Source organism: Ascidiella aspersa, chromosome 5 (assembly GCF_963924565.1).
Source record: "Ascidiella aspersa chromosome 5, kaAscAspe10.2, whole genome shotgun sequence".
NCBI classification, from domain to species: domain Eukaryota; kingdom Metazoa; phylum Chordata; class Ascidiacea; order Phlebobranchia; family Ascidiidae; genus Ascidiella; species Ascidiella aspersa.
Genome location: NC_139451.1, coordinates 7,337,144 through 7,409,232, shown reverse-complemented (window position 1 = coordinate 7,409,232; position 72,089 = coordinate 7,337,144). Strand labels below are relative to the sequence as shown.

Here is a 72,089-nt window from a genome sequence, read left to right as displayed (position 1 = left end):
ATTACAACAATATATTTGAAAACATGGACACAAACTATAATGAACTTAAATTTTTTGAAAATTGTGGTGCGTTTATTAAGCCCGATGAAAAAATTTTGGGTCAGCGAACTGAATTTGTACCAAGTAAAGATGGCAAAGGAAGCAGGCAAAACATTGTAAATGACATGTATTATCATGTTTTTATTGAAACAACACTTAAATCGTTTTTAGAACTACCTGGTGTTTGGCAAAATATTAGAAAAAACATAAATGGTGGTATTTTTTCAATGGAAATTTTAATCACACAAAAAAATTTTTGTTCTGAATATTTCTCAATATTTTTAATGATGATATGGAAACAGTCAATCCTTTGGGTCGTTCACACACGTCTATATATATATAAACTTGTTTTTTTTTATTATAACATTCTTAATTTGCCACATGTGTATAACTGCCTTGTCAAATTGTTTTTAAAAAAAATATGGAATGAATCAAATTCCTAATACTATTGTTGATGAAATACAAATTTTGTCACGTACTGGCTTTAAAATTTCAGTGGATAGAAAGTTAATAAATGTAAAGGTTCATATAGGTAAAATATGTGGGGACAATCTGGGAATTCATGGGCTGTTTGGATTCGTTGAATGTTTTAGTTCAGGCTACTGCTGTAGATTTTGCTGCATAAATAAGGAAGAGATGCAGTCATCTTTTGCCAAGGAAAGTTTCTGTTTAAGAGATAAAGAATGAAAGTCATCTTGTAGAACTAAACTTGGCTAACAAAAAGTCACACTTCGGAATTGTTAATAAGTGCACATACTTAATACATTAAACAATTTGAAGTTGTTTGTCCCTATGTTGTGAAGAATTTTGTCTTTTGGATATGCTAGCAGAGGCTAAAGCAAGATTCACACCAGACGCGGTTGGCGGCAGGTGGCGCGTTTTTGCGTTCGACGGCAAGCGACGGGGTATTCACACCAGACGTGATTTTTTCGCTTGAAACCGCACTACTTGCAGACTGAACAGCTGTGTGCAGAACCTTGTTGCAACGGGGGGCTCAACATACTTTTTGCAGTGTCTGATACAGGAACATCTTAAAACCTTTGTTTGCCTTTTTCCTGAATTGCGTAACACTATTTGCTCCACTATCCAAGATGTTTTGGTGCATGAGATTCGAAGCAAAACATAATTTCTTCCGACAAATTAGTCATGTCACTTGCAATTTTAAAAATATTTGTAAAACCATGGCTTTTAGACACCAAATGCAATTATCCTGTCTTTTCTTTAAAGAAAAAATGGTATCCTATGCCAACATAAGGTTTGCTGATTTGCTATCTTTAGATAAATATTTAGATGTAGAAGATACTATCTTTTCCGTTTCGCTGCTCCAGCATTTTGGTATTAATTACCACTTAAATCTATTTGTTGTATTACATGTTATTGAGGAATCTGGGCTTCCAGATCTAGGCAAAGTACTAGAGTTTACTTTATTGTTGAGCTGTGGAATGCCAATCTTTTTAATCTGCATTGGTTTTCTTACGATATTGAGTATACTGGTTTACAAGAGGTTATAAGATTTGATGATTTAAAAGATTATAATCCATACACACTCAAACGCAACTATTGTGGCCAACATAAACCATGGTATTAGACTGTTTTCTGACTTTATTTGTATAATCCTGAAAACTTACTGTTATAGATACATTTTTTGTTTGGTGCAAGTTATTTCTACTCACAATGCTATACCTAAGAGTAAAACAAGTTTTACATTTAAGTGTTTTATGTTTTGTGATTGTTGAATTGTGTAAAAATTCAAGTATGACAGATTCAACAGCTGGCCAAGTTAGTACACAATAAATTAAATTTCTCTGAAGCAGCAACACCCCACGAAAAAAATTTCTTGCTTCAGTGAATTATGTGAGAAGTTTAACATGTTTTTGAGTTTTTTTTTTAATGAAGATATCTAGTAGTAAATATATATGTGACATTGTTTACTAGAAACACATTTAAAAGAACTTAGGCTGCAAGTGTTATTTGTACACATCTATGTCATGCAGTGACGAAATTCAATTAAAACCATTTGCTATTTGTATGAGCATGCGCTCTTTAATGCATTGCATCCATATTTGTATGGTAAAGTTGGTATTTTAAAATAGTCATATTTTCAGGATATTGAAGAAATACTACTGAAAAATCCATATGGTATTGGAATTATAAAGGAATATGGAATGCAACCGTTTTTGTCGACAACAAGCCGTTGTCAATTGGTGCAAGTACTGGTTAACAGCCTAATGGAAAAATGTGGAACTCAGTAAGTTCATTTTTACGGGAAACAGATGGTTTTTATGCTAAAAGTACTTTATTATAACTTTAGCAAAATAAATAGTTATGCAACTTCCGAAGATGCACTGTGGTTCGCCTCCTGGCTATGTAAGATTAAACTATTAAAATGTTTGTTTATGTAATATTGCAACTTAACACCTTCATTTTTATTTACAACACCTATTTCAACCAGCTTGCGATGGTTTACCAGCGTCAGGTTTTCTTCAGGAAAGAATTTTGAATGTTCGACAAAGTTAAAGGATGTGCCAACATTTTCAGGTTTGTAATATTAATTAAATGAAATTTTGTTGTTGAAGGTATGATAAAACTCCATTTTCCAAAGTGCAAGAGTATATTGCAAAAAACATTTGATGCAAGGCGACATTGGAGGTCCAATGATTGTGGAATTACTCTCTCGCTTTCCTCGCTTAATGACCAATGTGGCTATACATGGGTACAAGTTTGAATTATAATTAACTGTAAATAAGATAGAACTGTTAAATTTTCAAGTGAATAATTTTTTATTTTTGGTACTTTATTTTCACAGTTTGTGTTTTTGTTTGGTTAGGTAAATCTAGATTTTTCGAAGATTTTTAATGTTGCTGCTAAAATACTTAAAGTTATTAAACTTCAATCGAGAGACAAGTTGGCAATTCAGCTAATAAAGGAAATGGAAAATAAAAATCTATTTGAAAATGAGCAAAGTAATAAAGGTATACATGTAACTATATGTATTCTGCGATTTGAGACAGGGAGTCGAACCGGAGCTGAACAGGATTCCGAACAAATCCGTGAACCCGAACCGAACCTGAACCGAAAGAGTCAACGGTTCGACTCCCTGATTTAAAATATCACAAAGCAACAATTTAAAAAGGAAATTGTTTTTTTAGATGCCTTGATAAATGCTGCACTCTTTATTTACTGCCTAATATATTGCCAACACACACCAGTAAGCAACTTTCAAATGGGACAACCCCACCTTATCTGAGTGTAGGAGTGATTTCATAGACTTACAGCCGGTAAGAAATGGTTCCAAACCGATAACTGCTTAACCTAAACATTGGTAATCAAACCTTTTTAGATTTTTTTCCACGGATTAATTACATTTTTGTTACATAAAATAAAAGCCAAAATATGCCATTATTCGTTTAATCTATATTTTAAACACTATTTTTAGTGTTCAGATAAGCTAAATTACCTGCAGATACCTATAAAATAGTGTGGTCATCCTATCTTCACAATGCAGTTGATTGACTTCCGCAAATAGAATGCTTGCTCAAACAGCAGTAATTAAAAAATGCTTACATTTGGCATTAACAGTGAATGACAAAAAGTTTAAAAATGTTAAAACAAGTTTCGCATTAAGTTAGTTACCAGTTATATTTTATTTAAAGATCGGCACACCATAGAAGAGTACAAGAAGAAGAAAGAAGCTTCCGTATCCAATGTTATGCTAACTTGGCAGCCGCAAGTTCTAGTTCTGGGTGATAGTATCCTGAACCCTCACCAGGTTTTTACACTTGTCAATCAAACAGTGTATGAACTGAAAAAAGCATCCATGAGGCAGTGGAAATTTGCTTCAAATGTTTTTTTGTGTTTAATATGCAGTACCCTAAAACAGCCCAACTTGCATGGTATTTGCATTGATAGTTTTCACGATTCTGCAATCAAGAAAACGAAGTATAACGAAATTATTGTGCAATTAACTAACATTTAACTGCATATGATTGAGTAATCTACTGTATTCCCAAATGATGTTTTGTATTCGTTCTTTTTCTTTTGTATACAACTTTTAACGCTTTATTGGGTATTTTAACCTCTAACTGCTTTGTGCGCACCATTTTTATGTTGCGACCTTCTGAAATAAATGTTTGTTTTACCCAAGAAAATGTGCATTTATGTCAAGATAGGCGGTTAAACCAACCAGTGTGTTTGTAATAACAAATAATATTGTGTAGTAGAACCAAAATTATTGGTTAATATTACCTATAATATTGGACTGCAGCATAACCAATTTAATTTTAATAACTGATATGGTTAAAAATACAATTTTTGTGGCAAACACTGACTTCAGCTATTATTGATACAGCATGTAGTAAAACTGTATGTGGCAATAAATGGTTTAATAATTGTGTGAATTCTCTTTTAAGCAATTTTCCAACAACACGGTTTTTAAATTTAAAAGTTGCCTCAACATCAATCAAATTGCATGAAAAAAGTACTTTATGTATATACGCGGTTCCCTGCGAAAGGCAACAATGGCTCAGCAAGTGTAAATACAACAGCAAATTTTTGGATTTTCATCTTTAATTTATGATTTGTCAGATTAATTATTATTTTTGTTAGTATCCGAATAAAAAATTTAACCCATATGTTTGTTACCGACGATCGTAAGCAATGTGCATTAAGGCCCACGATTTTCTTTTCACCATGCCAAGAGCAGACCGAAATAAAAAGGCTGCTACCAAAGCCTTAGCTGAGGCAGTTTATGTTTTCATGAACCAGTGGCACAAAAGACGCAAGTGAGATCACTGTTTGTGGTACAACGGCCGAAGTGGAGGATACATCCGATACATCAGAAACTCAAATGCCAGTGGAGGGAATAGTAGACGATAATACTGCTACCGATAATATTGTTAATATACAGAAAACCTTGGTGAATTCTGCCAACAATTACACGAATGAGGACAAGAAGAACAGCGAAAAAAATGGGCGATTTTTTCTACAAGACCTTAGTAAAGCATGATTGGCTCGTTTATGATAGAGAAAAGAAAAGGCATTTTGCTCAACTTCAAGATCTGCAAAAAAATTTGATCGAAGTTTGAGACTATGCAAACAAAAAATCAATTATTTGTCTGTAAGGATTGGCGGCTGTATAAACATCTCGATTAACAAACAAATTCACACTCTTGCCACATTCCTATTTTCAAAAGGAATTTCAAATCTGGACAAAGAGTCTGCAAAACTTTACACTAAAAAATATCCACAATTTAAATCGTACAAACAAAGTTTAAAACGAATTTTACGTCTATGAACCGGTTATTCGACAAAAAATCTTAGACCTAAAACGCCAGAGTAATGCCAGGCATGTCTTGCATTTACAAAACTCAGAAAGCAATAGTTTCACGGAACATTCAGTCATAAGCCTTGCCAAAGTTTTAGATAACATCTCTCATGAACTTCCAAGGTCAATTGCTATAAAGTATTTAAAATTAATTTCAAGAAAACCCCAAAAAATGGTCATCAAATTTAATTTTCCGCCAACAAGTTATTAAACAGTTTAGATTGATATATAACATCAGTGGTTGTGTTGATTTGCTGCAGATGGAATTAATGTTGATGGTTTAATCGCAGACTTTTCAGCTGAAAATTTGAATAGTTAAAAGTAATGTAATTATCTTTGGATGCTGACAATAATGTTAGTCCTATTTATGATAACTCCAGTATTGACTTGCCAGTTGAGAATTTAAGTTTGGAAGCACCCATGGTCACAGAGTGTTTGTCTTCTTCCTCTGTTGTTAATAATTTGGATTCTAATCTTGATATTAGCTTTAGGAATAAATTTTTAAATATTGATTCTAATGTAAACCTAAATGAAGGATTGGTTTCACCCTCCTTGCATTTTTGAAAATTCTTCCCCATCTGCATATCCAGAGTCTAGATGGCATACCTTGGATTTAGTTTGTGAGGGCAAAATGTCTAAGCTAACCACCCTAGACAATGTTATCACCCGCCCAAAATGATCTAAATATATCTATTTTCTCCTACAATAAACAAAATCTTGTACCTTTTAACAAAACAGATTTAACATTATTGTGATGATCATATAAACATAGAAAATGACAACAATCAAACCTATGAAAGTGAATCAATCTCTTCCTTAAACTCTTCAGGGAGCAATGATTTTTCCAATACTTCATCCTGGATTGATAGAGATGTTTTGTGTGATTTGGCCCAAATGGATAAAAAATTAGTTGAAAATTGTAAACTTGACAAAAGATTTTACTTTAACATTAGAAGAGTGGAAGAGAATGACCAAAAATCGTCCAATTATTATAAGGAAATAGTTTTAAAAAAGCTAAGAGGGGTGTACTGCGAGTGTGTGCCTAATGTTTCTAGTCATTATTTAGTTGGAAGGGAGGGAGTAGCTGACCAGTTTTATAAAGAGGGAACAATAACTTTGTACTGTGGGCACGACATTTCAATTAATTTTCATTCTTTCAAGGATAAAGTTAAAGCAACAGTTAAAATTAGTGGCACACGTTCATCATAAGAAGGGGTGTAAAAAGCGCAGGCGTGTTACTGAAATATTTCGCAAAAAACTAGCAAAATCTCTGCAGGCCCGCACCGCAGTACAACAATATGGAAAAAACTTTTTCAAAATTTAACAAAAGAAGAGCGTTTACAGGGAGCTTATACATATTTGCCCTCACATTCAGTTTTAAATAATATCAAAAGTAAATCTAATTTAGGACACAGGGTTAGCAAGTTATGGTATTATGTAAATTTGGATATAGTATGCAAAGAATGGCGCCTTTTTGTTAGACAATTGGTTGTTTATTTTGAAATTTGTCAGAAGGACATTTTGTATTTGGATGCAACTGGTAGTGTCATACGTCGTGCAGAGTGTTTTAGTGACTTTCAGGTTTACACATTATTAGTTCATAATCCAACAAAAGGAGGTGTTCCACTACCAGTTGCTACTTTTGTGTCTTCAGATCATGATGCAAGTAAGCATTAGTCACTTTTTGGAAAGTTTTTTGTTTTCAGTTTTACGTGATGTGGCCAGGCAAAAAAAACAGCCCTAGTTATTATTGTTGATGGCTGTATGGCCATGTGGAATGGGGTACTTAAGGCTATGTGCCAAGAAACACGCCTTGTTTTAGAATCGTATGCGGCATTCATGAAAAAGCTGATTTGCACAAAACAATTGTTCATAATTGCTATAGTCACACAATGAAAGCAGCTAAAGTATTTTGTATGAAACATGCTAGAAACAAAAAGTGTTGTCATGATTAATTTTTACATGTTAAATTTAATGTTTTGTTGTGAAAGTTTTTCAAAGCTCAATGCCATGGTACGTACACAGCTTTTTTGTATTAACTAATTGTAAGTATACATCAGAATATGTGAAAAAACATTTTAATCATTTAAAATGTTCTGAAGCAGACTTAAATGAAGCAAACCATGATTTTGACTGCATTGTTCTTAATGCCAGTAGTGATTTTATTTTTTCCAGTAAAGCTCAGGATAAAACATCGCCATTTTTTTATTGGTTTAAACTTGATATATGTCTTAATGCGGGTCAATATCTTTTTAATTTAATTGAAAAAACGGAGTCCCCTAATAATATATATTATGATCCATTTTTTTGTCAAAAAGTAATTAAAATTATCCTTTGTCGAATTTGTTCAACCTCAAAACTTTTGCTAGGAGATCTGTCACGTCATATTGTTAAAGGCAAATCCAACCAGGATCAAAATAATTGGTATATGACTTACAAAGCAAAGTGTAAAATATTAAAGCAATCAAAGTTTCAAACAATTTTGCAAAATAACTCAACCCAAGGTGTTATCGAAAGTCACTTTGGGGATATGAAGCAAAATTATTCAAGTAAAAAAAGAATGGCTAGAATTGATGATTTTGTTGTTAACTATCATGCTGCTATTAAAATCCAAGAAAAATTGTTTGCTGATTCTGCATTATTTGGTTTGAAAAATCTAAAAAGCAAACAGTTGGTTAAAAAACCTAATACTAACTCCTGCCATGAAAAGTTTTACATTTTTACCTGAACAAGATAAAATTAAGAATTTATTTGAACCTCTTTCAAATTTCATTTGGCGCCAATGCAACCTAAAAAATTGCATTTCGGATAAAGCTCTGGTAACTAGCAACAAGCAATCAATGTCATGGTTTGACTTGTGAACCCTTTGCACAAATCCAATTGGTAAAACATATCGTGCCCTTTTGGCAACTGGATGTCATAAGTCTACGTTTGGTTGGTTAACAGATAGAGTGGTGGATTGTTATGTATTAAAGAACTGTTAATATGTGTAATTCTTTAATGAAGACTTTGGTTGTTTAGATATCATTGTAGTTGGACAAATTTTAATTGGAAAAATATACAAAAATTTAAAAACGCTGTTCAAGCCTATTTTAAACAAACATACAGAAATTCGCAATCATGTATTTTTCCCAGTATTAGTCCAGAAACATTTCAGAGTATTGTGGTTTAATAAGAATAAATGTACACTGACGTTGTATGATTCTGGTAATTTTAATTTGAAGTCTTTTAGAGTCAAATATAAAAGCACATTTGATACCTGTTATTCAACAATTTTTTGAAGGTAATATTTTTAAACCGATTTTAGTAGTTGTGGTGTTTGTTTTGTGGTTGACTCTATTTGCTGTGATTTCATGGACAAAAGTAAAACTAATTTTGATTCAAAAATATTTCGAAGGTGGATGTTATATGCGCTCGTACAAGATTCTGTAAGGTGTGATAAAAGTTATATCGATTCTCGTAATAAGGATGCAATTGGAATTGGTCTCCCCAACTTTGCTAATAATTGCTGGCTTAATTCATTTTTACAGGCTGTAAAAAGTATTGTTTCAAAGACACATAATAAAAACCTTGGTAACAACAGTACAACCAGTGAAAAAATTGCCTCATTTATTTGTCTTTTAGCGGATAAAATTTTAGATGTAGTAAAATTGAAAAGTTTGTATGAAGTGATTTGCATTGATTTTCAGATGACACCTCATATACACTATGATGTTAGTGAGTTTATGTTTTTGTTTAATTTTTCGATGTGTGGTTTAACTAGTTTGTTCAAGTTACAAATAAATGCAAATTGTAAAGATTGTCAACACAGGGTAACTTCAACAATCATCTGACTTGTCTTTGTCGAAAACGCAAAAGCTTAGCAGTTATTTTGAATGTGAAAATGTTAATAATTTGATCTGTTGTGATAGAAAAAAATACTTGGATATTCAAGTTTCGTTATAAAAAGTCCAGATGTGAATGGCTACAATAAATGTTTGAGAAAAGTGATACCTGATAGATGTCTTACATTTAAATTTAACGGGGAATATGTTGGTTACGAATTGACTTCTATAATTAATTGTTCACTTGGGAAGTACGGTAAATGTTAGTCATTACTTAACTTACACTTTCGATGGTAATATGGTAGTTGAATATAATGATGAAAATGTTATTTTAAGTAGTTGGCCCCGATCATGGATACTGTTTTAAAAAACTCTTGTATTTATTTTTATAAGAAAATTGTAAATAAAGAAAAAAATATTGCAACTCAAAACAATAAGCCTCTTTACATGGTGAAATTAAGTGGGTTAACATTTTTTCGTTACGCTTGGCTGATTATTATCGTGCTTAAGCGGGTTAATTCTAACCCGCTCGTAACAGGTAGGTTACGCACTTGTTTAGTGGGTTACGATTTCTTTGTTCGAAGTCTAGGCTGTGGTTTAATAATTATGTGCATAACATTTGGACAACACAAAGTAAATGTACACTTTACTACTAGCTTTTTAAGTATGAAAAAGGAGCAGGCAGATTACATCACGGGCATTATTGGCCTATCACGATGCCATGCTTTTAGTTAATTTAATTGCCCAAAAAGATATCCTTAGGCAAATAGATGGCCGAAAACAAAGAAATAAACCAATATTTGATCATTTGGCCGAACCCCACAAGAGCAGGAATTGCCAAACATAGGTAAGAAGATGAATAGTTTTGTTGTGGTTTAGCGTAATTAGCTTTTGATTGAAGACTGCTAAATAGTGTACATGTTATGATGTGATTGGGCTATACCTGGAAAAGTGCTTTATTTTTTAAGTTTTATGCTACACTGTATTTCACAACGTTTGTACTTTGCAGACCATGAACCTTGTACCAAGCAGCAACATAAGACCCAGACCACCAAAGAGACGCCGGCTTGTAAACAAAGGTGAGCTTTGCCACCCTTGTGTATGTGTGTACAATGCCTTGAATTATGCACTATCTTTAATAACAACTCTGAAAAAGATTGAGTGCTGATGGAAAACATGCTAAGTGGTATCAGAACGGACTTTCAACAACCTAAACTGTCTCCACAACCACCCATGGAACTCCAGGTCATGGTTCCACAAAACAACCCACCAGATGAAGAAGAAGAGCTTTAACTGCTGTAGGCCTGCTGCATATCTTTATATTTTTTGTTGTAATTCACCTTTGTTATCATCTACCTCAGGGTGGTCCAAAGTTGACAGAATGAAGGGCCGCAGTCGAGGAAACTCTAAAAGTAATGAATAAACTGCAAGTTTTACTCTATGGCTACTATCAATTGGCGGACCGCGGTCCGAATGCGGACCTATTCAGTGTTGAATCTGGACCTTATATGTCTCAGTATTTACTAAGCAATGCGATTTGATGAGTTTTTTCTTGTCAAACAATTGCTGCTGTTCATTAAAAAAACCTTTCTAGTCACGTAGCCTACATTACAGAATTATCAGTGAGAGTTATAACGGACCTAAGCAAATTTTAAACTTTTGTAACTGTACCTTTGCTAAAAATAGTTGAGTAGCCCTGCTCTATATTAAATAAGCTTTACCGAACTAATTAGCCAAGAGCGGTGTTTTTTTTACATTAGGGAAATATAGATAAAGCACAAACAAAATAACAAAACAATTCATTGTTTCTTGCATTTGATTACTGCTTCAATGTCAGCTTTGATTTCAGTTGTCGACAATCGTAAGCAGGCATCCAGCGTTTCATCAGCTATTCTGTTTCGTACATCACTTTTTATCCGCTTCATAATTGAGACAGTGCTTTCGCAAATGTAGGTACTACCAAACATGGAACACATCTTCAGTGCAAGTTCTCTTAAGCGTGGAAACTGCTCGTAGCTTACAAGTTTCCAAAAGGTGTCGTAACGCTAATTTTTTCTTGACAAAAGAAAAGGATCTGATTGCAGTTCGCATAATTCATGTTGAATAAAAGATGGTCGAGACTCAGTATCTACTTCCAGTGGATTATTGTTGAAAAGCTCCAATTCTGCTTTCAGTGAATCAATGTCAGCGAATCTGCTGCTAAACTCGTCAATAATGTCACTTATTTTCTCGGAAAATCTGACGAAATCAATATTTTTTTCTTCACCAAGTAATTCACAGCTTGAAGGAAAATGAGTAGCATCATTTCTTTGCAAAGAAGTCTTGAATAATAGAAGTTTCTTGCGAAAAACTTCAACGTATCCCACCAATTGAGATATGTTTTGTTTCTTACCTTGCAACTTCATGTTTAAGATGTTCAAGTGATTATTAGTAATATTAGTCAAGAATTCCAGTGAACCTATAAACTATCATGATTCAATTCAATCACGTATTCAGGAAACCCTTTTATTTCATTCTGGATAAAAGTCAAAATTTCTTTTCTTGAAGAAAAAAAGCATTTCAGTGTTTTGCCTGCACTTAACCATCGGATGTGGGAGAATAGTGGAATATCTTCATATTCCGCATCCGCGTCTTTAAGGAATTGGGTGAACTTTCTATGTCGAAGAGCCTTATTCCCCCTTTGATGATGTTTACTATATTTGAAACACTATGCATAATTTCACTCATATTCAAAACTTTGTCACATAGTGCTACTTGGTAGGATGCAATGAAATGTTAGGCATTCCACACCATGACTTTTAAGAATGCCAACCAGGCCATTTCTCCTTCCTGTCATTGCCTTGGCACCATCTGTTGCAGCACAAGAACATTTCTCAAAACCTCCATATGCATCAACGACAGAGGCGAGGCTGTTATAAAAGTCCAAGCCTTTTGTAGTCCCATGAAGTGGAACTGTCTTGAGCAGTTCTTCGCAAACAACAAAGTTTTCATCAATAGTGCGGATAACAATTAGGAGTTGACTAATGTCACTGATATCAGTACTTTCATCTAAGCCAGAGAGAAGAACTTGCACTGCTGAACAACTTCTTTCAATTGTGAAGTAACATTGTCGCTTAAATCGACCACTCTTCTCGCAACGGTTTGATGCGATAAAGACACATTTTCACTCTTTTTGGCAACTTTTTTATCTCCAAATGCAAGAGCCATCTTAATTGCACATTCTTTTATGATCTCCCAGTCATAAAAAGCTTTACCATGCTTAGCGAGCGTTAATGCAATATGATGCTTTCATGTTTGCGGTTGAATCATTTTTGGCAAAATTGGAAATCATATTTTTTGTTTGAAGAAGTTACCCTTAAGTTCTTTTAAAATTGCTTCCCGAGAAGTCCCGTGGTATTTTCCGTATTTTTCCGCATGTTTGGTGTTGTAATGTCGTTTCAAATTAAACTCTTTCGGAACAGATAATACTTGAAAGCACACCAAACACTGTGGTTTACCATTGTTGTCGCCAAATAAATACGTTTCCTCCCAGTTAGAATTAAACACTCTGTTTTCCTCTGTCACCTTTCTTTTAAGACTCATTTTATTAGGAATTGTTGTACTTGGCGCATTTTATAACTTTCAGCGTAAATAGGGCCTATTACTATCGTCAAACAACAACAAATCCTGCCTAAGTTGCGATTGTTGTCACACGTGATTGTAGCTAACTGTGTTCAAGTACACTACCTTACCCAACTTCCAATGAAAAGTAATTTTATACCACTGTTACGTCATAACTACCAAAAACAGCTGTTTACAGTACTGCATTATCATTAGGGCCCGCAAAAGTCAATAAAGTTAAAATTTTTTAAGGACCTCGTCTGTCCACGAATCAAAGAATAAAGTTGTTTTCAGTACCTAGGGGACTGTTTCTAAGAAGTTTATAGGTTAAAATAAAGTTAAAATTTACAATAAGGTTAAAATCTTTTAATAAAGGCAAAATTTGTCAAATTATGCCTTTTGACAAATTTTTTTGTTTCTTGAGAGTAATTTTTGTAAAAATCGACGTGGAAGCATTGCAAATGGGGAACTGCGACACAATTAAACCATATTAACCACAAAAGCAGGCAAAATGTCACAATGCTCACTTGGATCAGCGGTAACTTTTATCACAAATTGTCCATTTTTTTTTTATTTATTGTTACGTATTTAAATATTTCTTATAAGACACTATATCTTCATAAACGTGGTCTTTTCGAAGATCAACAATTTGAATTTAGAAATAGCCTACTGACATTTTGTAAAACAAAACTGCCTAAGCAAGCTAAATCTATCGCAAAAAAACCTGATGCACTTTTTATAATCCATAAAACAACTTGACTTGGCGCCAAAATATTACGTTTGGGCAACTGGCATCAATTCAAGGAAGAACTGTGGCCTCTACAAACAAGCAATTTCGTTAGATGTAACGAAAGGTATCTCTAAAAAACATGGCGATCGTTCGGCAATTAATGAACGAAACTGAACTTTTTCCATGTAAATTAAAATTATTCTGCGGGCCGCACGAAATGTGTCCGCGGGCCGCATGCGGCCCGCGTGCCAGGGTTTGGACAACCCTGATCTACCTTACTGTGTTTTACATATATGCACTTTTTTTACATTTATGAGATTTGAACTACTGTACATAATATCCTTTTATTTTTGTTTATCCACTTTGTTAAACTACTGTACATTATATTCTCTTCCTTTTTTTAAGATTCGTTAGTGGCAATTATTTTTATATCAAGTTAATTTAACTACATAGCACCTTACTGTTCTACATAATATGCACTTTTACTTTTTTCACGATTTCAGATAAAATACAATACTGAACATAACTTTCTTTGGTGTTGTTCTCCTTTCTATGTTTCATAAAACAAAATGTAGTTGACTTTTTTTTTTTTTATAAATGCACAAAACAGGCCTAAAACCGACTTGACTGTTGTCTTTGGGGCAGATTTTTGCTAATATGTTTGCATCAAGATATCACGATGATGCACACCATCACCTGTAGTTTTACATCAGGGTCTACTGGCAGGCTCGTAGATTATGATGGCCAAATGTCACTGCTTCGATTTAACAATTCACACAAATTATGTAAAATACAGCAAGCTCCAATTATTGTTAGTGCAAAATCTATGCATGCTTCAATCTTCCTTAGTATGCGCCACCGGGCCTTCAGCTTTAAAAATGCATTTTACACTACAATGCGTGCACTACTGTGATTACAATTAAAAGATTTTTTTTCTGGTGAAATTCTTGTAAGGAGGCCTAATCATTAAGAACCAACACACAACGCTAGCGTTCACAGACATTTTTGCTTAACATTTTTTCCCTAACCCGTTTTCACCGAACCATGTAAATCCACTCGCTTATCGTGTTAACTAACCCACCCACTCATGTAATTAGTAAAAATTATAAAACGGAAAAGTCACTTTGTCTAGGTGTATTGAATATTCTTTGGAAAGAAATGCTTTGGATTGTTTTCAGAGGGAAATTATTTTAGATTTGGAAAAAAAATTTGTTGATGTTTGTAACCGTATTAAAGATATTATTTTAAAATCACAGTCAACTGCAGTAACAATTCCATAATGTTGTCGACACTTGCTTTTCATAGAAGGCCGCCGTTGTTTATTTAATTTTAATTTAACTTTAACATTGGACAATAGTTATTTGAATCCTGACCAAAGAACAGTTCTGTGGAAATTTATTCAAAGCAAACTTTTAAATCATAAATTTCGGGCAACAAAATATCCAGATGGAGAATTGATTAATGAAACATTTGCCGGAATAGAATCTAAGATAGAAAAAAAATGAAGAAAAATCTTATTGTGAATGTGTTAACGCACTCTTTGGAAGGTGATCATGAGTCAGTTATATTTGTTAGGGTATCAATACATTATAACGTTACCTATTTTGAATGGAACAAATACATACAAAGACTAACTAACCACTGAACAACACTCTTGTCGTTTTTTTAGATTCATTGACAAATTGTTAGTGTAATAACAATTAAACGCAACTTGTTGAACTTCTGGATGTGAATCTTGTGTTACGAGTTTTCAGTTTGATGTCCACCCACTATATTGACCAGCAACTAATTTATATACATTTTTTTCTGATTTTTTTTAAGTGGCAAAAGTTTTTGCAAAAAGATTGATTAAGTCATATCGACAATTAGGTTGAATTTGATTAATAATTTGAAATATTTCAAGTATTAAACTTTTTTTGTAAGTTTACTTCACTTTGTAGATGAAAAACTTTGCTATTTGACTGTTTTTTTTACTTGAAATGAAAAACTTTAAAAGTCGACCAATAAACTTTAATTTCAATGTCTTGACTTGGAATTGACTACTATGGATTTATGTGAACTAGACCTGATTCGACTTTTTGTTGAAAACGACTTGACTTGGACTTTTTTGTAAATACTTGTTTATGAAACTGCAAATGTTAGTCAACTTGAACTTATATTCCTAAATAGTACCAGTTACTTTTTTATGTTCCGATAATGCCTATGAACATGTGGTTTTTACTAAAGGGCAACTCCTTCAGGCTTAATACCAAGTTTGCCCGGCATTGTTGATTCACTTGCAAGTTGCAATATTCATTAAAATATTTCGTTGGAAAACGGTTAATGGGTCAAATTAGTGACCAGGCTTAATTAATGTCATTTAGAATATGCTAGCTTACCATACAACGATTTTCATTGGGCGCTAAACTTTGCTAATCGCACTGCGCTAAAATGCGTTTTTTACAAGAAGTAATTTCGTTGGAAAACGGTGAATGGGTCAAATTAGTGACCAGGCTTAATGTCATTTAGAATGTACTGGCTTGCCATACAGCAATTTTTATTGGGCGCTAAACTTTGCTAATCGTACTTCGTAAAAGTCATTTCGTTGGAAAACGGTGAATGGGTCAAATTAGTGACCAAGCTTAATGTCATTTAGAATGTACTGGCTTGCCATACAGCAATTTTCATCAAATTCTTGGGTAAGGATAAATTTTTATTAGGCGCTAAACTTTGCTAATCGCACTTCGCTAAAATGCGTTTTTTACGATAAATTGTACCTCGTAAAAGTCATTTCGTTGGAAAACGGTGAATGGGTCAAATTAGTGACCAGGCTTAGTGTCATTTAGAATGTACTGGCTTGCCATACAGCAATTTTCATCAAATTCTTGGCTGAGGATAAATTTTTATTGGGCGCTAAACTTTGCTAATCGCACTTCGCTAAAATGCGTTTTTACAAAAGTCATTTCGTTGAAAAACGGTGAATGGGTCAAATTAGTGACCAAGCTTAATGTGATTTAGAATGTACTGGCTTGCCATACAGCAATTTTCATCGAATTCTTGGGTGAGGATAAACTTTTATTGGGCGCTAAACTTTGATACACGCATTGCGCTAAAAATGCGTTTATTGCGATAAATTGTACTTCGTAAAAGTCATTTCGTTGGAAAACGGTGAATGGGTCAATAGGATAATATAGGATAATATTTTATTTGGAACGTCAAAAAACAAAAACAAAAAACGAGAATCGCCGAAATCACAATGTTTTGAAATATTTGACGTTCCCAGGAGACAGCGAAAGACCGTAAGGTTCATCGAGTCAGCTGTCTCCTGGTTTAGATTCAGTTCGAAAAAACGATAAAATTGGAATGCTAAATTCAAATTACATAATTGACATTACTTGTATTACTTACAATACAATACATAGACATATACCTTACGTACATTGCATACGTTTCATATATTAGATTCATTGCATACATTACATAATTATTACCTACGATACATACAATACATATAATGCAATAGATATGATGATACATATAGTACATACAATACCTACAATACATACAATACATACCATGCATATAATACATACAATACATACAATACATACAATACATACAATACATACAATACATACAATACATACAATACATACAATACATACAATACATACAATACATACAATACATACAATACATACAATACATACAATACATACAATACATACAATACATACAATACATACAATACATACAATACATACAATACATACAATACATACAATACATACAATACATATAATACAGACACATACGTGTAATACATATTTTACGTTAAGTAGCATACGCCACAAAATAAATGATTATTCACAAAAAGGATAATGAAAGTATATAAAACGAACAAAGAATTGAAACAATTAGAAGCAACAAAAAGAGCATAATTTTAAATTGCAGACACATCTATTTCGCGATAAGGCTGGCGCTTTTCTTTTTGTGTAAACATTTTTATATTTTTGTCAAAATACGTCACGATTCGGTTGTTACGCATGATTTCACACGCACGTTTTCAGCAGCAGCTGTTTTATTCTTATCTTTCTTATCTGTTTAATTATGATTATTCTTTCGTGCTTAGAGCTTGTTTTGATTGTTTGTTTACCTTTTTAAACTAGGTAGGCTTGATTGAATGAATTGTTCCTTGATTTTTTTAACAAATTGAGTATATGGCAGCGTTTTAACATCTAATCTTATATTTTCCCATTGTTTGGAACCCAAAAAAGCTAATGTTTTTTTTCCAGAATTTGTTTGCACACCAGCCCTAAAGTAATTTTGATTTACCCGCAGTCTTGTTTCATAGGAGTGTATGTTTTGTATTGGTGCCATAAGGTTTAGAAAGGTTTCAGGTAATTCATTGCTTTTAAATTTGTGTATCAATTTAAGAACTTCAAGCTTAAATATATCATTCAAATTTAAAATGGAATGTTTATGGTATAGGGGAAGTAGCCTAGTTTTTGGAGGGGTACTGCTTAGGATTTGAATAGCCCTATTTTGTAGGACCCTAATATGATTTAATTTTGTTGGATTTGCCCTTCCCCAAGCAACTATGCAATATTGAAGGTGGGTGTGAATTAAACTATAGTATAGTAGATGTAGTGCATGATTGTCTAAGTAGAATCTCATTTTTGCTATTAGACCTATTGCCCTAGATATTTTTTGCTCTATCATTTTTATGTGTGGTAACCATGAAAGTTTGTCATCTATAATAAGTCCCAAGTATTTTGCTGAATTAATTTGTTTTATTTTGTAGTCCCCAATTTTAATTTTGACTTGACCAGTTTGGTTCTTACCTTCAACTAAAAGGAAATGGGTTTTTGAGTAATTTATGGATAATTTGTTAGCTCGAAACCAATGATCAATTTCAGTTAATTCAGATTGTATTATATTTTCCAGTTGTTTTTTATCGGAATGGGAAGCAAAAAGAACAGTATCATCAGCATACAAGCTGCAATTTAGGTTTGTGTTAGATGGTAAATCATTAATATAAATTTGGAAAAGTAGTGGAGCCAAAATGCAACCTTGAGGAACTCCGTATAGAGGCACCTGTGGATTAGATTTTGTGGTCCCATTTTTTGTAATATGTTTTCGGCCAGTTAGGAAATTTTTAATTAACAAAAGGGGTAGTCCTCTGACACCGTAATGATTAAGTTTTTGTAGTAAAATTTTATGGTCTACGGTGTCAAAGGCCTTAGCAAGATCCAACAGGATAATGCAGGTGTGATTATGATTATCTTTACTTAATAATAAATTTTCATAAAGTTCAGTTGTAGAATGTGAAGTGGAGTGACCTTTTCTAAATCCGTGTTGTTCTTTGGTTATAGTTTTGTTTTTCTTAAAGAATTTTTGCAATTGGTTGTTTATTATTTTTTCGAAAATCTTACTAAATACTGATGTTACCGAGATAGGTCTATAATCACTTGCTGTCAGAGGTCTTGGAATTTTTGGAATGGGGGTGATTTGAGCTTCTTTTAGACAATCTGGGAATTCAGAATTTTGTATGCATGTATTATAAAGCTTGGTTAAAATAGGTGTTAATAATTCTGAAGACATTTTTATATATTGCATCGGAATGTTGTGAGGACCGCTGGCTTGTCGTGTGTGTAAAGATTGTATGTGTTGTTTTATTTCAAATTCAGTGGTTGGCGAAAAATAGAATGATTCTACTGGTGAATTTGTTTTGCTAATGTATTGATGAAACTTATGGCTGGTTGTCGGAATTTTTGTTGCCATATTGCTACCTATTTTAGAAAAGTGGGTATTTAGGGTTTCTGCTATTTCAGTTTTACATGTAATTATATTTCCATTTCCATCCTTAAGGTTATCAATATTTTGTTTTGGTGAACTGTTATTTTGTATTGATTTTAGTACTTTCCATGTTTCAGCTGAGCTGTTGCTTTGTTGTAATTGTGTTTGATAATACATTTGCTTCGCTTGTTTTTTGATTCGTGTAAGTTTATTGTTGTATTTTTTATATTCCAAAATTTGTTTGTTGTTCTTTGTTTTATAACATTTGCGGAACATTTTATTTTTTACCATAATTGATTTAAGAATTGCCTTTGAAATCCAGGGTTTGGTTGCAAGTTTTTTTTGTTTGCGTGAATTTTGGCGAAGTGGTGCATGTTTATTTAGGGTTACTGTAATCGATTGAAAATTTTTGGTTTATACACTTGTCTTCAAAGTTTATGTTATTAAATACCTGTTCTAGATCCTCAAGATATTTGTCAGTTTTAAATTTGGATACATCTCTTTTAGGTTGGGAAATATTCTTAATTTTAGTTGATGTTTGGATGACTAGAAATGTTGGTAGATGGTCTGATATATGGTATTCTATTATACCTGGTGTGATATGATTTAATATAGCATTGGAATAGAAGTGGTCAAGTAAAGAATTTTTCGAATGTTGGTCAAATCGTGTAGGTTTGTTAATATAGATGTTTGTTCCTGTACTTATAATGTTGCTAATGTATGCATTGATTTTTCTCTCCTTTGTATTTAATAGAGGTTTATATTAAGGTCCCCCCCGACATAAAACTCTTTTTTTTCTGTTTGGAGTTTTTCTAAATTTTGGATAAATTTTTCTTCAAATTTTTCAAAATTTGCCCCGGGGTGCCTGTATACTGTTCCTATAATAACACTTTTTGATTGGTTATTTATAATACTAAACCAAAGGTTTTCACATTGATTATCCTTATCTAGTTGAATATGGAGGTCATGTCTGATTGTTGTTTTGTATTTTGTTTCAACATAAGCAGCTACCCCTCCAGCTAGTGTTGGTGAATCGGAATGTAAAAAATTATACCCAGTTATGTTGTTATCAAAAAGAAAGTTTCCTTGACTAATTTTTGTTTCTGATACCAGAATTATATTGGGTCTTATTATTAATAGATTTAACAGCTCCTCTATACGATGTTTGTTTTTTGCAAGACTGCGGGCATTTAAATGCAGAATAAATAAATTATTTGTATTTTTTATGGCATAGTTTAGCGAATTTTCAGTGTAGTATAAACAGTCGTCTATATTTTCCTTATGAATATTTTTGATTTCTAGTTGTTCAGTGGTATTCATAATTATTACACAATAATATAAGAACATGCAAAAACACTTGAAAAGTTTACATACTACACCTTTTCTTCATAAATTTTTGCGATTTGTAGCCAATCTAATTCAAGGCCTGTTTGTAGAAGGTCTTCAGGGGAATCAATTTTGTGCCACCTTCCTTCAACCTTCACAGTTATGGCTCCATTGAAAGTGCCGCAAGCTTCAACCGCCGAGAGGCTTTTTAGGTAGTACATTAGGTTGAATCGTGTATATGTGAGGTCCTCATTGATGTATATTTTTTGTGATACCAGGGCTCGTTTTTGTTTGATAAACTCTTGTCTTTTTTTAAATGAAACAAATCGAGCTATAATCGGCCGTGATTTATCTCCTCTTTTTTTACCGAGTCTATGAGCTCGTTGTATATCCTTTTTCTTAAGTGAAATGTTTAAATCTTGTGCAATATTTATCAATTCCAGTTCCCCGTCGTCATCTCCACCATCATTCTCGCTTTCCGGTACACCATATATCCTGATATTTTCTCTGCGTCCGTATTGATCCAGTTTGTCCAGTTTATATTTTGTGCTGTGAACTTCTTGTTTTTCGTTTTCCTGTTTTAAAATTTCCATTTCTTCTCTAGTGGCTTTAAGTTCCTCTCTTAGCTTCTTAACCTCAGTGTTAGTTTCAGTGGTTTCCTTCTTGATTTGTCCTACTGTGCACTGTATTGATTGTAATGTCTCCATTGATGCTTTTAATTCTTTCAAGTCTTTGAGTATATTCTTCAATGTGTTGTCAGTTGGCATTTTCAATGTTTAACTATTTTATCGTTTATTAATAAAGTGAAACCTTAATTCGAATGAATCAAATTAGTAGTAACCAGGCTTAATGTCATTTAGAATGTGCTAGCTTGCCATACAACGATTTTCATCAAATTCTTGGGTGAGGATAAATTTTTATTAGGCGCTAAACAAAGCACTGCGCTAAAATGCGTTTTTTACGATAAATTGTACCTTCTTGATCAGCCACCGGACGTGAACAAGTACCAATCAATCAAACACAGGCTGCTTACGACTTTCAGTCTCACGTGTTCGCAGAGAGCCAGCGCCTTGCTTGAAATGGCTCCTTTAGGCGCATCGGCATTAATTTCTTTTTCGAGAATTGTTTTTGAGGCACATGCCTGCGGAGGTACGTACGGGCTTAGCAGGGAAAGATTTTGAAACTAACCGCGATTTAGCGCAGCAAGCTGATGCCTTGTTTCTAGCAGCCCGAGAAAATACCTCACAACTTTCAATTTGCAAACTACAACGTCAAACGCCTCGATCAAGAGACTGAAGCCACTACGCGAACAAAGTGCAATTTGCTTTTATCATCGACGATTTAAAGACACAAAGCTCATCGATGGAAACTGGCAAGCCGACCATTTTTAGGCCTTTTCTTTGTTTGGGATTGCTTAGCAGGTCGTAATTTTTTGATACGGGCGCAGAGATTAGCGTTTTGCCTCCCACAGGACCTGAGCGTCCCGCGAATCCTCCCGACAAAACTCTTGTCACTGCTAATGGCACCAAAATTCGAACGTACGGTTCTCGTTCGATATCAATGGATTTTCCTTCAGGCAGATTTAATTGGAAGTTTGTTTTGGCTGATGTTGCTCGGCCATTACTTGGCGCCGATTTTCTGAGGGCCCACGCACTACTCGTCGATCTCAAGCGCCAACGCCTAATCAACGCTGAAAACGTTCTGCAGCTCTCCAATCAGAAGGGAGCCGCAATTAGCGCCTCGCCTCAATGCAATCGCTTCGGGCACGTCAGTCTACACACGAATTTTGGCTGAGTTTCCAGGGATTGCAACGCCACACTTTTCGCAAGCACTACCTAGTGTACAAGACTTCATTCCTACAAATGGACCACCGGTGCACTCTCGCGCTCGTCGACTGCCTCCCGAGAAACTCGCCCTCGCCAAAAAGGTGTTTCACAGTATGCTTCAAATGGGCATAATTCGACGTTCGTCTAGCCCTTGGGCATCGCCGTTACTTACATATGGTTCCAAAGTTTTCAGGTGGATGGAGACCGTGCGGAGACACTTTCGTCGACTAAACGAAGCTACAAGACCTGATCGCTATGCCATTTCCTCACATTCAGGATTTTTCGGCGAGATTAGCAGGTTGTCGAATATTCTCAAAAATTGACCTTGTTAGAGGATTGATACCACCAAGTCCAGTCATCACGCCGTTTGGGCTTTTCGAATTTCTTCGAATGCCTTTTGGATTAAAGAATGCGGCGCAAGCGTTTCAACGTCTAATGGACACGGTCTGTCAGCCATTGGACTTTGTATTTGTTTACTTGGACGATATTTTAGTTTCAAGCAAGTCGCCCGCTGAACATATACATCATTTAAAGAAGCTTTTCAAACAACTTACCAATTATGGCCTTGTCATAAATTTAGGCAAGTGTCAATTTGGGTTAGAACAACTTGATTTTCTTGGTCATCGGATAGACACGAACGGCGCAAGGCCACTCCCTAACAAGGTGGAAGCAATTCAACATTTCCCGCGGCCCACATCAATCAAAGGACTCCAGGAATTTGCCGGTATGATTAATTTTTATTTCCGTTTTATTCCTGAAGCCGCACGTATTATGTCCCCTATATACGACGCACTCGCGGGAAAACCCTCAAAACTTACCTGGAATGACCGTTTTGTGTGTTGTTTGGCTTTCACACATTATTGCATCACCCTTTACCCGAGGCACCCACCGCAGTGACAACCGACGCTTCGCAGCATTCAATCGGCGCAGTTCTTCAACAGTTCATCGATGGTGCTGCCTTTTCAGCAAACACTGCGAACTCCTGAGCAAAGGTACAGTGCATTTGACAGGGAATTATTACTGGGGCATTACATCTCTCAATACGCCACTTTCGGTACTTTTTAGAGGGTAGAGTATTTATTTACAGCTTACACAGAGATACCACAAGCCGCTTACATTTGCTTTCTCTAAGGTTTCAGCTCCGTGGTCTGCACGACAGCAGCGCCATTTAACCGCAATCTCCGAGTTTACAACAGATGTTCGTCACATCGAAGGCAAGCAAAACCCCATGTGCGCGGTTCCATCAGTACGTTACTACTCGACATGGACTACATACACCGCACTTGCGCGTGCACAGCTCGAACAGGAGGTCCAAGCTTACCGTGTACTGCAATTTCTGGTCTACATCCAACTTAACCAGTCCGGAACAACGATCCTGTGCGACGTATCCACCGAATCTCCGCGCCCTATTGTACCAAAGTCATGGCAACGAAAAGTTTTCGACATAGTCACGGACTTTCGCATCCTTCGGTTGGGGCTACGCGCAAACTGATCGCATCAAAGTTTGTATAGCACGGCCTGCATCGTCAAGTTGGTTTATGGGATTACTGTTAAACTACCTAATACAACACTTACTTAATAACATAACGTTAGTCACTAACTCATGCCATTAAGATTTTTGCAGAAAAATGACTTTTTCGAAGGCCTCTCTACGAAAAAAATACTATATTTTACGTGCGAAACCTCCCAGTTTGGCGGGTTATAACTTTTTTCCCTGCCCATGATTTTCCTAAAAATTACTGTGTAATAACATAACGCTAGTCACTAACTCATGCCATTAAGATTTTCGCAGAAAAATAACTTTTTCGAAGGCCTCTTACGAAAACAATGCTATAATTTACGTGCGAAACCTCCCAGTTTGGCGGGTTATAACTTTTTTCCGTTACAGACTGTATTCCTTATGACAAGGCTTTCTACAACTTTTCTTGATGTTGCATATGCGTTGGTTTGTAACAAAACAAGAGTGAACATCCGTCGATCCGTCTAGGTAGCCTCAAGATATCGCACACAGGTAAAGAAGGAACATTGGACTGCTCTTTAACATATTACGGATGCATTTAATTAACTACAACGCTTGTTATTATATCGACGTTAAGCTGTTTATTTGCTTGTGTTTTTTAATTGTGTAGAATACAAACAAAATAAAGAGTTTATCATAATGAAAGAGATCGCAAGGTAATGAAGTTAATTTTGGAGCGGGTTGAAACCTAATTTCGGTAACATAAAAAGTATAACGAAAAAATAACAAATTCAACACAACAAAAGTTAACGCAGAAAAATTGAAATAATATTGCCAGCGTATTTGCGTAAAAAGATTCTTTTAAGTTGGATCGAGTGTAATAGACTATTTTATTGCAATAAATTTCAACAGCCTTACTAGAGTACTAGAAAGTTGTTACTGGACGAAACTGTAGGTTTTAAAGGCAAATATTTATAAATAAGCGGAACTTTCTAGATGGCGAGCTGGTTTAAAGTCTCTTAATATTATGGTATTTTTTCTACATTTCTACTTGGTTTTGCCAATTCAAAACAAGTAAACCGGATACTACATTATTTACGTCACAGTGGGCTTTCAACGGTTTGTAAACTTAAGGTTGCGCAATTAACACAACGTCGTACCATTAGTTACAAGTTGTTAGTTTAGTGCAGGGATGTTTCAGGCTTGTTGTTTCATGATATTTAGATGATATTTTCGATAAATTAGAGTTTAGTTGGAAAATAGAAAACTGTTTGCGTTTACTGTGAGTGAACTGACTTTTTAAAAACATGTCAATTTTGCATAAACACGTGTTTCTAGATCAAGGGTCGGTTAATTTTAAACTCCAAATAACCTTTTTAGCTAAGGGACCCATATAAGCCGAATATTCTTGGTTGTTTTTCCATAAAGAGCCATATAATACTTTTTTATCATCTAGTTAAAGCTTGGCAAAAAATAGTGAATTTAGCAGAGCCGTTTATTTAGTTCTAATTTAAAGGACATAACATGCTATGCACCAAAAATTAATTAGCTAATTGTGCGCAACTTTGATTACGGATTTCCGTTATAAGAATAGTTTTTTGGATATTAAGAGATTCCTTTAAACGGAATAGCAGTTTCGAAAAACAAATAGAATTCGCGCGAATTGCCGAAAATTAGTACGTTAAAAAGGGGAAAATAAAGTTAGGAGGAAAGCCACGAGTGCAATTTTAGTTTAGATCATGCTGAAAAATGTTAGCTTAGATTTTTCTGCAAGCAAGTCTTTTTCATCAATAGAGCCATATGGTGGTCACAGTCCCAATTTTTTGGCATTAATTGGCTGAGCGTTCTATGCTGTTTTATTTTCAACCCTAATCAAGGATAACTAGTTGTTTTCGCGTAAACTTTGGCAGAAAAAAATAAACATTAAAGCACCGGCCACCTGACAAAAAAAGATTTTATGGGATGAATAAAGTAATGCTGTTTGTCTTACATATTGGGTACACATATATTTATAAACTTTAAAAGAACAAAAAAACGAGTTTTATATTGTAAACTTAACTAATATTCTTTACATTTTGTGTTTGTTAATTTAGCATTGTCAATCGTCTTTTTGAATAATCTTAAAACATTGTGTACTGAATTTGTAAGTGAAACTAGACGTATATAATTACGGTTCAAAGTCTCGTTTTCTTTCAAAATAAGTATTTTCACGTTTTAGGTCAACGTAAGTATTCTGGTAAGTACACAGAGCGTTCCGCAAGTAGTTGATTGACTTCATTAATAATATCAGGTTTTAGTCAGTCATTTCGGATCACTTGAAGATGCGGCGAGACAGAGGGTTCCGGACGAGAGCTGTCACCTACCCCGTCGGTGTGAGCAAGAAGACGACGTTCTACCTTCGTCCGAAGCCGTCCAGCCTGCCCACCCACAGTCCTGCTCGTCACCGACAGCAATGGACGGAACATCGTTCATCCACAGGTAGACATAAAATGAAGCCAAAGCAAATATACAAATTATAAACATGGTCAAATAAAACCGATTATATACAAAAACTGTATGGAACTTTAGTCTTGCATAATTATTAAATGCTCTAGGCTCAAGGCCGCCTCTGTCACTATTAAACGAAATATATTATTTTTGAAAATATTGGATTAGTTCAGTGATCGGCAAACTTGTTTTGTCGCGGCCCAAAGTACTCTTAATAGAGCTATTAAAGGCCCACTATGTAAAAACTAGTAGGAAAACAGTAGCGGATTCAGAATATTTGTTTGAAGGTAAAGTATTAAGCGGCGCCTTGATAGACAAAACACTGTCACTGCCATCATAATGTAAAACACACTATGAAACGAAAAATATACGCACCAAGCGCGAAAAATTTTACGTTTACTTATAGTTAATGTTGGTAAAAGAATATAGTTCGACAGGTTGACCTACTCACGACCACATTTGGCACGTGGGTCTGAACACTGAGACAATATAATATTTTTGAGCCACATGTAATTTTAAAACATATAGTGCAATGAATGTACGGCTATCACGCGGCCCACAACATATATTATAACACAAGTATTAGGGCCGCGGCCAACAGTTTGCCGACCACTGGATTAGTTCATATATAGGTAAGGTTCTATTCATTTTCTTATTAACAAAAATACAGACAAAAATAATTTGGTCCACAGCATTACTTTTTTGTTCCTAATACTATGTTGACCTAATTCATTTTTCAGGTGGTTAAGTGCGCGAGCGAGGTGTTTTCTCTATCTGCGATTTCATGGTGGTGCGATCGAGCTGACGGAGGGGACGCGGTTCGTGAGCTACATCGTTCTTGCACTTGGTTCTTGCACAACGAGTTCAGGATGTGGTGGGACAACGACATCGGTGCAAAGTGTAAGAACATCATCGATGTATGCCGGCACTGCTATGTTTGTTTCCTAAAGTAATGAAATCCAAATTACTAAAAAAATGTCCGATACACGTATGTGAATCTATATAAAAGTCATATTTGGAGATACAAAAACGTGTATGTACATACGAACATCTCTACCTTGACGCAACATATAGCTATAACAATGCAGTAGTACTACACCCACTGGTCTACGGAGGTACATGGCCAGCATCGAGGACCACACATGGGCGCCCGCCCTCATCCAGGCTCGTGGGTGGCCCAGGAGAGAGAAGAAGTTCGTCACACGAGCGATGGTATAATGAATAGTTTAAACCGTTAACTACAAAGCAAAACAAAGAATGTTATTTTGTACTAAAATTTTATGCTGTATTTATAGTCTGTTGTTTACGTTTCCTACCAGGACAGGGCTTTTTGTTTTGGATTATATAAGAATATGTATGGGTTAAAAGCATGTCGAATTTCAGCAACCGCACATCATTGCAAAACCGCAAGGGTCTCTACCACGTAATTACGACAAAGTTAGGCCTCGAATAAAAACTAGCTAATATTTTACAGTGAATTTACATTTTACTTACTCATTCTAATGTACCTAGATGGTGCTTCAACATCGGATGCTTGTGCCATCCTTTGCCAGAGTAGCAAGCGGTGCAAGAGCTCCGTATCGCCCACTCTACTACTCCTTTGGATGCGTGGCGTTGCCGCCCGAAGGGAGAGTGATCGCCACTTGCCTCTTTCTGTCCCTCCTCATTCTGTTCCATATTTTTGTCATAAAAAAGCAGATTCGAGGCTTTAAATTAAGAGTTGGAGGCAGTCCAAATATAAAACTTGAAGACCAAACTTACTTGCCTCATCCTTACATTCTCAGGGTTCAAAATGTCTCAACAAAGAGTTAGCAAAACATTTTTTGGCCAAAAATTACTGGTTTCGGCACTTATCTTACCAAGCACGACTGAAGCGCATTTTAAGCCTATATGAAAATAATAAAAATACTCTTACTCAACTTATAAACAAAATTGACAGAAAACAAAATTGTAATGACCATCCGGCATCACTACATCGCAAAAAATGTAATTTATCCACAAAAGCTATAATATATCTTGCAACATTGTTGGACTCCATTCCTGAAAACCTTCCGTACGGAATTGTTGTAAAATATTTAAAAATTATTTCAATACAACCCAATATGAAAAACACAAAAAGAGTAATGCATATCAGACATGGTATTTCGGCAAAATTTATCACAAAATATAACTCTTTACATAACACTTGTAGGTTTTCTCCATGTGGGAAATAAAGGAGTATTATATTGAGCATGATCTAATAGTAGAATGCTCCACTTGCAAAGACTGGTTTCACCCTCCCTATATTTTTAAAAGTTCCTCACCTAGCCAATATTCTGAATCTAAATGGCAGCATACCTTGGAGCTTGTCTGTCACGACAAGATGTTAAATTATAAAAATCAGGATAATGTTTTTTCACATCCAACAACAGCAGTTGACCCTGGTTTAAGCAATTCTGACCGTGTACATAAAATGTTGAGTGATGGTAATTATATTGACTCAGTAGATAGGGAATTTTGTGAAGGTAATGATTATGCTAAAATTATTGAATGTGTTGATGAATTAGTGGATTTTTCTGACGATGTAATTGAAATTTGCAATAATGATGGTATATTTGAAAATAATGATTTATTGTATTGTTTATGCCAAAAGCCTTATAAAGAGGGTGACCTCCTGGTTGAATGCTCAACCTGTGAGAACTGGTTTCATCCACCATGTATTTTTAAACACTCTTCACCAGGTAGTTATCCTGAGTCAAAGTGGCAATATTGGGAAAAGTTTCTAATGATGCAACTCCAGGTAGAGTGGAGGTAACAGAAATTTGTGATCCTGACAAACGAGTTCCAGTAAGTGCTAATCAGGTATTTTATACATGAGCCCAAAACAAATTGATAATGAATCCATTTTATCTTTTGATATTACATCACCATCTTGGATAAATGATGAAACATTATGTGACTTGGCTCAAATTTCTCAAGCGACCTTTGTTTAAATGATTTTGAGTGGAAGAGGATGATTAAAAATAGATCAGAACATAATTTTGGCACCGATTACTATAGAGAAGTTGTTTTAAAAATGTTAAGGGAAAATTATTCTTGCTGTGTACCAAACATTTCAAGCCATTATTTAGTCGGGAGGGATGGGAGTAGCACATATAAAAATTAGCATTACAGGAAAACGTAATCATAAAATTGGATGCATAAAAAAGCGTAGGCGAGTTACAGGGGTATTCCGAACTAAACTAGAAAATTCTCTACAGGCTCAAAGTGCTGTACAGCAACGCTGGGACTTATTTGAAAAACTCACACCGGAGGAGCGTTTGTCGGGATCACACACTTATTTACCATCACAATCTGTCCTTAAAAGTAAATCAAATTTAAAGCACAGGATAAGTAAACTCTGGTATTTCAACCTGGTTATGTAAAAATTGGCGTCCTTTTGTTAGGCAAATTCGACTAACGCCACCAATGGTTGTTTTGTACTCAAATCCCCAGATTAAAATTTCTTTCGAAATTTGCCAAAAATATATTGTTTATTTAGATGCAACTGGCAGTGTTTTTTGCGTAGGACAGATTGTTTTAGTGACTTTCAAGTGTATAAAGCGTAGGCGAGTTACAGGGGTATTCCGAACTAAACTAGAAAATTCTCTACAGGCAATCAATCAAACAGCTGTACAGCACACAGGGACTTATTTGAAAAACTCACACCGGAGGAGCGTTTGTCGGGATCACACACTTATTTACCATCGCAATCTGTCCTTCATAACATTAAAAGTAAAATAAGTAAACTCTGGTATTTCAACCTGGTTATGTAAAAATTGGCGTCCTTTTGTTAGGGAAATTCGACTAACGCCACCAATGGTTGTAAAATTTATTTCGAAATTTGCCAAAAATATATTGTTTATTTAGATGCAACTGGCAGTGTTTTGCGTAATTTTATTGACTTTCAAGTGTATACTTTGTTAATTAGAAATCCATTGAAAGGAGGTGTCCCACTGCCGGTTTCTAATCTTGTCAGCACAAATTAGTATAAGTCACTTTTTAGAAAGTTTTTTGTTTTCTGTTTTGCGAGAATCTCATGAGGCTAAACACCATTCCATGTGCCAAGAGAACGTTGTTTTAGAATTGTATGTGGCACTCCCAATAAAACAGATATGCAAAAAACTGTGATTCATAACTGTTATAGCCATACTATGAGAGCGGCTAAATCGTATCAAACATGTAACAAATAAAACCAACTATTGCACATTTTTCTGTATTTTAAATGTTATTTTCAACTGTTTACAGCTTTTTTGTTTTAACTAATTACATACTTCAGTTGATGTTGAGAGGCATTTTTCCAAATTAGCTCCACCCCGATTTTCAACAGGAGACACAGAAAATACAGACCATGATTTTGATGTTTCTGCTGATGACAACTTACATTTCCACTCTGCAGCAAACATAGAATCTCCAAGTAATGTATATTTTGATCAAGGGTTTTGCACCAAAGTTGTTCATCATATTCTTAGTCGTATATGCTCCACCTCTAACTAAATTGATGCTTGGGGATTTGTCACGGCACATAGTTGAAGGGAAATCAACTCCTGAGCAAGTTAATTGGTATATATATGACCTTTGAAACAAAGTGTAACATTTTACAACAAACCTCTTTTCAAACTATCCTACAGAACAATTTAACACAGGGTAATTGAAGGGCACTTTAGAGATGTGAAAACGAATTACTTAAAGAACAAACGAATGGCTAGGATTGACGATTTTGTTGTAAATTATCATGCCGCAATCAAGGTACAAGAAAAAATGTTTGCAGATTCCATATTATTAGGCTCAAATAAACCCAAAAGTCGAAAAATATCAAAAATTTTTGATGAGACTATTCATTCAACTCCAGTGGTTCAATCTAAATTTAAAAAAAGAAAATGTAATAGCAAGGTTATATTATTCTTCAGATAAGTATGCCAAAAAAATTCGTTATGAAAACCCAGACAACTTTGAAGCCAGGGCACACCCCAAGCAAATGCTTTCACCAACTCAAGTAATACAGCATTTTAATTTTATCCCGGGAGAAAATGAGATCAAAAATGTCATAGAGTTTTATTTGGCATCAGTGCAATTTAAAGAATTGCACTAACGATATAGCACACTAGTCACTCACTGGCAATAATGAATCATTATCATGGTTTGATTTGTGTTCTCTTTGTACAAACCCTGTTGGTAAAACTTATCGTGCAATGCTTTCAGCTATTGGTGGTCAAATTTTTAAAATAGGCTGGCTTACAGATAAAGTTGTTGACTGCTACATCTCAAAAACTGTAAATTTGTGCACCTCACTGTTAAAAACGCAAGAATTTGGTTGTTTGGATAGTATAGTGGTTGGTCGAATCCTAACTTAATTACAGCTCTAAAACCAATTTTAAATAGAAGTAACAAAATTCGCAATAATGTTTTTCTACCCTTGTTGAGAAATAATCATTTTTTGGTCATTTGGTTTAATAAAAGTAAAGTTACCTTAACATTGTTTGACTCCGGCGATTTTGATTCTCAGGAAGACCAGTTTTATTATGCAATGGTAAGAAGGTCGATCAAACGGATGATTTGAGTTGTGGAGTTTGGTTTGTTTTGTTGTTGATTCAATATGTTGTGACGTTATTGGTCATAGTCAAACTAATTTTAATCAAACTTGCTTTCGAATGTGGGTATTATATTGTTTTATACAGGATTCAATGAGGTGCGATCCCAATATTTCCCATTATTTAAAATCGTCAAAATCTGTTGCAATTGGCCTCCCAAATTTTGCCAATAATTGCTGGTTAAATAGTTTTTTGCAGGCTGTCAAAAGTGTTGTCCCATCTGATCATGTTTACGAGGTTACCAATAACACAAGTGATAAAATTGAAATTTAAAAGTTTAAGGAAATGTACTATGCAGTTAGTGCAGATTTACATCTAAAATATTGTGAACAATTTGATAAGTGAATTTATGCTGTGTAATTTTTCAAACATTTTGGACAAGTGTGGTTTAAAGAGTTTGTTTAAGATACAAACATCTAGAACATGTGAAGTTTGCCAAAACATAAACACTGTGACTAGCTCAAATCAGCATTTTACACTATCCCTATGTTTCCTGATGAAATCGAAAATTCAAATTTGACTTCCTACTTGGATCGAGGGTTTAAAGATGTTTGATTTGTCCTGTTTTGTTTGCAACGAGCATTATGACATTGGTACTAAAGGTAGGCTGTCACGACATAATTTGTCTAGTTCTTGTTTGGTTCGAAAAATGTTAAGAAAGTTGTCCCTGATAAAAGTATCAAAGTTAATGACAATTCGGAAAATGTTTACAAGTGTTTCTGTTGGTCATTATGTAACCTTTAGTTTTGATGGTGATAAGATTATTGAATTTAATGATGAAAGTGTTAAAGTAGTTGCTGGGACTGGAAGAAACTATATTAAAAAATTCTTATGTGTTTTTTTATTATAAAAGGGAAGTCAACTTGACAAATCTTTGTAAAGATTTACCAACACAGAATTTGTCGCATGATTTACAAAATTGTCAAACCTCTGTTGAAAATACACCCTCAAATAGATGTAACAGTGATTATGGAAAATCTTCAGATAAGCAAACTGTCATTAAACGAAAGCGGCGAAATATTATATATGAGTAGATTAACGTCAAAAAAATTCAGTTTTGTAAAAGCATTAAATTTTCCATAGAAGAAAAACATGCAGAGCACCAATCGGATCCGAACAATAATTGAAACACCAGACTCAATCGCAGAAAACATCAAGTTGTTGTCGGCATTTGCTTTTTGTAAATAGGAAACAATCATGTTTGTTTAAGTTTAATTTGACAGTTCATTTGAACCGTGGTAATTTAAACTATGACCAGCGAAATGTTTTGTAGCTACATTGAAAGTGAATTCTGTAACTATAAATATCGAGCAACCAAATTATTTGATGTTTTTTTGTATCCAAAAACTTTTTCAGAAATGGAATTTAAAGTAAAGGATTCAAAAAGTCAAAATTATTGTAAATCTATGGAAGACCTAAATTTATATTTTATGAAATATTGTTAGATAAAATAACCTATCATGATGCATCGTCTAAGTTGGGGTAAACAAATTTTTTTTAAAGCAATGTTTTTTTCCTAGGTAATATGTTTTTGTATGATTTAAAATTTTGCCATGTATAACAAAAAACATTATTAGAAAAAGTAATATAGAAGAAATGTGAAATATCTTGGCTTATTTGTTACAATATTGGCATATAAAGCCGAATTTGACTTAATAAATTTTAAATAAAATGTATTGTTTTTTATTTTAGATTAGAAAAGCACACCAAAAGAGTACACAATAATTCATCGTGGTAAAGTCAAGAACACTGTTATAGTTGCAAGGGCTTTCAAATGTGAGTATATTGCAGCCAATGGATTGTAGTAGTTCCAGTGATTAATTCAATAGGAAACCTTAACTTAAGTAGATATTCTAAAATATTTTTGTTGTGGATAAAATAATGCACCTTTTCTTATAATGTTAATAAACTGTTTTCAAATGCAAAATATTACATTTCCTTTTTTTACATTATTTATTTTTATGCATTTCAAGGTGAAGGCAGAAAGAAGACATTACCAAATTCCAACCAAGAAAGCTTTGTACCTTCATTTGATAACACGTCATTTCCGTTTATCGTTTTGTTATGTTACAATTCTGTTGTTATTGTTGAACTTCCTTTATTATTTACTGTTTTTGTATTGAAATAATTTTGAGCCTCTCTGGTACTTGTACTTTCTGCAAATGGGTCTTTTATTGAATACATTTCCACCCATGATGTGAACAATCCAATATATTTAGTATGCAAACAAATAAAATAAGCTATACAAAAAAAAGAGTCCAGCTGGGATACAAATTGTGTTGAATATATATATAAAAGTTCTTTTACTACTAAACTAAATTATAAAACAAATGTGTATTCTCAAATTAAGTTTAGGCAAAACACTGCAATTCGGACGAATGACCTATGCCAGGGATGGGAAACAACTGACACGCGGGTCACAAGTCACCCACCACAGATATTTAATTAACGTACCGACTTGTTTCTCTAGATTAGAAATACGGAAGTGTTATTCTTCATCATTTTCAGGAGATAAATGTACAAAAAAAAATAGTTTGTTTGATAGCACTATATATAGTGTTTAAATCAGGGCTGTCCAATCTTTGGGTCATGGAAAAGTGTTTAAGGGGTGACGAGTTGGCCTACATTAACTGCTTTTGCATGAAGAATTGAATTTTGTTCATTTCTGTAAAACGAAAAGGGTGGTGATCCTTTAAGAAAAATTGAAAGCTTATAGACTTAAAGTTTTGAAAACCCTATTTCAATTATCCTGAAAAGCTTTCTGCATAAATCGTATAATCCCATTCTAAGATTTAAGCAGAAAAGTATTTTGGTTCCTAACATTCTTGGGAATCCGAATTAGGAAATTGTCCAAAAACCTTGAATTACCAATTCAGACATAATCGATCAGCAAAACAGTTTTGTCATAAATTTAGCATATAATTAAATACATGACCCACTTGCAAGGCTATTGTTTTACATTGGGGTTAAAAGCGGCGTTCATTTAAAAGGCCTTTGTGGTGCAATAACTAATCAAAAACACCAGGGGAAGTAGGTTTTAATCTCTTCTAGCTACGACATTAGGCTTCGAAAAAGTCATTTCGCTAGAAATTTCTTAATCAAATGAGTGAGACACCAATCTTATTTTATTTAGTGTGTTCTCACTGCATATTTTTATAAACTTTCTCAGTTCGTATAGTTATACGCGTAAAATGTCAACATATTTTGACGAATATTAGGCTTTGAAAAAGTCGTTTCGCTGGAAATTTCTTAATCAGATGAGTGAGAGACCAATCTTATTTTATTTAGTGTGTTCTCTTGTAGCACCTTATACTACTGTCTACGTTTGACACACTTGATGTAACTTGGTGTGTGTTTAGAAAAAGTGCGACATTTGCTGCGCTAAATCAAAAAATACAAATTTTGTCAAATGTACGTTAACTGATATAGCAGGTCTTTAAGAGCTAAAACAGCAATTTTTATACCTCATTGTAAAGAAAACTAAATACACAAATCGTACTAAAACATTACGAATATGGTGAGTTTGGCGACCCCACAAATATTTTAGGCGACCTCACTTGGGAGACCACTGCCTTAATAATCTATGCCGTGACTGCCGAAGAACCTGATTCAAAAAGTAAATGACGTATTAATGAAGTAACAGAAAGCTAAAAAATGATCAATTAGCGAAGCATAACGTTATCGATAAGGCGATAAAAAATCAGTAGGGTACTATATATAGGCTAGCTTCAAAAAAGCAGTTCTAGGAAACTATGCTACCAATGCCTACAGCTGGCACTATTTTTCGCTGATGATATTTTGATTGATAGCTAATTTACCCAGGTTAAGAAAATAACATGAATATTCAATCCACTTTATAGGGATGTATATTTCAATCACACACAATACATGGTTTGAAAATATTCCACCATATGCTACTCCGCCTTTACAATTTCCAGTTAGCGGTCATATCAGTTTAAAAATGGGGTACTGCGCATGTCAGACTCGAGACTCTGGTAGTTTTACGTGGTCTCTTACTCGAGTCCCGAGTCCGACTCCGCAGCCCTGCTTAAAATTGAGTTTTAGGAATAATGATGATTACCACATTCGACCCTATGGAATATCGGAAATGTCGGATGTGCGTCCCCACCCATAGGTCTATTCTCCTATCCGAACACCCCAGTGTACCTCCCGACCCATTTGCAGCCCCACGGTCTATATCCCCAAGCCCAATAGTACACCCCGACCCAGTTAAACCTCATACAGAAAACAAAGTGGTTTCCAATAAGACAACTATCAGCAACCCAGCTTCAGAGTTTGTTTGATATAAAAAATAAAGTATATAAATATTGTGTAATGTACTGGTGTTTATAAAAGTAAACTGAAAATTATATTATATACCATTTTTAGTGGTTTGAGACCTACCAGAACGCCAGACTTATTTTGGATGACATGTCAAAATCAAAAGAAACTACAATTAAATTAGTTTATTCTAAAGAATACGGTATGTCATTTTTGAATATATCTGTGATGTTGTTCAGAGTTGTAAAGTCAATTAACTTTTTAATATGAATATTTGATATGTGCACTGTGCAGTTGTATAATTGACCTTTTAAAAAGCTATACAGTCATTTGAATTTTTAAAGTTGTTTGTTTCTTTCAGATATTTCGAAAAGCAAAATTCATTGGGATGAAAAAATATGTGCTCCTTATATAGTTCAACAAACGGAAGGGTTTAATTTAATGCGGAATATACACAAAAATCAACAACAAGACTCTGTCCGGGCAATTTTATCAAAAGTTATACTCTTTCCACAGTATCAGGTATGAAGTTTTTATAATCACACAAAATGTGTATATCATGGAACTGAATAAAATATACCATGCTGTAATTGGTTTTTACTATTTACAAAATTATTTATTTCTAGTCAGAAACAAAATTTGATAGCACTAGATACAGGAGAAACTGCAGTCAAATGATTCGGAAATGTTTATTTGATTCAGATTTAGCCAAAAAGGAAGGGTATTTTTTAACCACTCATAATTCTGAAGAACTGGTAATTGTGTATTTTTGCCATTTGTGTACATCCTCATTGTGGCTTATTCTAACATGTATGTATATTTCAAAGGATATCAGGCAGGAAACTACTGATTCTTTTAATGTCCAACCACCAAAGTATAATATCAAGGTACAATAGTATGTAGGCAGGGATCTTCTTAATTTAAAAAATATATACCCAAATACATTTGTTTTAAGTGGTTTCCATGTATGGACAGTGTTGAGAATGCAATTAAGGACTTTGAAGTTATTTCCACAACAAAGTTTGTTTCCTATGGTAAATACTGTCATGGTGAGCATTGTAAAAAGTTTTATTAAATTTTTAGTCATTTCAACCTAGATAGTTTTTTCCATATTTTTTGGGTGGTAGAACTGTCAAAGACTCCAATTCAATTTGATGAAACAAAAACCCCATATATTGTGGTAAATAAAAAGGAACTAGTGTGCCAACACGGAAAGGACTATAAAAAAGGAAACAATGACAACAGTTTGAAGCAAATTCCTGAACATGTATTGTCCTTTTAACAAATTAGTGATAAATAATAATAGGTAAAATTTCTAGATCAATTATATTTATTGTTTAACAGTTACTGGATCATCCCAGGACATTTAGAAAAAACAAAAGCCTTCAGTGTTCAAAAAAACAGAATTGCAGACTTTTGTTTTAGTACTTATGTTTACTAGACTGGCGGGGTCAAATCGGTGATTTTATTATAGGGTAACATAACTGGAAGTATATTTATTTTAGGCAGCTGGTATACTTCAAAAAGTAGATCAAAAATTGATGAAATGGTTGAAAATGGAATGTTATTCATGAACTTTTTCAAAATAAAGAACCACCAACAAGCTCGAATCGTAGATTTTTTTCGTTAAAAAAGACATTCAAAATCACTACTATAAATCTTTTACACAACGCAGACTTGCTAAAATTGATCAGACTAATATCCAACTGTTGGTCAATCAATGGAAGGAGGAAGCTAACAAGGATGACAATTGTTTTTTTCGACCCTATATAGCAGGTACAAACACTACACCAAAATTCGCAAACAATGCTGATGAATATGCACCTATAATTGACTGCCAGCAAGCATTGTTATTTGTCCACCAATTTGCATGGCAGCGCAGATTGCTTCTTCGTTATGGACAAGATATCTGTCTGCTGGATGCTACCTATAAAACATCCAAATATGCCCTACCTTTATTTTTCTTGTGTGTTAAAACTAATGTTGGATATCAGGTAGTGGCAAGTTTTATCACCCAGAATGAAAGGCAGACAGATATTGAAGAGGCACTAAAAATTTTAAAAGCATGGTGTCCTAATTGGAGTCCATCTTTTTTTATGACGGACAAATGTGATGCTGAGATCAATGCAATTGAAAGCTCCTTCTTGGGTAATAAAAAATCAAATAAAGTAAAACATAGACAGTTTATTCTGTGTATTAATATATTTTGTTTTTTGATGTATTTTACTTGAAAAGAATTTCATTACTTACTTGGTATTTTTTGCACAGATTGCAGGGTATTAATTTGTGACTTTCATCGAGAGCAGGCATGGGAAAGATGGGTGAAAAGGACAGAAAATAATGTGGGAGATACAAAAGATAAGGTTCTACAGCTTATTAGAGTTGTGGCTAAGGCTGAAGATGAAAGTAGCTTTATTAAAGCATTGCAGAACTTGAGGTCAAGTGAGATTTGGAAAAACAATGTAAAGTTTCAAAGATATTTTGAAAATATGTGGCTAAAAGAGAAGGAGGTTGTTTTGCTTTAAATATATTAGTTGCGCATATTCAAAAATTAATAATAATGATTTTTTTTAAGCGATGGGTATATCTTTACCGAGCTTAATCAGAACAAATAATGGCGTAGAGAGACAGAACAGAGTGCTCAAAGAAACATGAGATTTCGTACAGACAAGTCACTGTCAGGTCTAGTGACCATTCTGCACAAGGAATTTCTTCCAGAAGGAAAGCAAAGGTTTACCATATAAAATACTTGTGAATCTATCATTAGTCGGTAATCATCTTTGTTGTTTGTATATTTTGTTATGTTAAACAGGTACGAGGAAAAAAACCTAAGGGCTTCCGGTGCCTACAGAAAATACAGTGAAAATGTGCCACTTTATCTAAGGAATCGCCCAACTGCATTTGTAAAGTTTTGCATGCAAAGAATTGCTGAGTCCACAAGTGTAAGTGTTAAACAGATTTTAAGAAATGGAAGTATTTTTACTGTGGAGAGCAGTTCAACCAATAAAAAATATACAGTTCAGTTTGGCTCAATACAGGAATTTCCGAAATGTACTTGTCCAGACTTTCGTCAAAATTGTTTGCCATGTAAACATATGTTTGCAATTTTTAATGCATACGATGATGTTTCATGGCACACTTTACCTCAGTGGTATTCCAATTCGGTTTATTTAACACTTGTTCCTACTATTGTCGGGCAAATTGAAACTAAAGAAAATTCAACTGAGAGCTGTAATGTAACAACAGTTTCAAGAACAGCCAAAGGTTTCAACTACAGTATAGAGGACAAAAGTAGTACGAGTTATTCAGAAAATACAACTGATGATAAGCCAAACCCCAAAACGATCAAAAGCATAGTAGATCAACTCACAGAAATAAAAAATTTGGCATATGATGCCACATCAGAAAATACTTTAAAAGAAGTTAAAAATAATCTTGCTACTGTTATTGAGGCACTTACAAAATCATGCAAGTTTGATACCGGAATAAGAGTTTCACAAAAAGATGTATCTGTCAAAAAAAGGAGAATATCAACACCTTGTAGAGACGAGACAAAGATTCATGAAAAACCTCGAAGGCTTTCTTTAAAAGTTAAACGAAAGTGTCCATCCGGCATCCCTTGTCATGATGAGCTGCCCCGTAAACAACCAAAACCAAATAATTTTGCATCAAGATGTGGAGCCCATGCAAATACAATGCAAAAATTAAATCAGGTTGTCACCTTATGTCCGAAGGAAACAATTCAAAACAAACTTTCCTTAAATCATGACCAGAACCTTGATAATACGCTTCTGCTGCCACCACCCAATAAGGAACTACATCATTCGAAACAAAAAAACACTCAAAGAAAAATCACACCAAATCTGAATATAGTTCCGCACCACCATGTTGACCATACCTTTTTGAAAAATGGTCCACATTCTTTATCGCTGCTACAAATAAAATCGATTGAGCAACACATAAGCAGAGGAGAATTGCTTGTTCTTTTGTCACATGATCACAGTTTTAGAGCTGGATGGCAACTCAGTTCAAACCAAAGCAATATCCTGTATGTTTCTTCAATGGTTGCACTAGTTTTACAGCAGAAAGGTTCTATTAAAAGGTTGTGGTCTCAAATATCTATTTCTAACAAGACCTGGATATTCGTGCCGTGGAACCCAAGTGGACGACATTGGATATTACTTGCCATAAACATTGAAAAGCGTCTTCTTTTATACCTTGATCCCGTACAAATGGTTTGCACCCAAACAAGTATGAGTGTCAGAAGTGCTGATGCTTTCATAAATGACCTCATGACTCAAAAGTTTGGATTTTCCCTGACTTCCGTGGAAAGTGTACCCAGGACTCTACAGCAAGACACTGATAGCTGTGGAGTCCTTGTTTGTATGTATGCAAAATGGCTTGCATCAAATAAAAGTCTTGTGCAATCTGGATCAGTATTTGAATATCGCCAGCAAGTATGTCGTTGGGGCATGTCTTAAGGGAAAACTACTAAGAAGCAACAAATGCAAACTATGTGATGACCCTACAAAAGTTCATTGGGTACAATGCTCTCGGTGTCCACAGCACATGTGTAGGGATGACACAAGAACAAGCAGCAAATGAAAACTACTTCGTATGCCAAGACAGGTTTCCATTAGAAAATTAAAATCACATGTCTGCTGTAACGGATGAAAAGACTAACATTTATTCAACTGTTTCCTTCCACTGTGATTCATCACTTTTATATGATCTTCTAAAACTTGACATTGAATGAAATTTATTATTACAATCAAATTACTTTTTATTCTAATCAATTTTGAATCACTTTATTATATAGATCATTTCACTTTAAATTTCCTATATTTTTTTTTATAGACCATTATTACAATCAAATTACTTTTTTATTCTAATCAATTTTGAATCACTTTATTATAGATCATTTCACTTTAAATTTCCTAAATGTTTTTTTATAGACCATTATTCCAATCAAATTACTTTTTATTCTAATAATTTTGAATCACTTTATTATATAGATCATTTCACTTAAATTTCCTATATTTTTTTTTATAGACCATTATTACAATCAAATTACTTTTTATTCTAATCAATTTTGAATCACTTTATTATAGATCATTTCACTTAAATTTCCTATATTTTTTTTTATAGACCATTATTACAATCAAATTACTTTTTATTCTAATCATTTTGAATCACCTTATTATGGATCATTTCACTTAAATTTCCTAAATGTTTTTTATAGACCATTATTCCAAACAAATTACTTTAAATCGCTTTATCGCATTTTCTATTGTTCTAATATTCATTTCTCTTTCATACTACTTTTTATCGGCAAACTGCACCATTTATTTATTGACTTTTACATCGGCACCCATCTTGCAATTCCCATGCCTGCAAAGACTCAGCATCACATTGACTTACCAGCTCTGTAGTGTGAGCCTTTAAACTGAATCACTTCATCAAACCAATCTATTTCTCGGGTCACTATTACCACCTAAAAGAGTCCCATTTGTAACCAGCAACCTGTTAAATATATATTTTAAAGAAACAAAGCCATTTCCATCAGCAGCATCAGGAAAAACAATTTTATTCCTAAGTCGTCTTTAACTGTAAGTTAACATTGTTTTATGTGTGACATCAATTTACCGAGTTTAATTAAACCTGGGTGCATTTATTAGGTCCTACAGCCACTTTTGACATACCATTTGTAACCAGCAACCAGTTAAATGAACAATGTTTAAAACATTTTCATCAGAAGCTACATGAAAAACAAATTTTTTCAAGTATTCTCTAACTGTAAGTTTACATTGGTTTAAACATAGCCAATACATAAACTGTGCCTTGCTTGTGAATTATAGAACTGACATTAAAAGGATCAACGCTTACTATTTATTTGTTAACAGTGTGTATAATACTGTTTTTAAACTTAACAAATTAAAATGCAAACGTATGCATTATTTTATAACCTGCACAAGGTTCTTGATAACACATTTCAGTTTAAAAAAAAGCATTTGACCAAGATGTAGTTATGCAAAAGTCAATGAAGAGTATTTTGTATGCTTGAATGCCAGGTCACTCAACTGTTGGAAACCACTATAAACAATGTAAGGCACTTTTTGATTGCTAATTTTAACACTTTGCCAGCTGAATAATATTAAACAAATACATATTAATTGGAAATGTCACTAATATACACATTTTATGTTTTCAGCTTTACCTTATCCCAACCATGACACCCTTTTATACCTTTCCTTTATTAGCATATGTATTTGAGGGGGGGGGGGGGGGGTATTCTGACATTTTCGATATTTCTGTTATTTATTTTATAGAACCTTAAAAAAAAGTTATTGTTTTGCATGATTGTTCTGTTTTTTACAACCAAAAAATGTTACTGTTTAAACAAATTTATTGTTTTGTTTTGTTACAACCAAAAAAAGTTAATGCTTAAAAAAGTTATTTTGCATGATTTTTCTGTTTTTTACAACCAAAAAATGCTAAAAAAAAGGTAATGTTTAAAAAAAGTTATTGTTTTGCATGATTGTTCTGTTTTTTGTTTGTTTTATGAGTTGTTTAACTATTCGTTTGCATGCTGGGGAAGGAGATGACAACCTTCACGTGGTTTTCCCTGTTGCTTTCACTAATAGTCATCACAGCCTATTTTTTTGTATTGTTGTTTTTCTATTTCCTATATTTACAATCGTGCTGCAATAAACCAAACCCGAGTTTCGTTACCTTACTACGCATTGTTTTTTTTACCTTTAACAATTGAATATGCATTTGTAGAGGAACGACGCATGTCTGTTTGTGCTTGTAATTGTTAAATATTTCACCTCAATACCATTTTACTTTCCTGGCCGTTCTGGCAAATCCAGCCGGCATTTCGGCTTACCAACGCAGTCGCTCTTGTGCTATATAGTGTCATGAATGCCTTATTTGCGAGATGTGTTTTTACTGCGCTGTATAAGCTATTTCATTGAAAGCGAACTATGCTGAATTATGTGAATGTACAATAAAATCTATAAGCGACCTGTATGCACTTTGAAATGCTACGACAGTTTGTTTAGTTTCGATTTAGTAGAGTTCAGAGAGCACGATGGTCATGTCTCACCTGTTGAAATATACACATTCAAATAATTTTGCAGAACCTTTAACAGAATTTCACAATAATTCAATAAATTAAACAACGATGAGTGGGTGACACAAACACCACATAAAAATGCAGCAACTATGTAATTAGGGCCCATAAGATATGTAAAGCATTCAAATTAAATATCTGATTCTGCTTACGCATATAGCTACAATTAAACCTTACTACTAACTCCTGCTGCTGTTAGGTATTATATTAAAATAAATGCTAGGAAACGTTGTTATCAGAATAGTGTTACCAACCAACATAGTAAAATGTACATAATAAATACATTAACTAGACTGATCAAAAAAGCCAATCCAAAAATTCGTATATCATATAACTTCATTTCAATTAACTTGACGTTGCCTTGTTGCAATAATCTCTTCTGCAGCCAGTAAACACGAAATAGTACATAGCATACAAATAAGTCATTAATCTCTTACAAATTCGGCAAAATGTTGACGATTCTGCGTTATACCAACATAGAAACCAGCAAAAAAATAACCTAAGTACTCTATGTCAGCATGCTGCGTTATACGACATAGAAATCAACAAAAAAATTAAGTATTCTATGTGCGGCAAGCTGCGTTCGTAGCTTATCTTGCTTAAAGTCTCTACCCAAAAAACAATATGGAATAAGTTGCAAAAATCCATTGACAGTAACCAGTAGTGCTAACCGGTTCGCTGATCTCATAAATTTCGTGAGACGGTTCTATAGAACCGGTACGAACCGGCTGAATCCCACCACTGGTAATAATTAGCAACTACGGATTAGCAAGGGTTAGTTTAAATGTTACTCATACTGATTTATGCTGTTTTGATTTTAAAATGACCTCCGACTTATGCCGAGTGTTTCAATGTAAATATCTAAAAAATGTCTTTTGTGGCAACCCTGTTCCAGTTTTCAAGTATTCGAACAGACATGTGTAATACCTGCTGCATACTTTAGAGCTTTGAAATTATACCATTTTTTTGGTTTCAGATAGAAGATTACCCACCTAAACGAAATGTAATTTTGCAGGTGAAAAGTCATTTTGATTTTACAAATAAGAAATGATAAACCAATTCCATGTAAAACTGCAGAACTAAAAAATAACTTACCTAATATACCATAGGACGTGGCTACGAAGTTAAAATCTAACACACTTGCGTTCTACGCTCATTTGCACCAAGCAATTGAACGAACAAAAGATCCAAAACAACTTTATTCAACAAAAGAAAAATACTATATAGTTACGTGAAAAGCATCGTCAGTTCTGCTGAGATTAATTAATTGGTGTTTAGACAAATTTCTACCAAATAAAAACAAGGTCAGTTAGAGTTTCTTGAATCTTACACCAGACGGTTTTACAACTAAGGATTTCACCGAAGAAACAGCACGAGATAGGTGCTTCCTACAAGCCACATCACACACCACCCGATGTCGATTTTCAAATCTATAGTTTTTGGTTAAAATATTTTCCGACTTCAACAAAAGTAGCGAACAACTCAGGTTTTCCTAAAAACATGGTAGATGTTATCACCCAGAAGGCTTAGTAGTTCCTGGAAAGACCGTTTCAGTCCACCGAAAAAAGAAAAGCAAAATATATAACAGTTTCCCAAGATACTAATGCTGTCGGTTAAAGAAAGGAAATTAATTTCTCAACAACTATAACGCATAAAAAACCCGCAAACACTCGGGAGTAATCTTTACAAATTATCGCCAGTTAGCATGTAACAGCCAAAATATTGATGATGGAAAGTCGGGCCCATGTGGAAAATGTGCTTTGTGCGGCAATTATGAAAAATATAAAGTTTCAATGGTTAACTCTTCTAAACAGCGCTGTACACCCCACAAGGATATATCAGACTTAACGCAATCTAATAAGCGCTAACTGCGGTATTTATGTCGCGAGATGTTAATTATGTAAAAACCACTATGTCGGCCAAACAAGAAATAAATTTTCGACCAGATGGATTGCACATAGAAACCAATGGAAAAAGTTTGACATTTCAGACAATAACGACCAAGCTGCCCAAACATCACAGTAATGTACTAGGAAAAAAAACATGCTCGAGTGTGTTACAATGTACGCCTAACATTTTGTTGCACAACCCAGCTGTTTTCACGAGGATATTTGGTTAAACAAAACAGGAGCTACTAACCATCAATATTCAGCATATTATAATAGCTATTATCTCTTACTTTGACCTACTTTTTTCGCGATCTCAATTATTTTGCTTTAAGCATTGCGATTCCTTTTATTATAGCTGTTCTTTCTGTTGCAATTTTAACTTCACTATTGGTTTACACCTGGACTGAACTGTATTGCAATTCTGGTCTTGGCTTTTTAGACTTGTAAATAGTTTTTATAACTTTGGTATTTCGTTGTGTTTGCATAATCTTAGCAGAACTGATGATGCTTTTCGCGTAGCTATAGTATTTGTGGTTTTGTTTGGATCTTACGACAACTAAAAGCAATGTCGTAGAAGGCTTAGATCCCCCCAATATTAACACTGTTTCGTTGTGAATGCGACATTTAAAAATAAATGATGAAGCAAAAAAATGTCATTCAGAAACGTACGGCATTATAACAAATTGTATATGTTTTTTTTATTATGGGGGCACTAATCTGCTGGAGGACGAGTTGGCTTCAGCTCGCCTTAAAAAGGCTCTCGATAATTTTCTCCGCCTATGAATCTTTGCGGGAGATAGAGACTACTTGAGGGGGTAGAGAGAAATGTTTGATTAGATTTAGGATATAGCCAAGCGCAGCCTTCTTGAAGCGGTCCGTGTAATTAATAGCCACTTGTGGTGAAACTCTAATGGCAGAGAAATTGAGAGTCCGGAAGATCCAAGTGGATCGTGCGTAAAGAGGCAATTATAATGGTAAGAACGGTGAAGTGAGCGAAGCGCACGTGCTTTATATGCAAAAATGAAATATGAAAAAACAAATCAATTAAAACAAAATCCGACGGGGCGGCTGGACTTGATGTCCCCGCTCCTGAGCAACCGAAAAGTGGAACCGAGAGGGTAACCTTTCGATGTAGGACATGCGAGCGCTCGGAGGGTGCATGAGAGAGGTGGTATAAGCACGGCGAGGGCCTTCATGCGTCTGCGATGCCGACGTATTCGCGACAAAGGGGTGGGTTCTCGACGAGCTTTGGCAGATGGCGCTGCTGGAAGTCTCGCTTCTGGCAGCAAAGGTTCCAAATATAAATGCTTTGGCTGCTTGTTGAATGCGGTGAAGGGGAGGATAAAGAGGAGCCCGAAGTACAAGCAGATGCTCGGGGAATTATTTTTGTCCATGATCCTAAGCCAGACGGGTGGCCCGAGTAATGACTCAGAGAAAGCCGGGGCGGAATGATGCGATGCGCCGCTGCGCAACAAGAATTGCCAGGAGCGCCTATGGTTTTCCCGGTGGAGTCCCAAGATCGTGTCCTTCGAATGTGCGGAAAGTGGTGTTAATAAAGCAGCACTCGCCACGCGGAAACCCAAAGGTCCGTACGTAGCACCGCTTCTGCGAACTCAAAAAGGGTCGAAAAGGAGGGTGCGTATATAGACAGAGGTATACACCCAAGCAACCGGACTGAGGCAGTACGTCAGGCAATATCTGGCGATTGGAAGTCGGACAAAGGAAATGCTGATGGAATTATGCACCCCTTTTTGGAGGGATGTTTTCAGCAGAGTCTAAGAGTGATGGGAGAAGCCCCCAAAGAGGTGCTTTAAAAATAGGGGAGGCAGAGGTAGCGAGATGCTTAGGCAGTATGCGAGATACTGCAGCGGGGCCGGACGGTGGCCGACCTCAGGAAAAGATCCAAGAAAAGCAAGGCGACTCATTTCAACGTGTGGCTCTGGGCCAGAAGAACGCCTATACACAGAAGAGCACGCACGATCCCAATCCCTAAAGCCCGATTCCCACTGGCGTCGTAAGCTCGTCGTTAGGTCCTTCTGATCCGACAACGACGAACGTTAATAACGACGGCCAATGCCCACTGCGTCAGAGGATACGCAGAGCGGCTGTTTTTAGCGATGCTTACGACGAGTTAAGACGAGCTAACGACTACTTTGTCGGGCCTACGTAAGAACGTCGGGAGTGAAGTAGGCTAGTCAAATCATGGTCTGACTTGTATTTAGTTTTAACCAAGCATAATAATAGCACAGGACCAACGAACAGGGTAAAAAGTATTTACAACTTGTATTGTCAACAACTGATTAATAGTCATACATTTATAAAAAAGTAAACACACCTTTAGTTTGCATCATTTTACATAAAAAATGTCTTTATCCTATCAATGGCAAATGCAATTATTGCGTGAAAAAGTTGTGTTGGTTCAACTAGAAGCAGCTTGTTTGTATAGTCTCTTGAAAACAAACGAAGCCAGGTATGTTGAGTAAATAAAGTTTATCGTTTTTCACAAAAAAACAGTTTTTTTGTAAGCAGAGAATTCTGGGCCGATGAGATAGTCAATCAGAATTTCTTCTTGTGGACAAACTACTTGCGAAAAAAAATCCAGAAAAATTTAGGCAATATATGCGAATGAACCCTGATCAATTTAATTATATTTTGGAATTGCTATCGCCTCATATAGCAAAAATTACAACAAACTTTCGAAAACCAATAACTCCCAAACAGAGGCTTGTATTGACTATCAGGTATGACATCAAACAATTAAAAACTAAATAATATAAATTCATCAGGTTTCCTGGCAACGGGATCTTCCCAAAAGCAGTTGTCATACTCTTTTAGAGTAGGTCATTATTGAACTATTGGGAAAATCCTTAGAGAAACCCTTTCAGCACTTTGGAATGTCCTTGGCAGACAAGTTTTAAAACCACCAAACCAGAAAGAGTGGATCAAAATTGCTTCTGAATTTGAAACTCTTTGGTTGTATTGGTGCAATTGATGGAAAGCATATTCGAATAAAAATGTCCACCACATAGTGGATCAGAGTATTTTAATTATAAGGGTTATTTTTCAATTGTCTTGTTGGCTGTGTGTGATGCACACACTACAGATTTATTTTGGTTGACATTGGGGACTCTGGTCGTCATAGCGATGGAGGTTTTCTTTTCAATTCTGAAATAGGACAAAGAATCCTGGAAGATTTCTAACAAAGGAAAAAAATATATTCAATTATAGACTAAGTAGGGCCCGCAGAGTAGTGGAAAATGCGTTTGGTATTTTAGCTGTAAGATGGCAGATTTTTACAATTTAATAAATTGTAAACCTGAGCTTGCAGAAATATGGCAGTCCAAGCAAGTATTGCACTTCATAATTATTTGCAGTCACCATCCAGTAATTTTGGTGACATCCCAGATGAGTCTGGAGAGTGCATTCCTGGTTCTGGCTGGTGGACGCTTCAGAAAGAACAGAGGTCCGCGGGAAGTTGCTAACCCGCACCAACAACAAGCATTGCTGGTACTTATAAGCACCTAGGTCTGCGATTTGGTTCTGGCAATGTCCCTAGGCGGCATATCCGGTTAGCGAGTACGCTGGCTAAATTGAGTGCGGCCCCGCTGAAGCCTCAGCAGAGGCATTACGGGCTCACGAGTTCCGGAATGAGGCGGTTCTTGAGAAAGCTTACCTTGGTGGCAAAATAAGAAAAAGCGTGCGCGAAGCTGGTTGAAGTTGCCGAGAGATACACCGCTGCCCTACTTTTCACACGGCGGTGTCGGCAGGAGGCTTGGGCGGGAGTCTCCCGGTGGTAGTGCCGCCGCTAATGAGACTGCGGCGGTAAATCAAACTTATCGGCAGTGACAATCCCGAGATGCAGGAAGTGGCAAGCAAGCCTGCGCGGAGCTTCACAAAGGAGTTAGAGAAACTCAGTTCTCGTGACGCTTGGGCACCGTTTTTGACTGCCTTTTGTGACGGAAAAGGTTTTGGCAACATGAATGGGTGAAGGACCGATATGTGAAGCTCTCCGGAGCTAACTTTATTGGCGCTGTGCAGGCTGCGCGGGAACCTGGTGTAACCCACCAGTGAGAGCGAGCCGTTGGAGGGGGACCAGTGGAGTAATGTGCGGGGATCGGCCCACATGCTTCAGGTGTGCCCTAAACAGCGGCTACAAATCGGTCTGGGCCCCGTCCATACTAACGGGAAGCACGATGCTCAAAGTCGTTCGTGGTGGACTCGACCGAAGTCGGTTATTGTGCCGATCTCGAAAAAGAACATAGAGAAAAAAGTCCGCAAATGCCGGCCCGAAATGAGCGAATGGGTAACGGAGGACCATAAATTGGCGGGGATGCTGGTCAGGGTAGTCGGCGACTTTTGTTGCCGATCTAAGTAAAAGGATGTACCGCCGCGGGCGGCCGCCCAGAACTTAAGATCAACGCTGTTGTGTGGTATACGATAAGAACGTTGGTAAGAAAGAGCGCCACAAAGGAAGAGAAAGAATGGCGCATTGATTACATTGATAGGTGCTAATATGATGGCACTGAAAGACGGTGGAACCGGAAAATCTGGAAGGAGGCAGACAATTCCCGACCGCACTTCAGACCAAATCATTGAAATAGCAGAAACCTTAATCACTGAAAATGGATTCAGGAAACATAAACGGAACAGAACACAACCCCCACCGGCACCACAGAATCTTCAAGACAACAACACTCTCTCTCCATCAACATCCACGGATCATCGAAAAAACATACCATTGAACCCGGAACGAGAGAACGACCTCTGACCCACCTGACTCCCCGTCCCCTTCGACCATCACATCGGAACCCGACCGCGCACCATCCTCCCCTCCCTCTCCTTCTAGTGACGAATACTCTCGTCCGTCTTCACCAATCAAACTCTACAACAAATCCCGAGATGTCTGCTGATGAAAATTACCATCCAAGAAAAAAACCAAAACACAAAAGCAAAATGCCACATAAAAAAGATGCCGTAAAAGAAGAAGAAATGACGACACCGAACAACCCAACCCCATAACAAACTTATTACTCAACTGTAATTGTTAACGATATAATAGTGAACTGATAAATCGCAGACTATTATATATATCCACTCCAGTCACATAAGTACAATGCCCACCACATTACAATACCCGTATTGCATGTAAGCTTACGTAAAGCCGAATAACAAAACTGTTCGCTTATACTACACCTTCGTACATTCGCTCGCCCAGTAAGTACCTGCTATATTATCGCCGTAACTTTTATCTTTTTTCGTTTTAGTTTCTATTTCTGTTCTTAGGAATGATGTCAAGCCTAATATGATCTGGACTACGGCACGAGGCGACGACTGGATGGCGAGGGACAGTGGACACGCCAAGGCCGCCGAAGATCAAGACGAATCGTTAGGAATCACTTGAGAAGCAGCATCCGACGTGAGTAAACTTAATATTATAAACATTTATTAACTGTATCGCAACTTCATTAGATCGCATTAGGCCCAGGGGTTCTAAAACATACGATGTCAGGGTTCTTTAGGTGATTGCGTAAAAAAATGTTTTTGCCAAATTATGTCAACTAAACTTTATAATCAACGGTGTACTAAAGATATGTAAGCCGTTTTCGCTGGGAAAAAATGACAGAAGGGTTAAAACACATGTGTGTATGCATTTTTCATTAACAATAAAACTAACTTATGTAAAAATCATTATTGCTTTATTTTGACAGGTTTGTCGAATTTTGTCGCGTAAACTGTTGTGTTCTTTTGTTTGTTATGACTCAAGGAAATGTCTAAATCAATGTTTTCGAATTACTTGACTTACTAACTAACTGCAATCACACCGTAAACCTATCACCAAAAAGAAAGGGCACTTCTTCCCAAGTAACGTGTGGAAAGCATATACTATTTATCAAGTTCTTTAGATGCTAGACAAATCAGATTTGAGGGATACGCTTCTAGAATCTATCATAACAATATATATTTATGTTTTAGCTAAATTGGACAGAGCTACTAGACACCTAAGTAATGGACATCATTGTGCAGTAATGGGATGGTTTCCACCACTAGAGGCGAGATGAACAGTCGCGACCTCGATTGCCGTTGTTTTTAAATATGTGTTTTCGCGCTTTGTTGACTTCAAATCTTTCGCAAAGCTGATTTTTCGTTTAGCAAATTGCTAAGCCCTCAGAAAAAAATAATATCCCGTCAGTTGGCTGGAAATTAGAATGAAAACTTCAACCAAAAACACGAAAAATCAGTTGCAAAGTTGTACAGAGGATTCTAACGATAACAATAAGAAACACGAAGCCAAAAACAACAAAAAAAGTTTGACAAACTGAAACAACGAAACGTTATATCGATATACCCGATGCAAACAAAAAGTAGCAAAATTCCACCTGTTAAATAATATGACGTTTCGAAAGTTTCGTAATTAATACGATTTTAAAGCATCACTAACTTTAAAATAATAAGTATGGCCGTCTATGGTGGGTGGGGATCGATATGAAACCGAATGGATGATCAGGTCAAATTTATGCGCGCCACCGTCTCCTTCGTTTTTTCGAAGAGCAACTAAAACTATAATGGTTGATCAGGTCCGGCGGCATTATGAACACACCTTGCTAGGTTAAGTGAGCCTAGTTAAGTCGACTTGAACCTCTTCTCGTCAACTAAATCGCTAACTAACGTGCGTCTTCGACCACTACCCGGTAACGCCTTATTTGGGTGGTGAAAACCTTACAAAACACTAGACCAGTGTTTCTCAACCTTTTTCACCCTAGGGCGCACTCGTAAACCTTTTCAAAACGCGGCGACTGCTAACTTTGTTTGGATATTTTGTTTTTTTGCTGGCAGTTGTTATCATCAGGCTCCTAATTTTATTATCTATAAAGAAGCCTGCGGAGTCGGTTAAAAATAACCTTTATTTCACCCATGTACGCAACTAAATTAAGTGGATTTTCAACTATCCCCTCATAGGGGTGTCATATATCTCATCCACCCACAAACCATTGCTGGAAAATATCCACCATATGCTATTCCGTCTTTTCAATTTGCAGTTGGAGTTTGTCAAAAAGGCCTTCAATTTAGGCCCCATTCGGACGAATTTAGAGGTCTTATTTTGATTTAAACGTTATTACGAGTATTAGGTATTAGCAGTGACGTGCGGTGGTGAGGCACTAATTTTTTCAAGCCACGCTTTTCTTTAACAATCACAAAAACGGTATCGTACTAATATAAAAAAAATTAGCCGCATGCTTTCACGTTTATTAGAAAAATGAAAACAACAAACAGAGAAAGTAGAAAAGGCGATTTTTTTAAAGCACAGCCACCACCGGTAGGTAGCGTAGCCAGCAAAAAATGTAGGGAGGTGGGGGGCTGGGTAAAAGTTTAAACTTTTGTTGTTGAACTTTTGTCACTCGAACACAAATAAATACGCTTGCCAACCGTTTCGCGCAGGAACTTACTGAGTTTTAGCGCCATACTCAAAAAACATTCAGAGAGCAAAAATAAAATGACTAAAAAGTTAGTAACCTAAAAACTACATCAATACGTATAGCGAATTTAATAATAACTAAATCTTTTATTGCGTAACAGTGCATGATAATTGAAGCTCTGGCATGCCTGTGATCGACTTTTGTGGTACTGCTTAATGCTACACAACAAATAATATTAAGAGTACAATATTTATAAATTTTTATGGGGTTATGGCCTCTGTGGCCCCCTGGCTGAGCCTATGACGGTTCACACATCCACTCCTTTTTGTACCCAATCTCTTTGAAAGTTACGTGTTATTTTTACTTTAGATTGATTGAAAGTGTAAATTTTCCTCCATTTTAGTTAAATTTCATAAGCAAGAAATCAATGTAGAAAGGTTTTTCACATATGCCTCAAATCCTAGCTAAATCGTTCAATATATTTTCCGAGAGAATTGTGAAAGAAAAAGGCACCACGCATAATGCAGTACATAGAACTTTTGTGATCTGAAGAGAGGCACAGCTTGGCACTGCCTCTCTTCGTGTGATTTTGAACGCTTGATGTGAATAACGCAACAGAAGTTGGAAAAAATAAAGCACAATTTAGGTAAAAACGTAAAATTTGCGGGAGAAGGAGTATGGACTACAGGAATTCATACAAATTAAAGCACCCAAAAACATGCAATGTGTACACTATACTTTAGTAAATAATATATATTATGTGATCATCTCTTTAACATAAGTTATGCTTTGCCAGATGTTGGCAGTGCCTCCTCACCTGCCTCCCCTGACCGCACGTCCCTGGGGTATTAGTCCTATTTTGGTCTTATTATATGGGCCGAAAATTTATTTTCGGGACATATCTTGTTTTTGCCGCTATTCTTTTTTGGTTTCCTATGGTATGTTTCAGACCGATTTTTGTCCGAAGCTTTATAGAAAAAGTAGACATCGGAGAACCTTCAAATTTTCAGACATGGCGTAGGTGCTTTGTAAACTGCCATCTGGCAGCAGAAAAACTTTCATACAGAATTCGTAATTCGCTTGCTTTGTCCAGCTTGTGAAGTGACGAAGCGACTTACCGCCTGCTGGGCTTTATTGTCCCGCGCGTGAGACTTTCATTGTGCGAAGTGGCACGTCCTAAACTGGGCTCGTGCGACTTGCATTTTAAAACGAGGCTTCTCTTTAGTAAAATTACTTAATGCTGTTAAGAAACAACTTATTTTACCGCCGCAAATTTAAATGCGAAATCTGGTGGCAACTGTTATCCAACATATCAACATCAGGCCTACACAACTTAAAATTGTGTGTTGATATGTTGGATTGGAGTAACATACTATACAGGTGCAAATAGCAAATATTCTCCAAATACGATTTTTCCAATATTCTCCAAATTGTATTTCATCGTATTGTCGCGGTAATACACAAAGAGGTGTAAGGCCGTACAATTAACGGAGGGAAGCATTGCGAGTAGAGATGTTCAAAGCAGAATATCGGCGAATCATTTATAATGCTTGCTTTTAATGCGGCGTTAGTTTTTTTTCGGGCGACCAATTACTTCGCGATAATCTTCGCCTAATAATTAAGTGTCAATAGGGTGTATTTACCGCCGCAAGTTTAAATGCGAAATCTTAAGGCAGTCTACGCCTCTCTGTTAGCACCTGTCGCGCATCTTGCTCCAACCAGCATACTACCAACATCAGGCCTAAACATCTAGCAAAACTTTCGATTTAATAGTTTGCGTATTGAGAACATAATAATGTTTTTCATATTGTTTAAAACTACAGATTTAAAGCCTGTTTTAACAGTGATTGCTCGGACCAAGCCATGGTAAAAAATTTGCTTTTCAAACACGTAAGCTGGTCAAAATTTAATAAAATGACCATACGCATTATCTACGTAAATTCTAATTTATCAAATATATGTTTCGATCATTCTTTAAATTCTACGCCATATTTGAACCCCTTTCGCATCAAAGGCATAAGTTAAGTGGGGAAGTTTTCGGCCCATATCTGTTTTTGCTTGCAGAAACAAGTTAAGGAAAATAAAAAACTAATATAAAGTACACAATACAAAATATTAAAAAAAAAAAATAAAAAAATAAAAAAAATAAAATAAAGTAAAAATTGAAAATAAACACTAAGCCCTGAAAATATACCCCCTGACAAAATATACAACAACCGCACCCCCGTCTAGTTCCGAACTGTTTTTCATACCGAAGTTGATGTTGTTTCAATTGCGGTGTTATGGCGAAAGCCCCGCTAGATACATGTTGCAATAGTTCCTCTTTCTATGTTAGCGAAAAGCCAACATTAACCATTGAAACTTCAATAGGGGCTACGAATCCAGTCATATTGCTCAGTGTTTATTTACAAACATAGTCCTTTATTAAAAAAGATAAATCTGAATAGTCATCTTTGATTAAAGAATCATCTCCAAATAGCCTAATAAAAGCTTTAATGGTTATCTGTGGATGAGTGTTTTCAATTTGATTCTGCATTGACAATTTTAAACTATTCAAATGTTGGAATATGTCATTTAAATTTTTAACTTTGAATTCCAGAATTGCCAACGCCAAAATAAAACCCAATACATTTTCGGTATAAGATCCAAGTGGCAACATCCTTATCCGCAGGAAATGGATATAAAACGATTAGGCGCCGCCACCGCCTTATAAGTGTTTTTTTAAACGGCGGTGTTTTGAAACTGGACTGTTGGTCCGATAGGGGTTTGGGTTTGTTATTTATTGGTCCTTTTTCGATCTTATTCCGAACTGTGTTTTATTCCGATTTTGATGTTATTCTAATTTTGGTCTTATTGCTGGAATCCACTTTTAGTCACAATTTCTAAAATAATACAGAATTTTTGTAACATTTTTTCCCATTTTCTCGCGGCGCACCGGTTGAGAAACGCTGCACTAGGTATAGACGATATAATAATTATTCACAATTAATTTGCAAAATTCCTTATAACCTACACACATCATGAAAGCAAGTATTATTCAAATTGGAAAAATACCAAACCAAGCCCATCGTCGATTCATTACTCGCATCAAAGCAAAGTAATACGTGGAAATGGATTTGTCATACTTGCTCCCGACATTTAAACAAACGGCAAAGTTCCGCCGCAAGCCTACAAAACAACTAAAGTAAATACCTAAAAAACTTAACATAAACATCTTGAAAGGATTCCAAAAAGGTATACATGGCCCGTGATTTGTGTACAATCTGATCTAAAGAAAATGGATTACCTCGACAATTAGAAAGCAGACATTTGATTAAAGTCAAGCTCAAGAGAAAGATTTCATACTGTAAATCCTCAGAAGGTATTTTCAGCAGCAGTTCAATATGTAAAGCAGAATCACCAACAATACAAGGGTTTGACGATTTAATAAGATTAAAAACAAACGTCGCATAATCATATAACAAATATATTTTTTCTAGATATTACGGTTCAAAAACCATATCTTGACAATGAAAAAAACGAACAGTTTATTGATGCAGAATATAAAGGTAATTAAATATAATAAATGCATTCATAAAGAGGTAATGCCTTACAATTTCAGAATAAATTAACGGAACAACTACTCCGAAATCGAGACCTTTTGGTGTAAGTTCAATTTTCATAAATATAGCCAAAAATAAGATATAAACCCACGAGCGTCCGCATAACTGTGCTTCACCGGGCAGAATAATATCAAGATAAATACAACTTTATATGATATTTTGATTTAACTGGTTGCATGAGTGGTATACCGAAGATGGCATTTTATGCTTAGGGCTAGAACAGGGATGTCCAACCTGCGGCCCGCTAGCCATTCTCATTCCAAGTAGTATTTTGAACTTTGAATTTTAGCCTAATTAAAATGTGCCAGTCAACTTTCAGGGGCGTATTAATAGTATTGTATGGGTAAAAAAATATATCTATAAAGGCCCGTTTACACTACGGCTGAGCTGAGCAAAGCGTGAATTTGCGTTTGTACTACGGCTGCGTTGAGTCTATGTTTACAAAGTCACGTGATTAACAGCTGTTTATTGTTACTAGCAGTTTGATTGTAGCCTGGTACATTAAGACTCGAAATAACTAATTTTATGACACTAATAAAATAATGTTTAAAAATTATTGGCTAATTTTTTTTCAGATATTTGTCATTTTAAACACCGTTAATAATTCGTTCCATGATGCAGCCAAAAACTAAAAAAAGGAAAATAGGAGAGGAAAAGAGAAAATTTCATGTTCAATGGACAGACAAATATTTTGTAGCTGAAGTATTTGATAAAGTACTTTGTCTTATATGCCAAGAAAAAATGCAGTATGCAAGGAATATAACATCAAACGTCATTATGACTCAAAACATGAGTCTGAATATAAAAGATTAACTGAAGAGGAAAGAAAGACGAAACTAGCAAAGTTGATGAAAGCAATCAGTTTACAACAAACGAATCTTAAAAAGCATATTGTTAAAACTGATACAGGTACAAGAGTTAGTTACCGCATATCTGAAATAATAGCTAAAAAGGGAAAACCGCTGGTTGATGGAAAATTAATAAAAGAATGCATTGTTATTGCTTTTAACGAATTTTGTCCAGAGAAGGTGCATTTAGTAGAGGAAACATGTCTATCACATCAGACAATTGGCAGAAGAATCGACGATTTGAGTAAAGACATTGAAGGTAAGTTAAAAAGAACACTTATCCACTTGCGTTCATTACAGTTTAGCATTAGATGAGAGCACAGATCAAGGTGATACTGCACAGTTGACTGTGTTTAACCGGAATTGATGAAAACTTAAACATTACAGAAGTGTCACATGAAGGGGACAACGACAGGCAAAGATATATTTGAAGAAGTTAATTTGGCATTAACAAAGGAGAAGTTAATTTGGCATTAACAAAGTATAATAATGTTGATAGAACAAAAATCAATTCAATTACAACAGATGGTGCTCCTGCTCTAATTGGTAAGAATAATGGATTTGTTGCTTTATTCAAACAATCTGTCGACCATGAAATACTAACCTACCATTGCTTGATTTATCAACAACAATTATGTGCTCAGATATTAAATATGAAACATTTGATGACAGAAATTGTTAAAGTAGTTAATTTCATTAGATCACGGGGTTTGAATCATCGATACTTGGACGAAGTTGGCAGTGAATACGAAGACGTTGTGTACTTTTCTAAAGTCCGATGGCTCAGTAGAGCAGCCACCTTAAAAACTTTTCATATCACAACTGAAAACTGGCAAACTTGTACATTTTCGTAGTCTATCTGAAAGAGCTAAGAACCGTTCTGTAAACTATGAAAAGTATGCTAAGTTATGTGAAGATTTACTTGGAGAATTTACAGTCAGATTTTCTGAATTTAAAAAGATTGAAATTGAATTAAAATTATTCAGTGACCCATTTTCATTTCAGTGTGATAAAGCGCCTCCCGAATTCCAACTTGAACTGATTGAACTGCAAAGTCGAGAAAGTTTGAAAACTTTCCAGAGAACACGCTCTTCCTTTATTTTATAAAGAATTACAGTCATGTAAAAATGAATTTAAAAAACTAGTTAATTTGTCCAGAAAACTGTTGTGCATGTGGGGCAGCACATATTGTTGTGAGCAGTTATTTTCATCCATGAAAAACATCAAAACTGCAGAAAGAAACAGATTGGCCGACAAACACAAGAATTAAGACAACGTCCTTTAATGCAAATATTGATTTTTGTTCTTTTTATGTGTGTGTTATTTGTTACCAATTTTTGAAAGACGAAATTATTGTTTTTTAACTGTTCTTTATGTTCCCATTTTTCTTGAACTTTAATAGGTTCTGCGGCCCACTATAATAAAAGGTCGGACATCCCTGGGCTAGAAGAAGATAATCGAAAATTGTCCAATCTGAGAGTAGTTGCTTCACTACACTCTTTCCAGACCGCAACAACACGTTTCACACAAGAAAGAAATAGCAATACGTCAACTGTCGTTTTATGTCTGCAGAAGCACAATTCGCATCTACTACACCAGAGTGTATCTTTTGGGTGCAATGTGCCAAGGAAATACTAACAGTAGCTTTATCCATGTCAATTGCACTCCGAAAACACGAAGGGGGTAGAGCTCCAAATCCAGATTATCTTCGCCATCATCTGCTCACATCAAATGAAGGTTATTATCGTTCTCTGCGGAGCGTTAGGGGGAGTCCACCGTATTGCGAAAGCACCAAACGAGATTTTTGTACAATTTATCGACAACTCGGTATGTATTCCAACTTTTTTTGCTTTTTTTTTTTTTTTTTTTTTTTTTTTTTTTTTTTTTGGAAGTTTTTCAGTTACAGACAGGGCGGGCCTAAGCTTGTCGAAGCCATTTGTAATCAAAAATGGAAGCCTAAAGAATTTAACTGGGAAATCTATTGCAAACTAATCGCAAGTCGGTTTGATCAACGAATTCAACATTCTGAAGTCTGAATCACAACCAATCGGATAAATTATTGTTTTTTTCTATCGTACTGAATTTTACCATAACTTAATATATAATATTGTGTGTTTTACTTTTAAAAAATGCCACAAACATCAAAAAAAAATATTAACTAAAGTACGTGGAGTGCTTCAAAATTATGAAGAAGAAATGAACACAACTTCCAGTCAAACTATAGATGCTGATTTCATGGTATCAATTATATTATTTGCAAAGCAGAACGTGGATTAGTAATGTTACACTGAAATATAACAAATAATTTAAATTTTAGGAAGCTGGAGTAACACTTTCAGTGAGTTTTCTATGAATATATACTCACTAAAAAGGAGACTGTAATTTTAAAGCGTGATCCGTTAATCTCCAGAAAGAGTTGCTTCGAGCTTGGAACGGCAACATAGACATTCAATATATTATAGACCCCTACAGCTGCGTTATGTACATTATCTCGCACAGAGGCAAAGGAAGATAATTTGAATGCAATTACTGAACTTTGTACTCTTGGCAACAAATATACCTGAAGTATTATGGAAGCTGCGTACAGGGCCATAGGTTTGCATCTCAAGCAATCTCCTCAAGGATGGTTGTTTTTGTGGCTACGGATACTGGTTCAGTACGACGGTAAGTTTGCCTCGTTATTGAACAAAAATTATAATTATACGCTTTTTGCATCGCAGAATGAGCCTGCCAATTGCAAGACTAAAATAAAAAGAGAATACAACACACAATTGTGGATGATTAAATTGGAACGATACGAAAACCGGCCACTGACAAAATAATTTGATTAGGATCAGTTAAAAAAAGAAAATAAAGGCTGTAAATAAGATTTCCCAAATTCCACAAAGAGATCCATCCGGAAAAGTATTATTTGAATTTACTTCGCCTTACTTATTCCTCATCGCGGCTTGGTTCTGCCAACCCAATATAATTTATACAAAGAGTTCTTTCACTCCGGTGGCATTGTTATCGATAATTTTCGTCAATGATGAAATTCCCAAATACAACGCACTAACTAACACGTTGAAGAAGTGTTTGAATGCCAGAATACTGCGCTCTTGATTGCACCGGTTTCCCAAGAACAGTGAGATGGAGAAAAGGCGATGGTTGAGCCGGACGTGGATGAAGAGGAGCTTGAGCTTGTCAATTTTTCTGGGTAGGTAAGGAGGTCATATCGGCGCGATATGCACATCAATACAAAGAAGCCACGCTCAATAGAAGACAACAGGACATACATATTCCATGTTATAAGAAAGTGGTTTCTTCCTAAAAAATGGAAGTAATCCCTAAATCAATCCATATGTTTTTCTTACTGGATGAGCAGGTGTAACTATAAAATGCATACATATATCACGAAAGTCAACAGTTGTTCAGCAACATGGTTGAGTTTCCAGATACAGCAACTGTACTTTGTTGACTGCTTTTACAGGAACAGCAGCTTTTAATATGGAACTAAAGCAATTCCTTAAATTTAAACCAATTGTGAAAGTATTTTTCCCTCGCATTTGCAATAGGCGGTATCGCAATTTAAACAATAGTTCATTGAATAACAAAGCCAGGTGGTCCACAGTATCAACTTCTTGGAGAGCAAATATAAAATGATTTGCGACCATCAGATACCACCCGTATTTGGAAAAAAATCTACTAGACTATGACAACGCAGCCCTTCCTCCGGATATCTGGATTTAAAAAAAGTGGAACTCCGAAATTATGCGCCAGAAGGATGACCATTCGCTCTTATTTTAAACAGGTTACGGACCAAGATAAAAAAAAGAGAGATTGTGAGTTGTCCAAGTCTGACCAAAGGAGAAGCCGTCAGTAAAGTATATCACATCCTTCATATCAAATAAAAATTTTTTACACAGGATTGATTAACATAATCGAAAAATGCTTGACCAACTTAAGTTCAACATTATAAAAGTAAAATGTCTTGTAAAATACTTCACAAATGAAAGGCCCCCATTACACCTGATAGCGTTTACCCTTCTTGGCGTACGTGTAACGATAGTTTGCAACATTGACGTCGATGATGCCTTGGTCAACACGGTGTTATGGGCACTGTTGCGAAAATTTCTCACAACAAAAAAGTGTTTGATTTGCCTGAATTCGTAGAATTTTTATTTTGACAAAAGTAGGTTTATACAACAAAAAAACTAATTCAACAACGATCCGCCACCAATTTCCGCTACGCCTTGCGTGGCTACACAAGGTGGCACAGTTGATCAGATTGTTGTCGACATGGCAGGGATTGTTCGGAGTAACTATCATAAACGGGCTTTTTATCAAAAACTTTGACCCCTCTACGATTTACACCAGTGCAGATATTTTTGTAATTCTCTTGATAGCATGGAAGCTCTTAATATTTATAAACCTTTCAATGACGTTCACGGCGTCCATTTCAAAGTTGCTTATCACAATACTCAATCCCTAGTAGAACACTTCAACGAATTTCGAAACATTGTTAGCATGTGACGTTGTTTTTGCCTCACGCATCATTTCACTCGAACTTCCAAATTTTAATTGGCGTCAAGTTGTGTTTCATTCTAAATTGTGTTGTGTATAAACAACCTTCAAAGAGTTTCTCTTCCACTAAAAGCAGCAAACCGTTACCATGAAAATACGGCAGCATTTCGACTATACAGATAAAAAAGTTGTTGTTTTGGGTGATTTTAACGCATCCATTTAACTCAGCTTTTAAAAGTCACAAGTATGAACAACACATCACACAAGCAACAACCACTGGACCTTGCTTGACCACACATATAATATACCCTCAACATATTGATCGAGCTCAAACCGGTGTTCTCTCAACTTTCTACGGCTACCACGACCCTACATTTATCACGATATGCCCAAGCGAAAGTAACTGCGCGTTTAACCCGACACCACGCAAGTAATAGTCATGTATTATGTTGTGCAACACTTTCGTCTAACAGTGTGTTCAAAACTTTATCACTTTACCGAAAATTTCGTTTCGGGACATATCTTGTTTTTGCCCGAAAATGCTTCAGACCGATTTTTGTCCGAAGCTTTATAGAAAAAGTATCGTAGAATTCTCAAATTTTTAGACAAGACATAGAGTAGTATGGCCTACCTAGGCACCTTCGATGTAACGTCATCGTTTTAGCTCTCTCTGTATCTATCGACTCCCATCTAGCGTTATAAAAACCTAATACAGAATTCGGGTTATAATGGCTTGCTTTGTTTAGCTCGCGAAGCTAGTTGTTGTGCAGCGATTATTTTATTTGCTATGTTTTTAGCCCGCCGTTTTTAGCCCGCCGAGAGTAATTTAAGTAAGTATTTTTCTTCTACTGATTTGTTCCTATTTTTGGAGTGCCATAGATATTTTGATATTAAATTCTGAAGTTCCTCAAGTGTGTTATTTGGAATAATTTTCTAGAGATGTGTATATAGTTTTTGAGATGAATTACGTTAAATTTTCCTTTTTTTATTTTTTCCATTGTTGCTATTATTTTACTTTTTGCTGTATTGCAATTTATATGTTGATTTTGGTTGGTCTCGTTATATAATTCCTAGGATTTTTAGTTCCGGGGTGAAATAATAGTGATTTTAAAAGTATGGAGCAAGGAAGTGTTAAAATTTGGGTGTTAGATTTATTTGGGGTTTGGCCGGTAATTTGTTCATAAATGTCTAATGTTTTAAAGAGTTGGTCATTACTATTTAGGTCCGAAATGAAGAAGGTATTATCATCCGCATATTGTTGTATTTTTATCGTGGTTTTACTAATTTTACATCCTTTAATTTCAGAGTTGGTATTTATGAAACTTGCCCAATACTTAAAGAGAGCAGCCCTGACGGACTTAATCTCAGGTGAGTTTTTACCGTTTATTTATATTTTACTAATTATGTTATTATAGAGAGTATAGAGCGACCCATTTTATTGTGTTTTTGGATACGTTCAATTTATTTAGGACTTTGGATTTCAGATTATCATCGGCTTTGTCAAAAGCTTTCTCAAAATCTGTTTATAACACACAAAAGAGACACCTACAACATTCCTTGGGCAAGGTGGCCTAGAGCCCCTTATAAACAAAGTCCGGTGGAACTTTGCTTACCTTAATTCGATTTTTTTAACAGCTTCATTTTTGAAAAGAATGTTCACAGCAGTATGTGCTTCCAAAAAAAGAGATTATTTTTCTTGCGTGATTTTATATTTATGTAATTTCCAAACACGTACACTGTAAATCCAAATGGTGGAAAAAAACAAACGTGGAAAAAATACCACCTTTTAGGTGGAGATTTTTCGTTAGGGTGTTCCTGAACACCCTTATATGTGTGGTTTATGCCACCGGTAACTGTAAATGATATCATATTGGTGGAAAATAAGTGGCGGTGGAATATATTCCACCATTAAATACATCGATAAAGTAAAACAGTATTTGTTTACTACCATTGTTAATTACAAAACCTTTCAGACACGGGACTTCTGTAATTTGTGCAAATCCTGGAATGTATTCTTGTCTGATTTTTGGGTAATAAAGTATTAAATATCGGTTCATAACAATATTGCAACCAATATATTTTTTATAAGAACAGAAAATTCCTGTATCTTATTTAAATTCTCTTGAAATTGTAAAACTTACATAAATATAATTTATACAAGTCCAATTCTCATGACATACACTCGGCAGAGGACAACCAATCGGTTTCGAAAGTCTTTAAAGTTTCTGTCGGTTTTGTTAAAAAAAAAAATTTAAGTTGTGTGTTGTGTATGGTAAAAAGTATTAGAATCGGTGCTAATTAGTATTTGCTGATGACCACAGTCGAATATTTAGAATTCTGCTATAGTTTACAGTATGTTGCATATTGAGTTAGGTTAGGGCAGCCGTTCGAGTTCGTAAAGTTTTAGGGCATATGTAATTTGATTCATTAGAAGAATTACCGGTACCACATTTTTTAAGAGACGTCTTATCGGCCAGAACAGTAAAGATGGACTGAAAATTGTTTGTTCTAAAAACTTGGTAGTTTAAATTACATAAATCATAAAAAGCTGATCGTCCAGATTAACAGTTTTTTACCCAATATGTTTCTGATTATTTTACCATTTATTTAATGATGTATACGGCTGCACAAGGTATTGAATGTCCTCGTGCTGCCTGTCATAGTTTCTCAACAAAAAAGATTTACTGCAACACTTAAGAGAACATGTAAAGTAAGTGGGTGCTTACGACAATACAAAAACATGAGAAGTTGCGATAAGCACCTAGAAAGACAGCACCAAGAGCTGTTAACTGATTTAAACATTTTAACAACAAGCCAATTTGAAATGCAGATTGACAATTATAATGAAGCTGCAGAATCTGGAGCAAGTAATTCAACCAGCAACACTGACAATATTGTTGATAATGAATTGTTAAAAATTTGTAAAAAAATATGTTCTCCCTAAGATCTACTTTCAAAGGTGTTATTGACGATGTCATTACTTTATTTTCTAAATTTCATACTGATGTAATTCAAGCAACAAAATCAATTTCTACTGGTACAAATTTGTCAACATGCTATGAATGTTTAATTAATGATAATTTTTTAGGTTTGATTACAATATTTAGCACATGAAGATGTATTTAAACAGTTTAGCAAATCTTGTGTAACCTCATATGACGACAGTGACACACTAACTAATTTTTCATCTGGCAGTTTGTTTTAAACACATTCATACTTTCAAGCAAATACTGAATTTATACAAATATTCCTGTACTGTGATGAGATCGAACCTCTTGGTTCCTCACGCTTCTGTGTATATTTTACTGTTGGTAACCTACCTGCTAAATTTAGATCTTCTATAAAAAACATCTTTGTAGCTTTGGTAGTGAATTCCGCCCAGGTTTCCAAGGTTGGGTACGAAAAAGTGTTAGAGCTCCACTGCTAGAAGATTGCAAGCAACTTGAAACCAAGGGCATTTTAGTAAACAGAAATGGCCATCCAAAACTAATATTTGGAACTATTGCTATTATGTCTGCGGATAATCTTGCTGCACATGACATGGGAGGATTTTCAAGATGTTTTAGCAGTGGACGGATATCAAGAGGATATTGCATGTGTTCATACAAAAATTTTAGAACAAAATTTGATTCTTATGAGTGTGTACATTTCGTACACCGACTACTCATGACACATACGTAAAGGATGTTTCCAATGATCACACATTGTTACAAGTATACGGAGTACGAGGGGGATTGCCCATTGCATCAACTTTGTTGTTTTCATGTGACGCTCTGTCTTCCTCCGGATGTAATGCATGACTGCTTCTAAGTGCGTGCATTTTTGATGTTGTTGATGAAATCCCAGTGTTTGTTAAAATTGTTTACCTTTTACTTTTAAATAATGAATTAATTGTTTGTGGTATTTTCAGGGAGTCGAACCGGAACTGAACCCAAGGCTGCCACTCGTAGGGGAAAATCCCTACGGTAGGGATTTTTCGCCTAATTTAGGTTGTAGGGAATACCTACGGGAAAAATTGTGCTTTGTAGGGAAAAGTAGGGGGAAAAAAATTTGGCGTTCGACACGTGCAATTGAGTTATTTTTCAAAATAATTTTAAATTATTTAACATATTTTATAAAACTCAATACCGACTTATAAGAAGATTTTATCCAAGACAGTAAAATAATGTGAGAGAATTTATCCATAAGTCACCACACGGTGTCATAAAAGAGCGGGGTTATTGCCAAGGTTACTTGGTAGGCGTCTGTTGTCTGTAAAGCTTTTAATCGAGTTATGAATAGGCATTAAATAAAAGCCGGTTGGTTATCGTGGTCATTCAAATTATATTTGCAATTTACTTAACAGATTCTTAAAAAGCTAATCCATTAAATTGACCTAGCACAAAATGCCGAAAGAAAAACAAACTAAATATCGACCCCAAAACTACCGCTGTGTTTGGGAAAAAGGATGGCTTTCTGCTTTCAAAAATTGTCCAGGGAAGGCGTATTGCACCTGTTGCGACAAATACCTAAGCCCGGGAAAATCCGAGCTCATACGTCACACCAAAACATCACTTCACTTGCAGCGAGCCAAAACTTGCAAAGAAAATCACTCAATTACATCTTACGGTATTACCAGGGATTCTACAACAGTCAAAGCAGAGTTAAATGTTACGGCTCTGATTGCACGAAAAAATATTTCACTCAACTTTTTAGATTCTTTAGTGGCAACCCTTCATGGAATCGCCGATGACTCAAAGGGGGGCATCAAGGGAATGACATGTAATCGCACTAAAGGTACTTATCTTCTAACGGAATGTTTATCACAATATTCGCATGAAAAGCTTGTTGAAGAATTAAAACAATCGGGCGGATTTTCAATATTATGTGATAAGGCAACCGATATCACAATGAACACGGTTTTTTGCGTTAACGTCCGGTTTTTGAATGCGAACAATCACCCGGTCACGCGATTTTATCGTCTTATTCCGGTGGAGAACGGGGATGCCACTGGACTGTTTGAATCATTGGAGACTGCTTTGCAGCAGGATGCTTTGCTTTGGAATAAAGTCGTAGGATATGCATCAGATGGAGAGAATCTGATGCAAGGTACCCATAACTCTCTTCTGACCAGAATAGAAACGGCTGCACCAAATCTGTTTGTCCTTAAGTGTTACTGCCACACTTTTCACCTTGTTGCAGAGCACGCCAGTAAGGTCTTGTCAAAAACTGCTGAACAACTAATTCATGACATATACAATTATTTTAAGTTGTCTCCCAATAGGCAAAAAAGTTACGCTGAGTTCCAGAAGTTCGTAGATGTGGAAGTTCACAGAATTTTGAAACCATGCCAGACACGTTGGTTGTCTGTGGCCCAGTGTGTGCATCGGATTTTGGAACAATGGCCTGCTCTTGTTTTGTTCTTCACTGCGGAGGCCAGTGATAAGAGCTCCCTGCAAGCCGAGAGGGTACTGCAGGCACTGAAATCGACATACGTCAAGGCTGTAGTAGCGACTATTTGGTTATGTTGAGAAACTTATTGGTGGTATCCTATATTCGTTTAATAAGTAACAAAACCTAAAGTCGCTAAGTGAGTTCTATCCGGGTAATTATAAATTCTATTCTGTCCTTAGGAATAATCAAACAACACAAATGTATCTCTTTAGTATATATTGGGTTAAGTGTAAAAGATGAGCAACAAGAGTTAGCATTAATATCGGCATTACACAAATCTACTTACAATATTATTGTCAAATCATAACATGTTACTGCAATAACCACGAATCAAAACCGACCGAATCGTTTTCAAATATATAGCACAAAATGCAATACAATTTAGCAAAGTCATCACGCTAACAATTCTATTTCTGGCCAAGTTGGTAATTTAGAAACACAAAAAAGTCCATCAGTCGTTCAAAGACCTGCAGACTAGGCCAGCAGGTATTTGTTAAGATAAACAGTACACTGGACTTGGCGCCCACTTATCTCGCCCGAGTGGCCATCGCTTCGGGCAGCGAATGTCGCTCACACGCACAGGCTACATTAACATTGTATGCTCTAAATGACCGAAATAAAGTCGTGGTAATGTACACCTGAAAAAGATAGAAAGAAACAGACAATAACTACATTAATTTCGAAATACAAAAACACTTTAGAATTATCGCCGTCTTAAAACCTATTTAACAATTCGTAATAACTCCTAATGATAGTGGAACTTTGAGATTATATGCTTGTGACAATTAACAAGTTTAGGTGTTTACTGTGTTGATACACACGTAACACTATTGCCGTCCAAAAAATAACCTTTGCCGAAAATGCATATTAACATGTCGCGTAATATGTGATATTGTCTCTTGGACGAAAAAGTCTGGTTGCATCGTAGTCGCACAAAAAGCATGACGATGGTCGCAGCCGGTGCTCCATATTTGGCGAAAACCGTGAGTAGGTTTTTCCAAAGATTCCTGCAGCGTTTCCAACTGCACACAAGATCAACTTCTTTAATTGGAATGACGAATGGCCTCCTGTTCAGCGAATGGGAGCCAAGGCCATGTTCGTCCAACACTGATGGCCTCAAGCGACAAAAATGTCTCGAACCAGCTGCTGTAGAAATGTACACTCGACTGGTGTTTGAATTCGTTCACGGCTTGTGTTCGTTGGGGGTTGAGGGTTGAGCTGTATAGCTGCCGATCTCAACTGCAACCGAACCTTGGGGGTTTATTGCCAAGCAATCTCAAAGTCCCGATGTTTTTATATACTCAGTGAGTATATCCGCAAATGAAAAAAGGCTGCAACCTGGTGAATTTAGCGACTAGTTCAGGTTGCAGTGGTTTAGACGCGGCGTAGTCCACTGGACTATTCCAAAGTGTACGAATACTTCTGAAAAACAAACAATTTTTGCAAATTTAAGAAAACATTTAACATGAAAATATTAATCGTGGAATTAACACAATGATTTTTAACATAACTCTGCAAAAACAAGTTACTCTTTACCTTTACCAATGAAATATATCAACAGATTTAATAATTTAACATTAAGCAGAACTTCTTTTAAACAAAAAACAAAACACAATTAAAATTACAAGTTTTCAAGCTGTTCTTAAAACATTAAATTCCTAGCGCAAATGTTTATTTATCCCTTATCCCTTTAAAATCAACACCGCTAGCAAATATTTCTATCTTCATAATTTTACATCGATAGCTTTCAACATCACCATGTAAAGCTTATTTATATGTTGACCATTCTCTAGAATCAAAAATAGTTGAATTTTTATTGTTCACATGCAATATTTGCTGTCTTGATGACACCGTTTATTGTTTTCACCCAACTGGAATTTGACCAATTGGCGTTGTCTATTGTAGCATTGTACTTCCCTTTTGTTGATGAACTTCAGTCCACCTCCTGGCAATTGACTTAAAGATGACAAAAATGTCTGAAAGAAAGTCTTTAACTCGTGCGACCTGTATAAGGCTGTCGCAAGTCAAATGAAAGTGAGATTCGAGCATCGCACTTAGAATTTTTCTTGCTTTCATCTTTAACGCATGAAAGCTTGACGCATCGGCGACCGTCACATTTATAAATGGCTGCTGTGCTGAAATTTAAAACCACCCCTATTTTGAAAACAAAACCTTCTTCATAGACGAAAACTGCCAAACAAAACAAGTGATTATAACATGGACACACGGGGTCAGCGACTCCGTCATGCCCGAAACAAAGATACATTTATCGTACATTTATACAGTTTATATTTTTATATTGCCCAGGTTTCGCTTGCTCCCTACGCTTTTACAAAAGGTTGATCAGGCCTTAGGTCAAAACTTTCAGGATGCAAAAGAACCTGCTTGAGCATTTTCTCTACTATACAAAATTCACAAATCTACAGCTGTCACGTTTTTTATCTAGTCGTCAGGTGGCTTAACCCTTCACCTGTCCACGACCTCATTTCTAAAGGGGCATAATCCATCCCATCTAAAAAAAAACGACGTCTCGTCAGACATCTAGAGGGCTTCAACCGCTCTTAAATTTGTCACGTTTTCAAACTCGCCCACGAGTATCAGACATTTAAGTCTCGAGAGGACAATCCCTGTCCTATTGTCGTCAGATGGAATTACTCGTCATCATCTTCGACGCTAAATCGCTAAGAGGAATTTTACGTCTCTTATTTTATCACTTGTGAGGCTACCCGGCCCTACCACATTTTTACTCAAGAACGCGTCAATTGTGCGACCCACTCCCCAGATACACATTTGTGAGGCAATCCGGCCCTACCACTTAAATATGCAAAAAGATAGTGCGCGTCTAAGGGGATCCTATCAACCCTTCCGCCGCACTTCAATTTAGGAGGGATAAGTCGACCTCCTTCGCCGCTAAAGGAACTTCCCTAGTCCTTCCTACGGCTATATTTTTTTATTTGAAAGGGAAAGTATTTTCAACCTTTTTTTTTTAATTTATATGGGGGGCAACGACCCGACACCATTGACGAACACAAAAACAATTTCGACAAGACAAAACAAACAACTCACAAACAGAAAACACTTACGATCTGACAGATCTCACGATCGGCGTTTCAACTTCAATTTCGAAAATCGGTTTATAATCATTGCACAAAAAGACAGCGCAAATCGTTATTGCTATCGCAAGGTCGCGACGCTGATAGTAAACCTATGTATTCCCAATCTTCAATTATTTTTATCTTTATAGCTTAGCAATTTTAAACGGTCCGACAAACATTGGACCCAATTTGAAAAAAATTCAATTCAAACCGTATTTATTTCTATCATATCTTATTCTGAAACTCAAATAACCAAACTGCCACAACGCAAAAATGTTCCAAATTATATTTTAAACAACAATCTTAACTCAAAAATCACTGCTTTATTCCAAAAACTCAAAAAATTTAAAACAATATGATCAATTTTTCTTTCGTTTTAGTTCTTATCAATGATTACCAATAATCTGTCCAAAAACATTTTAAACAAACAACGAGATTGCTTTGCTCGAATTCTGCAATCAAACTTTGAACTTTTTGTTCCTGCATTAAAACGCTTAGCAAATGATCGCTCGACACACTAGACTTATTTAGCGATGACATAATTGAACTTGACTTTTCCATGACTTTGCAAAAACACAATTCAAAACTCAACAGAAACAAAATTCAACCAATTTTCAACAAACACAAAAACAACGAAATTTTCGCACTTTTTATCCAAAAATTTTCCAAATTTATCAACTTTCAATTGCACAATATTACCCGAATTCCAATTAGTGTTTCAAAAACAACCAAAGACTCGGGGCACCAATTAAATGTAGCGACTTTTTGATTATGTTGAGAAACTTATTGGTGGTATCCTATATTCGTTTAATAAGTAACAAAACCTAAAGTCGCTAAGTGAGTTCTATCCGGGTAATTATAAATTCTATTCTGTCCTTAGGAATAATCAAACAACACAAATGTATCTCTTTAGTATATATTGGGTTAAGTGTAAAAGATGAGCGTTAATAACTATCACAAACAAGAGTTAGCATTAATATCGGCATTACACAAATCTACTTACAATATTATTGTCAAATCATAACATGTTACTGCAATAACCACGAATCAAAACTGGCATATTAGAACCGAATCGTTTTCAAATATATAGCACAAAATGCAATACAATTTAGCAAAGTCATCACGCTAACAATTCTATTTCTGGCCAAGTTGGTAATTTAGAAACACAAAAAAGTCCATCAGTCGTTCAAAGACCTGCAGACAAGGCCAGCAGGTATTTGTTAAGATAAACAGTACACTGGACTTGGCGCCCACTTATCTCGCCCGAGTGGCCATCGCTTCGGGCAGCGAATGTCGCTCACACGCACAGGCTACATTAACATTGTATGCTCTAAATGACCGAAATAAAGTCGTGGTAATGTACACCTGAAAAAGATAGAAAGAAACAGACAATAACTACATTAATTTCGAAATACAAAAACACTTTAGAATTATCGCCGTCTTAAAACCTATTTAACAATTCGTAATAACTCCTAATGATAGTGGAACTTTGAGATTATATGCTTGTGACAATTAACAAGTTTAGGTGTTTACTGTGTTGATACACACGTAACAAAGGCAACATTAGAGTTCTGCGATTATGTACTGGGAGACTTAACGGGATTGAATGTTATATATTCCAATCGAATGGTTTTCAGCTTCATCGCCTTGTAACAGAGGTTGAGCGTGTTGTAAAGATGCTGTGCCAAAATTTTAGAAAACCACTACAAAACCTGACCAACATCGATGTTGACGACGTATACCTGTGGCTCTACCACTTGACAAAGTTTACCCTGGGATAATGGCACATGAATCCATGGTACTCATGCTTCCACACGAGAGAGAGAGCTTTCTTACAAGATGCAGAGATTGGTGCAGGGAAGCTGTGCGCCAAATCCTTCAAAGAAT

The 72,089-nt window shown here is 35.5% G+C and overlaps 1 long non-coding RNA gene and 1 pseudogene across 1 annotated transcript; both read left to right on the top strand.

The window, feature by feature from the left end:
- Positions 1-17,981: 17,981 nt before the first annotated feature.
- On the top strand, positions 17,982-21,129 carry LOC146141670 (uncharacterized). The gene is made up of 3 exons (XR_014498735.1): positions 17,982-18,109; positions 18,443-18,505; positions 20,731-21,129. It is a non-coding gene; the product is annotated as an uncharacterized LOC146141670 (long non-coding RNA).
- A 16,120-nt stretch (positions 21,130-37,249) lies between these two features.
- Positions 37,250-48,831, top strand: LOC146141669 (uncharacterized; annotated as a pseudogene).
- The last annotated feature ends 23,258 nt before the right edge of the window (positions 48,832-72,089 follow it).